Consider the following 72,089-nt stretch of genomic DNA (forward strand, 5'->3'; position numbering starts at 1 on the left):
TTGCGAGGGATCATCTTATTTAAGCTACCGTCATTCTAAGCAAATAAGATGTAAAACATGATAAACATCACATGCAATCAAATAGTGACATGATATGGCCAATATCATTTTGCTCCTTTGATCTCCATCTTCGGGGCGCCATGATCATCTTCGTCACCGGCATGACACCATGATCTCCATCATCGTGTCTTCATGAAGTTGTCACGCCAACGATTACTTCTACTTCTATGGCTAACGTGTTTAGCAATAAAGTAAAGTAATTTACATGGCGTTATTCAATGACATGCAGGTCATACAAAAAAATAAAGACAACTCCTATGGCTCCTGCCGGTTGTCATACTCATCGACATGCAAGTCGTGATTCCTATTACAAGAACATGATCAATCTCATACATCACATATATCTCATTCATCACATCCTTTTGGCCATATCACATCACAAGGCATATGCTGCAAAAACAAGTTAGACGTCATCTAATTGTTGTTGTAAGTTTTTTACGTGGCTTCTATAGGTTTCTAGCAAGAACGTTTCTTACCTACGTAAAACCACAACGTGATATGCCAATTTCTATTTACCCTTCATAAGGACCCTTTTCATCGAATCCGTTCCGACTAAAGTGGGAGAGACAGACACCCGCTAGCCACCTTATACAACTAGTGCATGTCAGTCGGTGGAACCTGTCTCACGTAAGCGTACGTGTAAGGTCGGTCCGGGCCGCTTCATCCCACAATGCCACCGAAACAAGATAAGACTAGTAGTGGCAAGAAAATTGATAACATCTACGCCCACAACAAGTTTGTGTTCTACTCGTGCATAGAAACTACGCATAGGCCTGGCTCTGATACCACTGTTGGGGATCGTAGCAGAAATTTAAAATTTTCTACGCATCACCAAGATCAATCTATGGAGTCATCTAGCAACGAGAGAGATGAGTGCATCTACATACCCTTGTAGATCGCGAGCGGAAGCGTTCAAGTGAACGGGGTTGATGGAGTCATACTCGTCGTGATCCAAATCACCGATGACCGAGCGCCGAACGGACGACACCTCCGCGTTCAACACACGTACGGAGCAGCGATGTCTCCTCCTTCTTGATCCAGCAAGGGGGAAGAAGAGGTTGATGGAGATCCAGCAGCACGACGGCGTGGTGGTGGAAGTAGCGGGGATCTCGGCAGGGCTTCGCCAAGCTCAGCGAGAGGGAGAGGGAGAGGTGTTACGGGAGGGAGAGGGAGGCGCCAGGGGCTGTGGTGCGGCTGCCCTCCCTCCCCCCTCCTATATATAGGCCTCCTGGTGGGGCGCCGGCCCTGGGAGATCTGATCTCCAGGGGGGGCAGCGGCCAAGGGGTGGCTTCCCCCCCCCCCCCCCAAGCCAAGTGGGGGGCGCCCCCACCCCTAGGGTTTCCAACCCTAGGCGCAGGGGGAGGCCCAAGGGGGGGCGCACCAGCCCACCAGGGGCTGGTTCCCCTCCCACTTCAGCCCATGGGGCCCTCCGGGATAGGTGGCCCCACCCGGTGGACCCCCGGGACCGTTCCGGTGGTCCCGGTACAATACCGGTAACCCCCGAAACTTTCCCGGTGGCCGAAACTGGACTTCCTATATATAATTATTCACCTCCGGACCATTCCGGAACTCCTCGTGACGTCCGGGATCTCATCCGGGACTCCGAACAACTTTTGGGTTACCGCATACTAATATCTCTACAACCCTAGTGTCACCGAACCTTAAGTGTGTAGACCCTACGGGTTCGGGAGACACGCAGACATGACCGAGACGACTCTGCGGTCAATAACCAACAGCGGGATCTGGATACCCATGTTGGCTCCCACATGTTCCACGATGATCTCATCGGATGAACCACGATGTCGAGGATTCAATCAATCCCGTATACAATTCCCTTTGTCAATCGGCACGTTACTTGCCCGAGATTCGATCCTCGGTATCCCAATACCTTGTTCAATCTCGTTACCGGCAAGTCACTTTACTCGTACCGTAATGCATGATCTCGTGACCAACCACTTGGTCACTTTGAGCTCATTATGATGATGCATTACCGAGTGGGCCCAGAGATACCTCTCCGTCATACGGAGTGACAAATCCCAGTCTCGATCCGTGTCAACCCAACAGACACTTTCAGAGATACCTGTAGTGTACCTTTATAGTCACCCAGTTACGTTGTGACGTTTGGTACACCCAAAGCACTCCTATGGCATCCGGGAGTTACACGATCTCATGGTCTAAGGAAATGATACTTGACATTGGAAAAGCTCTAGCAAACGAACTACACGATCTTTGTGCTATGCTTAGGATTGGGTCTTGTCCATCACATCATTCTCCTAATGAGGTGATCCCGTTATCAATGACATCCAATGTCCATAGTCAGGAAACCATGACTATCTGTTGATCAACGAGCTAGTCAACTAGAGGCTCACTAGGGACATGTTGTGGTCTATGTATTCACATATGTATTACGATTTCCGGATAACACAATTATAGCATGAACAATAGACAATTATCATGAACAAGGAAATATAATAATAACCATTTTATTATTGCCTCTAGGGCATATTTCCAACACTGCGTGCCTCAACACTCATTGGACTGCACACATCAAAATGTATTACTTCCAACAAGTTGCTTTCTTGTTCCATCTTACTGAAAACGAGGCCTTTCAGTCATCTTGCCCATGTGTTATGATTTGCATGTCTCAAGTGATTCAAAATCAAGTGAGTCCAAATGATCCATCTATATGGAGTTTCTTCATGCATATCTACCAATAGACATGGTTCGCATGTCTCAATCTTTTCAAAAACGAGTGAGTCCAAAGATCCATCAACATGGAGCTTCTTCATGCGTTTTATACCAATATGACTCAAATGGCAGTGCCACAAGTATGTGGTACTATCATTACTATCTTATATCTTTTGGATGAACATGTGTATCACTACGATCGAGATTCAATAAACCATTCATTTTAGGTGCAAGACCATTGAAGGTATTATTCAAATAGACAGAGTAACCATTATTCTCCTTAAATGAATAATTGTATTGCGATAAACATAATCCAATCATGTCTATGCTCAACGCAAACACCAAATAACAATTATTTAGGTTTAACACCAATCTCGATGGTAGAGGGAGCATGCGATGCTTGATCACATCAACCTTGGAAACACTTCCAACACATATCGTCATCTCACCTTTAGCTAGTCTCCGTTTATTCCGTAGCCTTTTATTTCGAGTTACCAACACTTAGCAACCGAACCGGTATCTAATACCCTGGTGCTACCAGGAGTACTAGTAAAGTACACATTAATATAATGTATATCCAATATACTTCTGTTAGCCTTGCCTGCCTTCTCATCTACCAAGTATCTAGGGTAGTTCTGCTTCAGTGACCGTTCCCCTCATTACAGAAGCACTTAGTCTCGGGTTTGGGTTCAACCTTGGGTTTCTTCACTAGAGCAGCAACAGATTTGCCGTTTCATGAAGTATCCCTTCTTTCCCTTGCCCTTCTTGAAACTAGTGGTTTTACTAACCATCAACAATTGATGCTCCTACTTGATTTCTATTCCGCGGTGTCAAACATCGCGAGTTGCTCAAGGATCATCATGTCTATCCCTGATATGTTATAGTTCATCACGAAGCTCTAATAGCTTGGTGGCAGTGACTATGGAGAACCATCACTATCTCATCTGGAAGATTAACTCCCACTCGATTCAAGCGATTGTAGTACTCAGACAATCTGAGCACATGCTCAACGGTTGAGATTTTCTCCCTTAGTTTGCAGGCTTAAGAAACTTGTCAGAGGTGTCATACCTCTTGACGTGGGCACTAGTCTGAAATCCCAATTTTAGTCTTTGGAACATCTCATATGTTCTACGACGTTTCAAAAACGTCTTTGGCGCCTCAATTCTAAACCGTTAGCATTACGCACTGAACTATCACGTAGTCATCAAAACGTGTATGTCAGATGTTCGCAACATCCACAGACGACGCTCGAGGTTCAGCTCACCGAGCTGTGCATTAAGGACATAAGCCTTCTGCGCAGCAATGAGGATAATCCTCAGTTTACGGACCCAGTCCGCATAATTTCTAATATCAACTTTCAACTAAATTTTCTCTAGGAACATATCTTAAACAGTAGAACCAAAGCGTAAGCTATGACATAATTTGCAAAGACCTTTTGACTATGTTCATGATAATTAAGTTCATTTGATTATTTAATGAACTCCCACTTAGATAGACATCCCTCTAGTCATCTAAGTGATACATGATCCGAATCGACTAGACCGTGTCCGATCATCACGTGAGACGGACTAGTCATCAACGGTGAACATCTCCATGTTGATCGTATCTACTATACGACTCATGTTCGACCTTTCGGTCTCTTGTGTTCCGAGGCCATGTCTGTACATGCTAGGCTCGTCAAGTCAACCTAAGTGTTTCGCATGTGTAAATCTGGCTTACACCCGTTGTATGCGAACGTTAGAATCTATCACACCCGATCATCACGTGGTGCTACGAAACAACGAACCTTCGCAACGGTGCACAGTTAGGGGGAACACATCTCTTGAAATTTTAGTGAGGGATCATCTATTTATGCTACCATCGTTCTAAGCAAATAAGATGTAAACATGACAAACATCACATGCAAATCATAAAGTGATATGGTATGGCCAATATCATCTTGCGCCTTTTGATCTCCATCTTTGAGGCGCGGCATGATCACCTTCGTCACCGGCATGACACCATGATCTCCATCATCGTGTCTTCATGAAGTTGTCTCGCCAACTATTACTTCTACTACTATGGCTAACGGTTAGCAATTAAGTAAAGTAATTACATGGCGTTTTTCATTGACACGCAGGTCATACAATAAATTAAGACAACTCCTATGGCTCCTGCCGGTTGTCATACTCATCGACATGCAAGTCGTGATTCCTATTACAAGAACATGATCAATCTCATACATCACATATATAATTCATCACATCCTTTTGGCCATATCACATCACATAGCATACCCTACAAAAACAAGTTAGACGTCCTCTAATTGTTGTTGCATGTTTTACGTGGCTGCTATGGGTTTCTAGCAAGAACGTTTCTTACCTACGCAAAATCCACAACGGTGATATGCCAATTGCTATTTACCCTTCATAAGGACCCTCTTCATCGAATCCGATCCGACTAAAGTGGGAGAGACAGACACCCGCTAGCCACCTTATGCATCAAGTGCATGTCAATCAGTGGAACCTGTCTCACGTAAGAGTACGTGTAAGGTCGGTCCGGGCCGCTTCATCCCACAATCCCGCCGAATCAAGATAAGACTAGTAACAGTAAGCAAATTGAACAAATCATCGCCCACAACTACTTTGTGTTCTACTCGTGCATAGAATCTACGCTTAGACCTAGCTCATGATGCCACTGTTAGGGAACGTAGCAATAATTCAAAATTTTCCTACGTGTCACCAAGACCAATCTAGGAGATGCTAGCAACGAGAGAGAGGGAGTGCATCTTCATATCCTTGAAGATCGCTAAGCGGAAGCGTTACAAGAACGCGGTTGATGGAGTCATACTCGCAGCGATTCAAATTGCGGAAGATCCGATCTAGCGCCGAACGGACGGCGCCTCCGCGTTCAACACATGTACAGCCCGGGGACGTCTCCTCCTTCTTGATCCAGCAAGGGGAGAGGAGAAGTTGAGGGAGAACTCCAGCAGCACGACGGCATGGTGGCAATGGGGCTCGTGGTTCTCCGGCAGGGCTTCGCCAAGCACTACGGAGGAGGAGGAGGAGTTGGAGGAGGAGAGGGCTGCGCCAGGGAAGAGGTGCGGCTGCCCTCCCACCCCTCCACTATATATAGGGGCAAGGGGAGAGGGGGAGGCGCCCTAGGGGGCGGCGGCCAAGCAGATTGGATCTCCCTAGGGAAAATCCTAGGGAGACTTGCCCCCCAAGCCAAGCAGGTGGAGGCTTGCCTCCCAAGCCAGGTGGAGGCGCCCCACCTCCCCAAGTAACGTGGGAAAGGGTGTGGGGGGCGCACCACCCCTTAGTGGACTGGTTTGCCCCTTCCCCTTTGGCCCATGAGGCCCTCCAACACTTGTCGGGGCTCCCGAAACACCTTTCGGTCATGCTGGCCATAGCCTGGTACCCCCGGAACACTTCCGGACTCCAATACCCTTCGTCCAATATATCTATCTTCATCGCCGGACCATTCCGGAACTCCTCATGATGTCCGGGATGTCATCCGGGACTCCGAACAACCTTCGGTAACCACATACTATTTCCCATAACAACTCTAGCGTCACCGAACCTTAAGTGTGTAGACCCTACGGGTTCGGGAACCATGCAGACATGACCGAGACACCTCTTCGGCCAATAACCAATAGCGGGATCTGGATACCCATATTGGCTCCCACATGTTCCACGATGATCTCATCGGATGAACCACGATGTCGGGGATTCAATCAATCCCGTATACAATTCCCTTTGTCTATCGGTATGTTACTTGCCCGAGATTCGATCGTCGGTATCCCAATACCTCGTTCAATCTCGTTACCGGCAAGTCACTTTACTCGTTCTGTAATGCATGATCCCGTGGCTAACTCATTAGTCACATTGAGCTCATTATGATGATGCATTACCGAGTGGGCCCAGAGATACCTCTCCGTCATACGGAGTGACAAATCCCAGTCTCGATTCGTGCCAACCCAACAGACACTTTCGGAGATACCTGTAGTGCACCTTTATAGCCACCCAGTTACGTTGTGACGTTTGATACACCCAAAGCATTCCTACGGTATCTGGGAGTTGCACAATCTCATGGTCTAAGGAAATGATACTTGACATTAGAAAAGCTCTAGCAAACGAACTACACGATCTTGTGCTATGCTTAGGATTGGGTCTTGTCCATCATATCATTCTCCTAATGATGTGATCCCATTATCCATGACATCCAAGGTCCATGGTCAGGAAACCATAACCATCTATTGATCAACGAGCTAGTCAACTAGAGGCTTACTAGGGACATGTTGTGGTCTATGTATTCACACATGTATTATGGTTCCGAGTTAATACAATTATAGCATGAACAATAGACAATTATCATGAACAAGGAAATACAATAATAACCATTTTATTATTGCCTCTAGGGCATATTTCCAACAATCTTTTGCCTCCGTTTCAAAAAAAAATGAACGGAGTAGAGAGTAAAGGCAACAATCAGCTGAACAATTATAGATATAAAACTAACACCACGACAAAGTCGAATTTTTCCAATAAAGCCTTCAAGACGGGTAAATCCTTGTGTCAACGTCACCATGTCATGTTGGAGACCACCATGACAAGGATTTTCAACCTGATTGCTAAGAACAATCAATGAAGTCCAGCCCAACAACAAGTACGTCTTCAACAAGGTAATGACACAAGTACGTCATTGCTGAGCCGAACCAATAAAGATCAGAACAAGAGTTTTCACCCCGACATAAAGGAGTGTTCCATTCGACACCTTGATGACGGATCTCTAACACAAATGGTTAATATACCAATCGAACAACTAATCTAAACCGACATGAATTGCCAATTTTTTTGGCTGTAACCTATATTTTGCTACACAATTAGTTAATATACCAATACAAGAGTCCAAAGCCTAAAACCAAATCATAGCCGCGGGAACACCAACCGCTGCCCATTGAAGTTTCACCATGGTTGTGCCGCCTCACCCCACCTTCGCCACAACGATTCCGGCCGTCGGCACCCCCTCGACCGTCCCGAGCCCCACCGCATGGTAGGCCTGCTGCGACCCGTACGACTGTCGCCAAAGCTTGGGACGCCATCGCCGGGTTTCAACGATCCCGGTCGTTCTTCGCCTCGCCGTAGCACCACCACCGCCTACTGATGTCGATTAGCGGCCGGTCAACCCCGCCGCGACTATACCATGACCACGCCGTGCCTAAACCCATGGTTGTTGGGTAAATTAGCACTTTTTCAATTAATGTAATTCATAAATAAACCATGATGAAGCACTAGCAGTATTAATCTCATACTGATAACTAAACATGTGAACACATACTAAGCATAGAACATGAACATCTATGATAACTACAAGTACACCTAACACATGAACCAATAAGTAATGGATGAGCAGATCATACCCTTCAGTCGGAAAGGTCAAAGCCGTCGCGGCGACAGGGGTTTCACCGGCCTTCTTTGTGTAGTTGGCCATGTCACCCATGGCGATGTCAAGGAGGGCGAGGACGTAGTTGAACTAGAGGACAAAGACAAATAATAGTGAATAGTCGCATTGAGACACTCCCCAAAAACCTTATGTCCCTTCTTGGCGTACAATACGAGGACTCCTTATCTGTGGAGGGCTCCTCTTCACCTACATATCTGACTAGGACTCTTGTAATCCTAGGCCTACGGTAACTTATATAAACTGAGGCTGGACTAGTCGATACAACATCTTACATCAAGACATCTAGACGATCATCGATCTCGTGGTAGATCAACCTGTACTTTGTAGGACACAAGCAGGACGTAGAGTTTTATCTCTTGAGAGGGCCTGAACCTGGGGGAAACCGCATGTCTCTGTTACCATCGTGTCAAGGCTATTAGCTCAGACCCCCTACCCAAGATCTGCGGAATCGACTCCGCCACTTCTCCCAATGCAAGATCACAAAAGAAGGGGTTGCAGAGTCTTGCTCTCCCATACAATTGTGCATGCGGTCGAAGGGATGCGATCACCAGAAGCAACAACAGGGAGAGGAAAGACGGTGGGTTGCACGCGGGGAGGTAGGCAGATGCAATCTGATCAGATAAGGGCTAGGGTTTCCACCTCCAATATATAAGCGGTTTCGTGGGGAGACGTGGGATTAGTCCCACAACCGAGTTGGGCAACTCACGATCCGATGGTTTAGATTCATATCATGTCCGTTAATGACTCGTAAATTATTGACAATTAATTATCACTAGCAAAAAATAATAAAGCGCACACATGACATAGCTCTGAACTTGCCTCGTTCACGAGGTGTGGCAAGGCGAGAGGTGGAGGAAGAGCGTGTGTGTACCACTCCTCTTCTAATGCTCTAATAGAATGTTTATTTTTGAAGAAAGGGTGCATTTTTTAACACAGTACAGACGCAAGTGCTCATATAAACGCGTATACATTCACCCCTATGAACGCACACACGCACACCCTACCCCTATGAGCACCTCCGAGAGACTGAGCCGGCACATCATCTTGAGATTTTACAAAGTCACCATAGGCGCCTCGTAGTCGACGGGAATGTCTCCTCCCACTGAAAGCGTATCGCCGGAAATCCTGAAATAAATCCAGGATAAATGCGAGCACCAGGATTTGAATTGACTTAAAATGAAGCATCAAGTGAAGACAAACAGCATGAGCACACACACCCAACGTCTATCTAGATAGGATGCACACAACCAATATCCCACACACACAAATAAACATGCGGACAAATAGCAAAGTCATATAAAGACCAAAACTATGCATTATCAAGTGGTTTGCCGTGGAAATTCTACATTTTACCTTAGTTCTCACACCTCCTTTTTCCCCCGAGTGGTTTGCCTTGCAAATTGGTGTAAGTTCTACCTTTTACCTTAGTTGGTATTACCTTATTATAAATTATATTCTCTTTCACCATACATTGGTGCTTCACTCGATTGTTTCGACAATTTTCCTAGCCTGACGACTTGATTGCACATGTGAGATTCATGTGATGTCATGGCAAACACCAAAAGAAAGCAATGTCATAAAAAATTTGAAAACTATTTTAATAGTTTCCATACGCATGGAGATAAATCAAAAAACATCTCACTCACTGAACCACATGTTGAACCGCCAAGATATTTTTGCCCATCAGATCAGAGGTGGTAGTTCTATCAATTGCGTTTGGCAGAGCATTGCAAATGTAAAAAAAACGTCCCTTGGGTGTCTAGTGAGGCCCCTTCTCCATGGTGCCGGCCGCCGGCATCTATTGCAGACTATGACCTCCTTTGTTTCATTGGATAGGAATAGAGATGAAAAATCATAAGAAGTGGTATCTCAATTTTCATAAATAAAAAAACCCAAATACTTAAACGCGCAGCTGTGCTATTTGGACGCTGCGAGCGCACGCGCTAGACGACAAAAAAGTAGGTCGCTGTCTGGAACAAACGCATTATCCAATGGGTAGTGTAAAGAATACCCATGTGAATGCATGTGCCGACGTCATCTATTTATTCTGTTTCATTTTTTCAAAAAGCTACAACTTTTGAACCGAGTGTCAGAACGCAGAACCGTTTTCACCGCTGGGTTTCTCGTGACGAGCTCTTCAAAACTAGATCCCATATGGATATGTTTTGATGATTTTTTTTCAAAAGCAACTTTGTTGCTAGATGAAGCAATTTTAGTGTTAAACATGGGCAACTCTGATGCTAGATGAACAAAACAACTCAACTTGCTCATTTGTTTTTTCTGCGTAAAATAGACAATCTAAGCAGTAATGCTAGGGACATCTGCTTGTTTCTGCTAGAACAATTTCTCACTTTTTGCCTTTCTTTGTAATTGAGTTGCTTTGGTCTTCTGCTACAACATACGGGAAGGTGGACGAGAGGGGGGGGGGGGAGTAGATCGAATATTTGGCTATTCAAGTTGCTCATACATTTTTCGTGTGCCTAAAGTAGATGCTAGGGGAGTTGCTTGGTTTTGCTAGGACAATTGCTTCTTTTTGCTAGGGAAGTTGCTTGTTTTTTTATTGCTAGAACAGTTTTGCATTTTGTGTCCTTGTCTGTTGAGTTGTTTGGATTTTTGCTAGAACAGATAAGAAGTTACATGGGGGAGGGGGGTAGGATAGTTGTCCACAAAGGTTATTCAACTTGCTCATATGTTTTTTCTGCGTAAAATAGACAATCTAAGCAGTAATGCTAGGGACCTCTGCTTGTTTCTGCTAGAACAATTTCTCACTTTTTGCGTTTCTTTGTAATTGAGTTGCTTTGGTCTTCTGCTACAACATACAAGAAGGTGGATGAGAGGGAGGAGTAGATCGAATATTTATCCATTAAAGGCTATTCAAGTTGCTCATACATTTTTCCTCTGCCTAAAATAGATGCTAGGGGAGTTGCTTGGTTTTGCTACCACAATTGCTTGGTTTTTGCTACCACAATTGCTTGGTTTTGCTAGGGTAGTTGCTTGTTTTTTTTTCCTCTGCCAAATCTTCCATCGACGATGCTCAGTTGCTTATATATGATGAAAAGTTGTCTACCAAAGTTACTAAATTATCTACTAAGTACTTGCTAGGTAAATTCACTAGTACACATTGTGCAAGACAACTTGCTTCTATTTAACACTCAAGTTGCCTCATCTAGTTTTAAAGTTGCTCTAAAAATATATTCATGGAAACATATCTATATGCGATCTAGTTTTGAAGATCTCGTCGTAAGAAACCTAACCGTGAAAACGGATTGCAATTCCGAGGATCCATTCAAAAGTTATAACTTTTTCAATTTTGTGAAACGACATTTAATGCAAAAATGGATTAGCATGTACCTACGGCCGTTGCCTAGTGTGAACGCATTAATTATTGATTTCCATGTCGTGTGTCAGACGCATGTCCCTGCATGTGAATGCTAATAATTTCCTTTTTCAGCGGCACGTACAAGTACATGCCATATACGACGATGCGCTGGAGGGCGTCAACGAGCGCCCGTGCGCCCACTAGCCAGGTCCATAAAAAAAAGATGTCATTTGATGTGATAGAAATTTTTCATTGAATCTAGACTAATATTTTTTTCTTTAAAATATGATAAATTGGTTCTAATCCTACCTAGAAATAGGGATCCATTCCTATAAATAAAACAAAGGGCACCGAAGGATTTATTTTAAGAAAAAATCCTATCCTATAGAACGCCTATAGAGTTTCTACTACAAACCAACCAAAGGAGGCAATGAGTGAGTGATAGTCGGGTCAAAAGCGATATGCTATTGGCGTGGGTGTGAGAGTCACCGTTTACCGCCGGCGGTGCAATAATATTCCGTCGTTCATCGTAAAGAAAGTTTCAGTTGCAGACTGTTTTATTAATTCGTGCTGGCATCTCCCTCCACTGGAAACACCTGCGATTACAAGCACAGGTGGTGATCTTCGCGGCATTTGCCCCTCAGATTGTGTGGTCCATTAATTGTCACATGTGTTTAGATCCAGTCAACTCTAACGATTTGTTTACCACCTTTCGTTACATGCCTGATTTGTTTTCTTCAAACCGAAGATTGGGGCCAGCTTGTACAGATATGGATTAAAACTAAAGTAAGATACACGATGCACACGCGTATATTTTATGGGCCTCAACACATTACCAACAGATCGCCAATTATTACGAGTTTCTTGCCAACATTTTCTTGATGCTCCTTGTGAGGTACTCCTTCCGTTCCGTATTACTTCTCGCTAATAATCAGGGACAATTTCCTGGTCAAAAAAAATCAGGGACAAATTCATGGGAGGCAAGTGCTTTTCTTTTATTAAGAGTGACTTTTTAAAATCAAAATGTAGCATGAATCGGATAAAATACAAAATGAATGACACCCGGTCACAAAACAAAAATTACGAGGTCAGCTATAAAATAAATAAGTACTCCCTCCGTCCCATAATGTAGGACGTTTTTTGGCATTAGTCTAGTGTCAAAAAACGTCTTAGATTATGGGACAGAGGGAGTAGATATAATGGTATCAGTAAACTTTAGCTATAGCTTCAGCAATGTTCTCATCAGTATGTGCAATTAATTCAAATTCTATGATTTTTTTTTAGTTCACACTTTTCTTCAACATAGGTGACCACACTAATGTAGTCATGCTGACAACTCCAGTTATCAGATGGTAAAAAGACTGAAAAAGTGCGTGTAGTGAAGTCTGCTTTTATTTTCTTGACTATTTTTGCATAACTGTCCCATATCCTTGTTCTAGTTTGTCTAAAAACTGGTTTGCAATTAGGAGTACGAGCAGTTTGAATATATTTGGTAAAAACAACACTCATGAAAATCTAATATTAAATCATTAGCAGCAATTAAACGACAAAGAGCTTCTCTCTGAACATTAACATCATAACTGAAATTACGTACCAAACCGTTAGGGTTGAACTTGAGTGTGCTCTGTTTTACCGCATGTTCTCTATCCTTCTTGGTGTGTGCATCGATATGCCTCTTCAGGTGTCCGGTTCCTCCTTTACCTCCCGCGGACAACACATTCGTGCATCTTTTGCACTTAGCTCTAGTCTGGCGGATACCATCCACCTCAACTATTTCTTCATCGAAGTGCTCCGACACCTCGAAGGTTTTGCAAGGAGCACTTTTTGCACCGGTGGTGGTGGAGGAAGTGTTGGCACTAGTGGAATGGGTGCTAGATTGTGAAGGTGGTGTATTGTCGTCGAGAGGAGAAAATATGGTATTGTCGGGATTGGGATCGACAAAGTCGGGTATGTCAAGATCGAAATCACTTGCTTGGAAGCTATCAAACTGCTTGTTATCAGTCATGCTTAAGTGTGGGAAAGGAGGGGTGGGCATCTTTATTTGTAGCAAAGAAAATTGGCAAATTTTGGACCAATTTACGCTTCCAACAGCTAAAAATTCAAAATTACGCCTAAAAATGTTACAAATGCCCCTAAACAGGCTAAAAAAGGCCCCCCAAAGCTAAAAGTGCATTGGCCCCACTCTCATGTCCTCTCCCCATGGTCGGCACATGCCCCCATCCCCCCCCACTCCCCTTTGGAATTTGAATGCATGTGTCGTGCTTGGGCTGGCCCAGTTACTTAACTTGACGTGTCGTGCTGGCACATGCACCTCGTATCGTGGCCAGGCACAACCCCAGGCGTGCCGCGGGCCTAACACATCTTGTTTAGTCATGTGTCGGGTACATGATGTGTCAGGCATGTTTCCTTCTAGACCGGCCCACGAAGCACGACCCATTCAGCCAAGTTTGCTCAGAGCCCGTATTACCTCACCCAAGTTGAAATGAACCACCAATGTGATGCAATGTAGGTATGAAAATCACTGCAGACTACCAAACACGACCCCACATCGACTTCCTTCTCCGCTCCGCTAGTCTCAACTCACCGCTCACACAAACCAATCCAGTGAACCGAACCACTCGTTTCCTCCTCCTTCCCTTCATTTTCCCCTCCGCTGGACTTCCCTCGACTCGGCTGGAGCTGTTGGAAATATGCCCTAGAGGCAATAATAAATAGGTTATTATTATATTTCCTTGTTCATGATAATCGTTTATTATCCATGCTAGAATTGTATTGATAGGAAACTCAGATGCATGTGTGGATACATAGACAACACCATGTCCCTAGTAAGCCTCTAGTTGACTAGCTCGTTGATCAATAGATGGTTACGGTTTCCTGACCATGGACATTGGATGTCGTTGATAACGGGATCACATCATTAGGAGAATGATGTGATGGACAAGACCCAATCCTAAGCCTAGCACAAGATCGTGTAGTTCGTTTGCTCAGAGCTTTTCTAATGTCAAGTATCATTTCCTTAGACCATGAGATTGTGCAACTCCCGGATACCGTAGGAATGCTTTGGTGTACCAAACGTCACAACGTAACTGGGTGACTATAAAGGTGCACTACAGGTATCTCCGAAAGTGTCTGTTGGGTTGGCACGAATCGAGACTGGGATTTGTCACTCCGTGTAAACGGAGAGGTATCTCTGGGCCCACTCGGTAGGACATCATCATAATGTGCACAATGTGACCAAGGAGTTGATCACGGGATGATGTGAGTTACGGAACGAGTAAAGAGACTTGCCGGTAACGAGATTGAACAAGGTATAGGGATACCGACGATCGAATCTCGGGCAAGTAACATATCGATAGACAAAGGGAATTGCATACGGGATTGATTGAATCCCCGACATCGTGGTTCATCCGATGAGATCATCGTGGAACATGTGGGAGCCAACATGGGTATCCAGATCCCACTGTTGGTTATTGACCGGAGAACGTCTCAGTCATGTCTGCATGGTTCCCGAACCCGTAGGGTCTACACACTTAAGGTTCGATGACGCTAGGGTTATAGGGAAAGTATGTACGTGGTTACCGAATGTTGTTCGGAGTCCCGGATGAGATCCCGGACGTCACGAGGAGTTCCGGAATGGTCCGGAGGTAAAGATTTATATATGGAAAGTTGTTGTTCGGGTTCCGGGAAAAGTTCGGGTTTTTCGGTATTGTACCGGGAAGCTTCCAGAAGGTTCCGGAGGATTCCGGAGGGGTCCGGAGGTCCGGAAATTTGTTCCACCACGTCCAATATAGCAGCATGGGCTGTAAGGGGGCGCCCTAGCCTTAATGGGCCAGGGGCACCAGCCCCCCCAAGGCCCATGCGCATGGGAGAGGGGAAACCCTAAGGGGGAGGGCCTCCACTTGACTTGGGAGGCACTCCTCCCCCCTTTGGCCGCCCCCAAGTCCCATCTAGGGCTGGCCGCACCCCTTGGGGGGGAAACCCTAGATGGGGGGCGCAGCCCTCCCCCTCCCCTATATATAATTGAGGTTTGGGGCTGCCCAAGACAGGAGAACGTCTCTCTTTCGACGCAGCCCTACCCCTCTCCTTCCTCCTCTCCCGCGGTGCTTGGCGAAGCCCTGCGGGATTGCCACGCTCCTCCATCACCACCACGCCGTCGTGCTGCTGCTGGATGGAGTCTTCCCCAACCTCTCCCTCTTTCCTTGCTGGATCAAGGCGTGGGAGACGTCACCGGGCTGCACGTGTGTTGAACACGGAGGCACCGTTCTTCGGTGCTTAGATCAGAATCAACCGCGATCTGAATCGCTACAAGTACGACTCCTTCATCCGCGTTCTTGCAACGCTTCCGCATTGCGATCTACAAGGGTATGTAGATGCACTCCCCTTCCCCTCGTTGCTAGATTACTCCATAGATTGATCTTGGTGATGCGTAGAAAATTTTGAATTTCTGCTACGTTCCCCAACAGTGGCATCATGAGCTAGGTCTATGCGTAGTTTCTATGCACGAGTAGAACACAAAGTAGTTGTGGGCGTCGATGTTGTCAATTCTTCTTGCCGCTACTAGTATTATCTTGTTTCGGCGCCATTGTGGGATGAAGCGGCCCGGACCGACCTTACACGTACACTTACGTGAGACAGGTTCCACCGACTGACATGCACTAGTTGCATAAGGTGGCTAGCGGGTGTCTGTCTCTCCCACTTTAGTCGGAACAGATTCGATGAAAAGGGTCCTTATGAAGGGTAAATAGAAATTGGCATATCACGTTGTGGCTTTTGCGTAGGTAAGAAACGTTCTTGCTAGAATCCCATAGCAGCCACGTAAAACATGCAACAACAATTAGAGGACGTCTAACTTGTTTTTGCAGGGTATGCTATGTGATGTGATATGGCCAAAAGGATGTGATGAATGATATATGTGATGTATGAGATTGATCATGTTCTTGTAATAGGAATCACGACTTGCATGTCGATGAGTATGACAACCGGCAGGAGCCATAGGAGTTGTCTTAATTTATTGTATGACCTGCGTGTCATTGAATAACGCCATGTAAATTACTTTACTTTATTGCTAAGCGCGTTAGACATAGAAGTAGAAGTAATCGTTGGCGTGACAACTTCATGAAGACACAATGATGGAGATCATGGTGTCATGCCGGTGACAAAGATGATCATGGTGCCCCGAAGATGGAGATCAAAGGAGCAAAATGATATTGGCCATATCATGTCACTATTTGATTGCATGTGATGTTTATCATGTTATGCATCTTATTTGCTTAGAACGACGGTAGTAAGTAAGATGATCCCTCACTAAAATTTCAAGAGACGTGTTCCCCCTAACTGTGCACCGTTGCGAAGGTTCGTTGTTTCGAAGCACCACGTGATGATCGGGTGTGATAGATTCTAACGTTCGAATACAACGGGTGTTGACGAGCCTAGCATGTACAGACATGGCCTCGGAACACATGCGAAACACTTAGGTTGACTTGACGAGCCTAGCATGTACAGACATGGCCTCGGAACACAAGAGACCGAAAGGTCGAACATGAGTCGTATAGTAGATGCGATCAACATGGAGATGTTCACCGATGATGACTAGTCCGTCTCACGTGATGATCGGACACGGCCTAGTTTGACTTGGATCATGTATCACTTAGATGACTAGAGGGATGTCTATCTGAGTGGGAGTTCATAATCAGATGAACTTCATTATCATGAACATAGTCAAAAAGGTCTTTGCAAATTATGTCATAGCTTGCGCTTTAGTTCTACTGTTTAAGATATGTTCCTAGAGAAAATTTAGTTGAAAGTTGGTAGTAGCAATTATGCGGACTGGGTCCGTAAACTGAGGGTTGTCCTCATTGCTGCACAGAAGGCTTATGTCCTTAATGCACCGCTCGGTGTGCTGAACCTCAGTGTCGTATTAGGATGTTGCGAAACATCTGACATACACATTTTGATGACTACGTGATAGTTCAGTGTGTGATGCTAACGGTTTAGAATTATGGCACCAAAGACGTTTTGGAACGTCGCAGAACATATGAGATGTTCCGAAGACTGAAATTGGGATTTCGGACTAGTGCCCACGTCAAGAGGTATGAGACCTCTGATAAGTTTCTTAAGCCTGCAAACTAAGGGAGAAAAGCTCAATCGTTGAGCATGTGCTCAGATTGTCTGAGTACTACAATCACTTGAATCGAGTGGGAGTTAATCTTCCAGATAAGATAGTGATGGTTCTCCATAAGTCACTGCCACCAAGCTATTAGAGCTTCGTGATGAACTATAAAATATCAGGGATAGATGATGATCCTTGAGCAACTCGCGATGTTTGACACCGCGAAAGTAGAAATCAAGAAGGAGCATCAATTGTTGATGGTTAGTAAAACCACTAGTTTCTAGAAGGGCAAGGGCAAGAAGGGATACTTCATGAAACGGCAAATCAGTTGCTGCTCTAGTGAGGAAACCCAAGGTTGAACCCAAACCCGAGACTAAGTGCTTCTGTAATGAAGGGAACGGTTACTGAAGCGGAACTACCCTAGATACTTGGTAGATGAGAAGGCAGGCAAGGTCGACAGAAGTATATTGGATATACATTATATGAATGTGTACTTTACTAGTACTCCTAGCAGCACCAGGGTATTAAATGCCGGTTCGGTTGCTAAGTGTTAGTAACTCGAAATAAAAGCTGCGGAATAAACGGAGACTAGCTAAAGGTGAGATGACGATGTGTGTTGAAAGTGTTTCAAGGTTGATGTGATCAAGCATCGCATGCTCCCTCTACCATCGAGATTTGGTGTTTGCGTTGAGCATGATTGGATTATGTTTATCGCAATATGGTTATCATTTAAGGAGAATAATGGTTACTCTGTTTATTTGAATAATACCTTCAATGGTCTTGCACCTAAAATGAATCTCGATCGTAGTGATACACATGTTCGTGCCAAAAGAAATAAAATAGTAATGATAGTTCCACATACTTGTGGCACTGCCATTTGAGTCATATTGGTATAGAACGCATGAAGAAGCTCCATGTAGATGGATCTTTGGACTCAGTTGTTTTTGAAAAGATTGAGACATGCGAACCATGTCTATTGGTATATATGCATGAAGAAACTCCATGCAGATGGATCGTTTGGACTCACTTGATTTTGAATCACTTGAGACATGCAAATCATACCACATGGGCAAGATGACTGAAAGGCCTCGTTTTCAGTAAGATGGAACAAGAGAGCAACTTATTGGAAGTAATACATTTTGATGTATGCAGTCCAATGAGTGCTGAGGCATGCAGTGGATATCGTTATGTTCTTACTTCACAGATGATTTGAGTAGATGCTGAGTGTATTTACTTGATGAAACACAAGTCTGAATTATTGAAAGGTTCAAGTAATTTCAAGAGTGAAGTTGAAGATCGTCGTGACAAGAGGATAAAATGTCTGTGATACGATCATAGAGATGAGTATCTGAGTTATGAGTTTGGCACACAATTAAGACATTGTGGAAAGTGTTCCAAAATTAATACCGCCTGGAACACCACAGTATGATGGTGTGTCCGAACATCATAACTGCACCCTATTGGATATGGTGCATACCATGATGTCTCTTATCGAATTACCACTATTGTTTATGGGTTAGGCATTAGAGATAACCGCATTCACTTTAAAAGGGGAACCACGCAATTCCGTTGAGACGACACCGTTTAGAGAAACCTAAGTTGTCGTTTCTTAAAAGTTTGGGGCTGCGAAGCTTATGTGAAAGAGTTTCAAGCTGATAAGCTCGAACCCAAAGCGGATAAATGTATCTTCATAGAAAACCCAAAACAGTTGGGTATACCTCCTATTTCAGATCTGGAAGCAAAAGTAATTACTTCTAGAAACGAGTCCTTTCTCGAGGAAAAGTTTCTCTCGAAAGAATTGAGTGGGAGGATGGTGGAGACTTGATAGGGTTATTAAACCGTCACTTCAACTAGTGTGTAGCAGGGCACAGGAAGTTGTTCCTGTGGCACCTACACCAATTGAAGTGGAAGCTTATGATAGTGATCATGAAACTTCGGATCAAGTCACTACCAAACCTCGTAGGACGACGAGGATGCGTACTACTTCAGAGTAATGCGTAATCCTGTCTTGGGAGTCATGTTGTTGGACAACGATGAACCTATGAGCTGTGGAGAAGCGATGGTGGGCCCATATTCCGACAAATGGTTAGAAGCCATGAAATCCGAGATAAATGCATCTTTAAGAAGAAGACGGACGTGGACGGTAATGTTATCGTCTATGAAGCTCGACTTGTGGCAAAGAGTATTTCCACAAGTTCAAGGAGTTGACTACGATGAGATTTTCTCATCCGTAGCGATGCTTAAGTCCGTCGGAATCATGTTAGCATTAGCTGCATTTATGAAATCTGGCAGATGGATGTCAAAACAAGTTTCCTTACCAGTTTTCGTAAGGAAAGGTTGTATGTGATACAATCAGAAAGGTTTTGTCGATCCTAAGGATGCTAAAAGGTATGCTAGCTCTAGCGATCCTTCCATGGACTAGAGCAAGCATCTCGGAGTCAGAATATACGCTTTGATGGAGTGATCAAAGTTTTTTTGGGTTTATACAAAGTTTGTTAGAAACTTGTATTTACAATAAAGTGAGTGGGAGCGCTACAACATTTCTGATAAGTATATGTGAATGACATATTGTTGATCCGAAATGATGTAATATTTCTGGAAAGCATAAAGGGTTGTTTGAAAGGAGTTTTTCAAAGGAAGACCTGGATAAAAGCTGCTTACATGTTGGGCATCAAGATCTATAGAGATAGATCAAGACGCCCGATGATACTTTCAAAGAACGCACACCTTGACATGATTTTGAAAGAGTTGAAAATAGATCAGCAAAGAAGGAGTTCTTGGCTGTGTTACAAGGTGTGAGTATTGAGTAAGACTCAAGACCTGACCACAGCAGAAGAGAGAGAAAGGACGAAGGTCGTCCCCTATGCTTTAGACGTAGGCTCTACAGTATGCTATGCTGTGTACCGCACATGAAGTGTGCCTTGCCATGAGTTGGTCAAGGGGTACAATAGTGATCCGGGAATGGATCACATGACAACGGTCGAACTTATCCTTAGTATCTAGTGGACTAAGGATTTTCTCGATTATGGAGGTGAAAAGGAGTTCGTCGTAAAGGGTTACGTCGATGCGAACTTTGACACTAATCCGGATGACTCTGAGTAGTAAACCGGATTCGTATAGTAGAGCAGATACTTGAAATGGCTCCAAGTAGCGCGTGGTAGCATCCACAAGATGACATAAATATTCGTAAAGCACACACGGATCTGAAAGGTTCAGACCCGTTGACTAATAACCTCTCTCACAAGCATAACATGATCAAACCAGAACTCATTGAGTGTTAATCACATAGTGATGTGAACTAGATTGTTGACTCTAGTAAACTCTTTGGATGTTGGTCACATGGTGATGTGACCTATGAGTGTTAATCACATGGTGATGTGGACTAGATTATTGACTCTAGTGCAAGTGGGAGACTGTTGGAAATATGCCCTAGAGGCAATAATAAATAGGTTATTATTATATTTCCTTGTTCATGATAATCGTTTATTATCCATGCTAGAATTGTATTGATAGGAAACTCAGATGCATGTGTGGATACATAGACAACACCATGTCCCTAGTAAGCCTCTAGTTGACTAGCTCGTTGATCAATAGATGGTTACGGTTTCCTGACCATGGACATTGGATGTCGTTGATAACGGGATCACATCATTAGGAGAATGATGTGATGGACAAGACCCAATCCTAAGCCTAGCACAAGATCTTGTAGTTCGTTTGCTCAGAGCTTTTCTAATGTCAAGTATCATTTCCTTAGACCATGAGATTGTGCAACTCCCGGATACCGTAGGAATGCTTTGGGTGTACCAAACGTCACAACGTAACTGGGTGACTATAAAGGTGCACTACAGGTATCTCCGAAAGTGTCTATTGGGTTGGCACGAATCGAGACTGGGATTTGTCACTCCGTGTAAACGGAGAGGTATCTCTGGGCCCACTCGGTAGGACATCATCATAATGTGCACAATGTGACCAAGGAGTTGATCACGGGATGATGTGAGTTACGGAACGAGTAAAGAGACTTGCCGGTAACGAGATTGAACAAGGTATAGGGATACCGACGATCGAATCTCGGGCAAGTAACATATCGATAGACAAAGGGAATTGCATACGGGATTGATTGAATCCCCGACATCGTGGTTCATCCGATGAGATCATCGTGGAACATGTGGGAGCCAACATGGGTATCCAGATCCCGCTGTTGGTTATTGACCGGAGAACGTCTCGGTCATGTCTGCATGGTTCCCGAACCCGTAGGGTCTACACACTTAAGGTTCGATGACGCTAGGGTTATAGGGAAAGTATGTACGTGGTTACCGAATGCTGTTCGGAGTCCCGGATGAGATCCCGGACGTCACGAGGAGTTCCGGAATGGTCCGGAGGTAAAGATTTATATATGGAAAGTTGTTGTTCGGGTTCCGGGAAAAGTTTGGGTTTTTCGGTATTGTACAGGGAAGCTTCCAGAAGGTTCCGGAGGATTCCGGAGGGGTCCGGAGGTCCGGAAAATGTTCCACCACGTCCAATACAGCAGCATGGGCTGTAAGGGGGCGCCCTAGCCTTAATGGGCCAGGGGCACCAGCCCCCCCAAGGCCCATGCGCATGGGAGAGGGGAAACCCTAAGGGGGAGGGCCTCCACTTGACTTGGGAGGCACTCCTCCCCCCTTTGGCCGCCCCCCAAGCCCCATCTAGGGCTGGCCGCACCCCTTGGGGGGAAACCCTAGATGGGGGGCGCAGCCCTCCCCCTCCCCTATATATAGTTGAGGTTTGGGGCTGCCCAAGACAGGAGAACGTCTCTCTTTCGGCGCAGCCCTACCCCTCTCCTTCCTCCTCCTCTCCCGCGGTGCTTGGCGAAGCCCTGCGGGATTGCCACGCTCCTCCATCACCACCACGCCGTCGTGCTGCTGCTGGATGGAGTCTTCCCCAACCTCTCCCTCTCTCCTTGCTGGATCAAGGCGTGGGAGACGTCACCGGGCTGCACGTGTGTTGAACGCGGAGGCACCGTTCTTCGGTGCTTAGATCGGAATCAACCGCGATCTGAATCGCTACAAGTACGACTCCTTCATCCGCGTTCTTGCAACGCTTCCGCATTGCGATCTACAAGGGTATGTAGATGCACTCCCCTTCCCCTCGTTGCTAGATTACTCCATAGATTGATCTTGGTGATGCGTAGAAAATTTTGAATTTCTGCTACGTTCCCCAACAGGAGCAGCGTAGTATGTCTCCTTCATTCCAATGCTAAGGAACCCTCTGCCTGCCTCGAATTCTTGATCTTTTGCTCGCAAATCAAACTTGTTCTCCCTCCAGAAACAAACCAACCCAACTTGATCTTTGGCTCCAACAACCTCAATCTTTAAGCCTAAGGTGAACCGCCATCCAACTCTGCAATTGCAATCATCGATTTGTTGATTCGATTCATTTCAAAATCCCCAACTGAATGTGTAGCCACTATTCGGATTCAGATAGAAATAGTTGTAGATTATACTGAGGAGTGAGGGCCTGCTTGATTTCATTAGAAGAAAAAATAACAAATGAATTAACTTTGATTTGTAGGCAGTAGAGAATTCATTGAATTATATTGAATTGCAAGCTGTGGATGACACTTGGTTAAGCTTGCGCATTTTTATCCTATGAATTTCATGGAGGAACATTTAGTGTGTATTCCTTATCGACGTACACACTTCATTACTAATATGCATATAGATGAGAGGTTTAATGGTAAAAAATATAGTCAATCTTTCCATTATGCTAAGCTTGTTGAGACAAACAAGAGTGTCGCTTATAAGCTTGTTTACAAGCTTCTCAAATTGGTTCTAACACTACCAGTAGCAACAACTAGTGTTGATAGAGTATTCCCTTCAATGATTTATGGGAAAAACAAGCTACAAAAAAAAAGGAGATCAACTCTTAATGATTGCCTGGTTACATTTATTGAGAAGGAATTCTTTTTCAAGTGAAGTGTGATGTTGTCATATCTCGCTTTCAAGCCATGATAGAGTGTATGCCCGTGTTGTAGTTTTCTTATCTATTTTGAAGTTTGCTCACATTTTAAGATATTGTGCTATTATGAACAATCTTTTCACAAAAAATTTTGAACACCCAATGTTGAATTCCTCGATGCGCCACGCGGCCAGGCACGACCCAGGCATGCGGTGGGACGCAAACCCTATTCAGCGCCTTCAGCGCCCGTTATAGGGCTTTTCGCAAACGGGTGCACGCACCCCTCCTCGCTAGGCCGACCATTTACCATTTATTTTATCTGTTTAAACCGCAAAAAACAGCATGCAAGTGTGATTCCATACCGCAACCTCCACGTTTAATTTAAGCTACGGTAGCCAACTAGGCAACTAACATGATGTGATTTGTTACATCATTTTTCCGCTTCTCTTCCTTCTTCTTTTCTTTTTATTTTTTATTCTTTCTTTTTTTATTTTTTTCTAAAAATGTGTGAATTTTTATTTATCAAAATTGATGTTTTTTTCAAATTCATGAACCGTTTTCCGAAATCTGATGAAATTGATGAAGTTTTTTTAATTAGTGTACTATTTTGAAAATCCGAAAACTTTTCTTAAAAAATCGACGAACCTTTTTTTTATCAAAATTGATGAACTTTTTTCAATTCCTTCAATTGCTTTTTAAAATCTGATGAACTTTTTTCAAATTTGTGATGTTTTTCTCAAAATTGATGAAGTTTTCTTGTTTTTGTGAACATTTTTAAAAAAACCAGGAACTATTTTTCAAAATTGATGAACTTTCTAAAAATTCATGAATTCTTTTTGAAGTTTATGTTTTCTTGTTTCAAATAATTTGTACTAGGATTGAAACAAGGGTCAAATAGTGTTGTTTTTGGATATAACGCATCATCGCGGTGCAGTGGTTATTGCGCTAACTCCAATGACTTAGGCATGCGGGTTTGCACCCCACATCTCGTTGAATAATAACGTTGTAGATTATTTTTCTTGCTGGACGTGAACGATGTTGGGCTGGCCCACTACTGCTCGCCTTCGAGTGCCAACTAGCCTAAGTGACGCTGAGGACGCCGAAGAGGAGGGCTCGCGGTAGGGCCAACACATCTTGTTTAATCCTATGTTGAGCACGCCTTCTTTTGGGCTCGCCCATGAAGCACGACCCGTTTGGTCAGGTTTTCTTAGAGCCCTTATTACCTCACCAAGCTGAAATGAACCACTGATGCGATGCAATGGAAATGTGAAAATCATTGCAAGCTCAATTTAGTGCTCACACCAACCAGCCCACTGAACCGAACCACTCGTCTTCTTCTCCTCCCCTTCGTCTTCTCCTCCACTGGACTCCCCTCGACTCAGCTAGAAGCGACGTGGTGTGAGTGTTTCATCCCAACGGTAAGGAAGCCCTTCGCTCGCCTCGGATTCTTGATCTTTCCCTCGCAAATCAACTCGTTCTCCCTCGGCAACAACCTAGTTAGTCACAGATTGTTTGCCTTGGCGCATGGCGATTGAATTCTCAAGTCACGCCGGCTCACGGGATGCATCCCTGCCCGTTACGCATCATACTAGGCTTTTCAGGCGTCGGCGCTCGCTATGCTATTTCGTGGGCCACAGTCCAATTCCCTCTCAGCCGTCAGGCTTGCTCGCGAGCTTTGTTGTTTTTGTTCGCTATTCTTACTGTACTGAATAATTCGTGCAATAAAAGTTTCATGAATTCGAAGAACCAAGTAGTTTTGGAAAAAGTTCGAAGACCGGTTGATCGTTCACGATCTAAAACGGAAAAAACATATTTAAAAAAAATCAGTAATTTAAAAAATGTCATTTTAAAAAAAGTTAACAAAATTTGAAAATAGTTTGCCGTTTTGAAAAAATCACCAAATTTGAAGAAAAAAAATCACGAATTTTGAAAAGTTCATAAATATTGGAAAATTTGTGAAAAATTGTAAAATATTTCCTGGAATTTTTAAAAAAGTTCAGAAATTTGAGAAAGCAAATTATAAAATTCGAACAAAAGAGTTCAAAAAAAATTTGAAAACAAAATTTGCGAAATTTAAAAAATAACTAATTAAAATTTAAAAAGTGTTCACACATTTAGTAAACGGAAAAGAAAACTTAAAAAAATAGAAACGGAACAAAAGACCTGGTCCAGATAAACCAGAAACAAAATAGAAAAAAAAAACGACTGGGAAGTTTCCCCAAAAATCCGGCTATGATCATGTGGGCCGGGCCTTTCAGGGGCGTCACGTCTGGTTTGGCGCACCCCATGATCCGTTTTGTATCCCACACCACGTAGACTTTGAGTAATAAATTTGGTTTAACCCCTCAAAAAAAATGTGGGCCGGGCCTTTTAGTAGGGACGGGGGGATCGGGCGTGGGCGCCAGTTAGCAGAATAGCAACTGCCGCCTGAAGCGCCGAATAGGAAATGGGAAAAACGAACCAGCGCACCGAACTCGTGTTCTCCTCCTCTCCTTGGTCTTCTCCTCCACTGGACTCCCCTCGACTCGGCTGGAGGCGGCGTGGTACGGATCCTTCACCCCAACGGTAGGAAAACCCTTCGCCCGCCGCGGATTCTTAATCTTTACCTCGCAAATCGAACTCGTTCTCCCTCCGGCAGCAACCCAGTTAGTCGCGGATTGTTTGCTCTTGGCGCGTGGCGATCGAATTCTCGGGTGGCGGCGGCGCGCGGGATGGATCCGCCCGCTGCGCATCCTGCTAGGGTTTACTGCCTTTTACCCCCAAATCCTTCCATTTTTGTGTGTGTTTTATATGATGGTTTTGACACGATCTCGTTTCCCCCCAAATTTTGTGGGGTTTAACTAAACCCTCACCCGGTGCTTTAAGTCTGCCCCTAGAGTCTAGAGAGGAGTTTAGTTGATGTATTTCCTGAGAATCGGGGTAAAGATGTGCTACCCGTATTGAGACTAGGGCAAGTAATTCTTTTATAGAGTCTTCAAAAGTCCTCCTTGAAATTCATTGTGAGAAAGTGTCCCTCTTTTTGTGGGGCCTGACTATAGAACCAGGTTGAAATGTTGCATTTCAAGGACATATGATCTGGGTCCTTTTTTCCATTAAAATTTTGCTTTGTTAGTTATCTTATCCCGGAATTGCACATTAATCTGAACAAAGAATTAACTGGTGTTTACAGCACGGTAATGGACTTTGTGCTTGTATGTACTGGTGTTTTTTTTTCATTTAGTAAAATCGATCATGTTAAGAGTGCTGTCATGCCCTCATAACAAAAGCTTGAGCTGACTAATTTGAGCAGGCAAGAAGCTGTGATTTTCCTTTTAACTGGCAGGAAGCTGTGATTTATTAGGTCATGTTCAGTAAGTTTATAGCAATAGTAAACCCATTCCCGCCTTTTGGTCATTACGGTAGGCTACCCCACTTCCAAAATTATCATCAATAATAGTAGAAATCTAGTAGTTGGAATCTTGGGAGTTGGAATGGTAGACCACAGCAAGAGATGTCCTCTCTAGTGTTGACTTAAGCACAGGCAAATGAACTAGCCGGGACGATCTTGTGTATGCAATAACGCTACAGACCACACACGGTCCAAAACACTGGTGCCTGCGTGTGCATGTCAATTGCGTATAGAGGTGTTTGATTGCTGAGCTGTAGCTGCGTTGGTTAAATGGGAATCACCTTATTGTTTTGGATTTCTTATTTTCCTTAACTATAGTTTGTATTGAGGTTGGTGCGAAATTGTCATACAAGAATGCTTCAACACTATTCTTTTGGTAAATTTGTATAATTTGGCAAAGAGCTCCCTCTTTAGAATAATTGTGTATGTTATACAGCAAATAGGTTTAAATTCCTTAGAGTGTATAATTCACAGCAAATAAAACCATGAATGTGAGCTTTCACTGTAGCATGCGTAGTATATTATTTTGTTTTCTATAAAAAGTAGAAGCACCATGGCTCTGTGTTCATCTGTAGGAAATGTCAAGTAGAAACACTTTGTCCTTTACATTTCCCCCTCTTTACTACCACCTCCGATCCTAATAAGTGTTGCAGTTTTGAACTAACTCCAGTTCAAAACTGTGAAACTTATTTTGGATCGTAGGGAGTACTCACTCTTGTAAAGAAATATAAGAGCATTTAGATCACTACTTTTAGGGAGGGAGTAGTATTTTATTTGTTGCTGATAGTTTGATTTGTTGTTTGTTTATGGACAGTAAATTTGCAATGGGTTGCCCTATATAACAGAAGGAAATCTCGTTTTTGTTTTTCTGCCCTGTAATCCTTAAGAACGAAGCATAATATTCATTGAAGGATTGTTGCACCACTTGAAGGCTGATGTTCATGTTTAAATTTGACTTTTGGCAGGTAGTCAACCATGGTTTTCCTTCAGGCAGAGATGTGCTGGAATGTACTGATCTCAGCTGGTCAGCTGAGCCCCAAGGGTCTGCTGCTCCGCAAGTCTATCATTGTGCGTCTTCTGGAGGACGTAACCAACAGGAAGGCCTCCAAGGAGCATGGCTACTACATTGCTGTCAATGGGCTGAAGGAGATATCTGATGGGAAAATTCGTGAGCTGACCGGAGGTGTTCTTTTCCCGGTCACATTCACCTGCATCACTCAGAGGCCTATGAAGGGTGAGATCATGGTCGGCTCCGTGGAGAAGATCCTCAAGCATGGCGTGTTCCTCAAATCTGGGCCAATGGAAAACATCTTCATGTCGGCGAAGTCAATGAGCGACTACAAGTACATGGCCGGCGAGAACCCCATGTTCATGAAGGACTACTCGAAGCTGGAGAAGTACACCATCGTGCGCTTCAAGGTCATGGGGTTCTGCTGGATGGAAGCAGATCGCCAGTTCCGGCTCCTCGCGACGATGGCTGGTGATTTCCTTGGGCCGCTGTGATCAGCTTCGACAGGTTAAACATGCATGGTCCCTGCTTTATATTGTGTTATCCTGGTGGATGATTGGATGGGTCTGAGATGTGTTACGTGTTACTTGCAGTCTGAACTTCGTTGTCGTGATGACTGATGGCACATAGTTGCTTTAACTTGTGGAGTTGATGCGAGCTCTAGCTGTGATGCCAACGACATTTCGCTCTATATTTCAACACATCTGTGCGCAGGCGTGGGTGTGCGTGGTTTGAATTTACTAGGATCTGCAATGTGCATCGGAGTTTCTATCCCAGGCAAAAATGCATAATCCATTTACTTGGACTTTAGAAACTCTAATAAAGGTCTCCCCGCCTAGCCCCGTTCCGGCGGTGCGTCTAGCATCGTTGGTGGACGTGTGGAGTTGTATCTTCGGCAGATCTATCTTTGGTGGATTTGCTCTGATCTCGTCGTTGTTCGTCTACGTTCGTGTGTCTTCGGTTTGGATCCTTCCGATCTACGTTATTTTTCATCGGCGGCGGTTGCTGTTCTGGGTTGCTGGTCCTATGGGGCCTTAGCACGACGACTTTCCGACTGTCTACTACAACAAGTTGTGTCCGGCTCCGGTGATGGAGGGGTGATGACGGCGGCGCGCCTTCAGCTCGCTTCGGTGCTTGTAGTCGTCGCTAGGTGGTCTACGAATCTGGATGTAATTTTTATTTCTGGTATTCGTTGTACTGCCTTGATTAAAGATGAATAGATTGAAAGTTTTTCCGAAGTAGCTCCACCTTTCAACCTAGTCAAGTAAAAGCTGCAACATCCGGACGCACACCTAGCCGCCGCCTCCAAGAACCCTAACCCTAGCTTTCTGCCTCCCACCGGCGCCGGCGCCGGTCCATCCCGTCTCCGGTGGTTCTATGGCCATGGAGGCGGAGTGGATCTCGGCCCTTGCCGGTGGGAGGGCTCCGTTTTTAGATCTTTTTTCGAGCTTTTGTTAGGGTTTGTGTCCTGCTCAGGAAGGCGAGACGGTGACGGCTCCCTGAAAATGGAATAAAGGTCTCCCTGCCTAGCCCCCGTTCCGGTGATGCGTCTTGCATCGTCGGTGGGCGTGTGGAGTTGTGTCTCCGGCGGATCTGTCTTTGGTGAATTTGCTTGGATCTGTTCGTCGTTCATCTTCGCTCGTGTGTTTTCAGGTTGGATCCTTTTGATCCACACTCTTCGTCCGCGGCGGTTGCTGTTCTGGTGCATTGGTTCTACGGGGCTTTAGCACGACGACTTCCCGACTGTCTACTACAACAAGGTGTGCCTGGCTCCGGCGAGGGAGGGGCGATGACAGCGGCGCGCCTTCGGCTCGCTTCAGTGCTTGTAGTCGCCGCTAGGTGGTCTACGGATCTGTCTTTGGTGAATTTGCTTGGATCTGTTCGTCGTTCGTCTTCGCTCGTGTGTTTTCAGGTTGGATCCTTTTGATCTACACTCTTCGTCTGCGGCGGTTGCTGTTCTGGTGCGTTGGTTCTACGGGGCTTTAGCACGACGACTTCCCGACTGTCTACTACAACAAGGTGTGCCTGGCTCCGGCGAGGGAGGGGCGATGACAGCGGCGCGCCTTCGGCTCGCTTCAGTGCTTGTAGTCGTCGCTAGGTGGTCTACGGATCTGTCTTTGGTGAATTTGCTTGGATATGTTCGTCGTTCGTCTTCGCTCGTGTATTTTCAGGTTGGATCCTTTTGATCTACACTCTTCGTCCGCGGCGGTTGCTGTTCTGGTGCGTTGGTTCTACGGGGCTTTAGCACGACGACTTCCCGACTGTCTACTACAACAAGGTGTGCCTGGCTCCGGCGAGGGAGGGGCGATGACAGCGGCGCGCCTTCGGCTCGCTTCAGTGCTTGTAGTCGTCGCTAGGTGGTCTACGGATCTGTCTTTGGTGAATTTGCTTGGATCTGTTCGTCGTTCGTCTTCGGTCGTGTGTTTTCAGGTTTGATCCTTTTGATCTACACTCTTCGTCCGCGGCGGTTGCTGTTCTGGTGCGTTGGTTCTACGGGGCTTTAACACGACGACTTCCCGACTGTCTACTACAACAAGGTGTGCCTGGCTCCGCCGAGGGAGGGGCGATGACAGCGGCGCGCCTTCGGCTCGCTTCAGTGCTTGTAGTCGTCGCTAGGTGGTCTACGAATCTGTCTTTGGTGAATTTGCTTGGATCTGTTCGTCGTTCGTCTTCGCTCGTGTGTTTTCAGGTTTGATCCTTTTGATCTACACTCTTCGTCCGCGGCGGTTGCTGTTCTGGTGCGTTGGTTCTACGGGGCTTTAACACGACGACTTCCCGACTGTCTACTACAACAAGGTGTGCCTGGCTCCGGCGAGGGAGGGGCGATGACAGCGGCGCGCCTTCGGCTCGCTTGTAGTCGTCGCTAAGTGGTCTACGGATCTGGATGTAATTTTTATTATTTCTAGTGTTCGTTGTACTACCATGATTGAAGATGAATAGATTGAAAGTTTTTCCTGAAAAAAAGAAAAAGTTTTTCCGGAAAAAAAAACTCTATAAACAGGCGACTTCGAGCGCCAGGTTCCCAAGTAAATCACAATCGAGATGTCTGGGAGGACCTTAAACCTTGTAAAAGAATACGAAACTACTCTTTTTTTTAGGGAAGAAATATGAAACTACTATACGGACGATGTTTCCTTAGCCGATTTGAGGACGACAGTAAATCTGCGGCTGGGCTATTTTCAGAGTCGTGCAAACATTGGCTGGACGGCTATGCACACGACAAGCCGTCCAGCCAGGTACCACCCGGCTCATCTCATTTTACGCTATCTTTAGAGTTTGTTTTATATTGGTTTTGGGATGGTTCTAGACCCTTCTTTGGCCGGGGTTTTTCCTCCACTTTTTCTGGGGCTTTTCCTTTTCTTTTTCTTTTTTCAATTTTCGAAATTATGAATATTTTAACATTTTTCCAGCTCATATTCTTTACGAAAATGGAAACATTTCCAAAATTTGGGATCATTTTAGGATTCACAAACAATTTTCATGAAATTTTGAACATGTTTTGAATTTGTGAACAATTTCCGAGGACGTGAACATTGTTTGTATTTCTGAACATGTTTCAAAATGATGAAAGAACATTTAATTCACGGGCACAATTTGGAATTTGTGAACATTTTTCAAAATCATCAACACTTTTTGAATTGATGAACGTTTTTTAAATCACAATTTTTTTCAAATTGATGTACAATTTTGGAATTCACGGACAATTTTTAGATTCATGAAAACATTACATAATCACAAATATTTTTTGAGTTCATGAACATTTGTTGAATCCCATAACACCTTTTATATTCATCAACAATTTTCAAATTTGATAATAGTTGTTGAATTCTCAAACATTTTTTGAAATCTCAGACGTTTTTTCAATTCATGATTTTTTATATTGTCACATTTTGTATTTACGAACATATTTTAAATTCATGACTTAAAAATTTATGAACTTTATTTGTGAATATTTTTCAAATCCGCTAATGTTTTTGAATTCATGAATATTTTTTGAACTGGTGCATATTTTTTTCGAACTTATGAATATTTTCTTAATCTTCAAACATTTTTTGAATTCAGAAATATTTTTTGAACTCCTGCACATTTTCGAACTTAAGAATATTTTCTAAATCTTTGAACACTTCTAAATTCATGAATGTTTTCCAAATTCGTGAACATTTTTTGGTTTCATGATTTATTTTGAATTCACGAAGTATTTGTAGATTTCGCAACATTGTCTAATCAAATTCTTATACTTTTATCAACTTTTGGTGAACATTCTATGAATTTTGTAGAAAAGAAAAGCAAAAAATGAAAAAAAAATGAATGTGCCGCGCACCTCACACTGGGCCGGCCCAAAATGACACGGATTGGAGCGCGTTTGCTCGCAGGTCCATAGGAGGTCCCGATGGGAAATGTATCCGGTGCACCCACACTTGTGGTGCTACCAGTGCACCGGATGCCATAGAACATTTTAAGAAATTGAAAAGAAAAATCTCGCACATTGACACAACATCAGTGTATGTTTTTTTTAGAAACACCTGCAATTTTATTCATACTTATAACAATTACAGGTACACTTATTCGGATCTAAAATCCAAGAAAATACAAAGTAACTCCTATGACTACAAATTACAATGATAACTATTGGAAACACCTTCTTCGCTGCATCAATCTCTGTTAAAAGAAATACTCCAAAGACTTCGGTAAAAAGGCTGCAATTGGACTGGAGCACCGATATTGCCACTCTTTCACCCGCACGAACATTACCAATAATGGTTTTTGAAAGCACCTTGAGTCCCCATCCAAAAAGATGGGAAGCCTTGATCGGTGAACGTACTTGGGCCGGGGATGATCCCCTAGAAGTGCAGGACGTCGGATCACAAAATCTTCACCATGATGTCGATGAAACACTTCAACTTCACGAAGAATCAAACCAACAAAAAAAGTTTGACACACCAACCTAAACTCATCAGATTCGAATAATCGGATCTGCGAGGACAGAAAATTCTCTAACCTCATGACATCGCCAAAAGAACGAGAGTAAATTTATTCTCACAAAATACGATGATCACTAGACGATGACGAAAATCGTAGTACTGTGAAGATGCGAGGGGACCAAAAAATTCCTGGCGGCGGCGGCGCTGCTGCAAACCCTCGCTTGTCCGTTTTGATGATCTGGTGGTTCCTAACATCAGTGTAACAACATTTAAAACATTTCTTGAGATCCAGAATTGAGGTCAATGCCATAATGAGCCAAAAACTAAAGTCACACTTATGTTATGTACTACTATTCAGTGATTAATTTGTCTTTTGTTTTTGAAGCTATGTTTCGAATTTTGACTTCAAATTTTATGACAGCCTACATTGATGTTGTGTGAATGAGCTAATTTTTTTAGACATTTTAAAAATGTGCAACGTAAGTTGGGTGCACTGGTTCGGCCATGCAGGGAACTACGAACCCTCAAAAATAGAAAGCAGAGAACTACGAACTTGCTGTGAGGCTATTTGTGCCAATAAACACAACAAATACAACTTCATGTCATGATCTAGCTTGAGTAGCTCCCCCTTGTGAGAGGTCAGATCGAGGAATGCACTCACATTTCAGCGGTAGTGCCACTTTCACCCCTCTACGGAGCATAAAGCGCGCTATAGAATTTATTTCACTTTTCGTAAATTGGTGTTGCTTAACCGTGAAGTATGAGCGCCCTAGTACACATGGATGTGGTTTCTTTTCAGGCTACTAGTGCTTCATTAGCTTTAGCTTTGGATTGGAGTAGGGAGGGAAGATTCGGACGGGGGCAGCCGGGCTCCACCACGATCGCCGATCAAACGCAGGGGCGGGGTGACCGGGCCATCCATCGCCGTGATTCCCGCATCCACTCGTTGAGCGTTGGACCCACCAACTAGAGTCACTGATCCGCCCGTAGAGACTCCACAGGAAGTCGTCGGCACACACAACCAACTATTCGTACGGACTCCTGCCGTCCCTCTCTACATAAACAGACCTTAGCTAGCTGCTGCTCACTCACACGCACACTGCCAGTGACTGAGTGAGCTAGTATTTCTTCTTCTGAAACCATGTGCGAGTCCGCCTCCCTACTAGCTGCAGCCGGAAACCAAGATGGCCACCACCAAGGGGAAATCAAGACAGCCGAGATGGACACGAGTGGCCTGCTGGACCCTTCCTCGGCAGCCCTCGGCCCGAGCCCTCTTCCCACGCCGCCTCCACCGCTCGTGTTCTACGAAGACGATTACCGGTACTACTACGACGACGACAGTTGCCTCCAGGAGAACCAGGAGGGCGACGACGACGCCTATCAACTCCTCGAGGACGAGGAGGAGGACGTCGCCGCCACCGGGTCGCTTGCTGCCAGGCTACGTGAGCTCGTCCGCCAGAAGCTGGCCGAGGTGAACGCCTCCAGCGCGGTCGTCGCGGGGCTCGGCCTCGTCGGGAGCGCCGTCGGCGCCTACTTCCTCTGGCCCGCGGCCGCGGCCACCGCCACCGCCGCCACCATGGCAGCACCCGGGGCCGCCGGTTTCCTCATCTCCCGTGCGGCGTTTGCGGCCAAGCCGAAGCTCTACTTCCAGATCCTCCGCACTGCCGGAGCGGCAGCGGCTGCCGCCGCTTTCGCCCTGTAGCTGCACGGGAGGGCAGGCCACGCACCCACTGCTTAGTTTCGTCTCGCGCGCGCCGTTCGTGTGTTGGCCGTTTGCGTTGCTTATATATCGCCAATAATGGAGCAGTCAGTTTGTCTTGATGATTAAGCGTCCGTGTGTAGTGCGTATATCTTTCAGTAGATCGATACGCACTGGTATGCCTAGTACTCCATCTCTACTTTTTCAGTGTGTGTAAGGTTGGAGCTATACCATCTGCGATAAGCTAAATCTTTGGTTTAAATTGTTCAAGCAATACTAAAGCTTCTTACAAGATGATGTTTGCTCCTTTATTTGTGTTGATCTTTAGATTACTCGTTTCCTTTAAACTGCACTTTAGCTATACTAGCAAAAATGCCCGTGCGTTGCAACGGGAGAAAATTTAACTTTCCTAGCATAGACTAAAGTATAAAACATTATTTAATTTATGATCCACCACAATTATTCCCAAGATGAAAAATAATTATGCTTTCAATCATACAATCTTTGCAAAATGGTCATAGTTCAGTTTGCGGCTTCGTAATGTCATTCTCACCTCCATGCCACAATCAAATGAGAAGAACAAAAAAATTGTTTCGGAATAAGCCCATCTTGGCCGACTTAGGGGAGAAATAGAAACGTATTATTTTTCGTTGCTCCACAATTGAATCGAAGAAAGAAAAAAGAGTGGAGCAGCCTAGCTCAGCCCACGTGTCGGAGAAACATAAAAGGTGTGTGGTACATTGGTATATAGATGACGGCCGAAACTATAATTGGACGGAAGAATCCTTCCTTCCTTTAATATTAATATATAATAATTAGTATACATAAAAATGGGATTAGGGCAACAAAGTGACAGGAACTTTACATCGGAGCAAAATTTCGATGACCTCATCGAGGCGATGACGGAGTTTGCAACATCTGGTTCATGACCATGGAGGGCACGGATCATGTTGCGTGCAGCCAACAACAACAATTAAAGCATCAACAAAATATAGGAGGTTGACGGCATCTCGATTAATATTGTTGTGAGTAATTGGATAATTTTCTTACAGAGCACGATGATTATTGTTTGAATGGATGAACATTTTTTATAACTTGTGAACATTTTTTTAAATAGGTACACATTTTCGGAATTGGTGATTTTTTTTGAAATTAATGAACATTTTTTTTACGAACATTATTTTTTATGCATGAATATTTTGAATCGATGAACTTTTTTTTCTGAAATTCACGATCATTTTTTATTTTTGTGAATTGTTTTAAAAATTCATGAACATGTTTTGAATTTGCAGAACTTTTGTTAAAATTCATAAAAAATTTACTACTTGAGGTTTTTAAAATTCAATTTTTTTAATTTAGAACTTTTCTGAAATCCCAAATTATTTAATGAAGAAAAAAAAGGATAGTCCTCGCTGCTAATGGGCCGGCCCAATAGGGCGCGCGGGAGAATAGCATATAAGATAATATTCCTCCATCCTGTTAACACGTTGTGGGTAGGCGGACTGGTTGCGGCCGAACATAAGAGGGCAGGGCTTTGAGTCCCAGCAAAAGCAATATATATTTTTTTAACGCAAAACGGCGACGGATGGACGGACGAGAAACATAAAACGTACGAAAAAAAATCTGATGGACCAAAAATAGTGGAGAAACAATCCGTCCTTTAATATTAGATATAGAATATAGATATAGATATAGATACTAGCAAAAATGCCCGTGCGTTGCTACGGGAGACACAATTGATGTGTATTTAAATTTAGTTAGAATTAGATGAGCAAAACACAATGATAGTTCATGCGAAATTTAATGCGCACCAAAATTTTAGACCCACACAATAGGAAGTTATATAGGATTCCAAATGAACTTGAATTTTCTATATAGAGCTATGATTCATTGCCATATTCTAAGTTAAAATAGAACTGGTTATCTTCTCCCGACTTGAAATATATTCCATGATGGTTGTAGATGTGGTGTTGGCATGTGCTGCGTTGCTGGTGAGCACCAATTGTCAGCGATTCGTGCCGCTGTCACACAATATTAACAAAATAAAAAAAGTGGAAATACCGGCATTTTACACAAACAATTCTAGAAAACAAAAATAGTAGGTATCAAGCTCTAGAGGTCCTAAAACATGGTTTCAATTGTAATAAGAAGACGTACTGCCTTATCTCTCTAAATAACATTAATATTAATAAAAAAGCATAAATAATGAGATGACACGGTTGATTGATATATTAATACATTTTATGGAAGACTTTAATTGACTCGGTAACATGTGATTTGCTTTTATTATGGGCCTGCAGAGGTCCATAGGAAAAAATGTTGTTAGCGTCGATACAAACGGCCATTGTTGCAACGGGAGAAACAAAAAATTGTACATTTCTAGAGACACATTGTTGTTGCTAATTCTTCTTTTCGTCACCATTGTCAATGGTGGTCAAGTTTGTCCGGATCACACGATCCTCCTCAACCATCTTCAAATATTCAACCCATAATCAAATCATTCCTTTTCGGATCATACAGTCAACCGTCTTCAAATATTCAGCCTACAATCAGATCCTTCCTTTTAATTATTAGCCTCACATAATCCTTTTTACCTTATTAATTTGCTACTTTCCAAATACTATTGGAATCTTAGAATCAACATGCTGTGAAGCAAGAGCAGAATAGGAGACAGAGAGACACGGGACAGAAACAATAACTCAAATAGGGGATCAGCATGATGCTACTTGATCGGTACCAAACCAAGATGCGTAACCATGATAGCTGGTGCTGAACTCATATATACACACTAAATGTTCTGATATGCCAAAATAAATGCATTAGAATCTTTTTAATTATCCCAACTATTTTTCAGAGATTGCTCTGACGTTGCTAATTATGATGTTGCGCTATACTGCTATTTCATATAGAGGGAGGTCAGGGAGGAGAGCAGCAGCCTGTTGCGATTTTGTTCATGCTGCTGCTTGGTTACTACCACACATCTATACAAAGAACACATAGCACATAAGGCTGCTACTTGCTGTTTTCATGGGGATACATACCTCTGTTGTAGCCGCCGCGGGTGACATTGGACGGCTCGACAGATGTTTTTGCTCCTCCGGCAAACTCGGCGGCGACATTGGACGTGACCTCGAGCATCTGCTTCGACCAGGGAGACAGCTGATTTTGCACCGTTGCCATACTCTGGAACAGCCATGGCCCCATGGAAAGATATAGAGGAATTTGCACCACGGCCATGCTCTTGTGGTCAGGCCACAACCATCCCTTCATCTTCAGGCCACCGTCACCCTCTCGTTCCCTGTCCATCAGGCCGCACCCCACAAGCTTATTTTCCATGTCCTTTGTCACCATCCAGCAGAAGCTAACCCACAGCCAAGTGCATCAGCCGGATCAGATGCGTGTACGACGGCTCTGTCCAGCGCATGTGTCGGCTCTGTCCATCGGAGTGGGGGCTTGTTTGCCTGTGACGGTCCAACCTCTGCACCAACACTCCCCCTTGGCCTCTCTCTCGATCTGATCTCTCGCTGCGGGAGCCAAGCGGAAGGGTCCGACGGCGCCATGGTAGAAGGGGCGGGGGGATACGTCACCGCAACGTCGAGTATCGTCGGCGGTGGAAGGCCCCGTGTGTGGGGCACTTGGGGTAGGGATAGGTGCGCTGGCGGGGTAGACGATGGTAGCGCGCGACAACGGCAGGCGGTCCCCGCGGAGCGCGGCGATGGGGGGGCCGGCGGCGTGCGGCGAAGGGGGGCGGGCCGGTGGCGCGTGGCGATGGTGCGGGGCGTGGCAGGAGGTGGCGGCGCGCTGGAGTGGAGGTGGGATTGGGAGGTTGGTTCGTGCGAGCAACTGCTTATTTTCTTTTCTTTCTCGCCCATACCGGTTCGAGTTTGACCTATTAGTAGGACTGCGGGTTGAATACAGAAAACCACATGGACCTTTGTGTAAAAACGCCGCGACGGTGAACCCGACAGACTCAACCCGTGCTTTATTATTAGGGAGATATATATAGATGTAAGTCACCTGAAAAATAATTTTGGGTCAGTCAATTTCTGGACCGTTGATTTTTTTTGCTTCAAGAGTGTGTATCTCTTTTTTCTGTGTTGTTTTGGGCTGTTTTTTTTTTACTGACCCTATATTTAGGACAGTCAATTCTTTAACGGGCCGAAGCCCATTCCACTGCAACACAGCCTTCTTCTTTCTCATTTGTTTTTTTTGTTTTTATGCGTTTTTTCTTCTGTATTTTTCATTTATTTATTATAGTTGGTTTTTTTGTGAGTACTTTTGGGATGTTGGGTGAGTGTAAACATATAAATACAAATAATATATAATATGTGCAAAATTTTAGTATTATATAATTATTCTGTGCATATTACAAAAAGTGCAATTTTGATGCATAGTTGTGTTCAAGTTTCTTATTTTTTTAGAATTTTCTTCTTCTTAAAGGGAAATATCAATATCACTGATTCATTATTTCTCAGCAAACATCATTATTTTGATACTATTTTAGTTTTATTTTATTTTTTCTATTTTAAGAGTAATACCAATGCTACTAATTCAATTGTTCTTAGATTTTCTTTGCAAAAAATCCACTTATATATATTTATTCCTGCAGATTTTAAAATAGTGCAAGTTTCATGTATATTTTGTGCAAATTTTGTCAATGTTTGTTTTAGATTTTTTTTCATTTTCTTTCTTCTCAAATGGTAATACCAATGCCACTAATATAGCATGTAATGAAAATAATGATACAGCAAAGTAAAGGCTTTTTTGCGGGTAGAAAGATAAGGGTTTGACAAGTCAAACTTCATGCGGTTGTATGCATGTAGTGTAGCTAGATAAATTCTCCAAGAGCTTAAGAATCTTGCTAGGCTTGCACTAACTGGCTATCGCAACGACGACGCCTGGTCTCCTCTGCTTGTGTCAAAGTTCTTCTGGTACCTATGTACTATGTGCATGTAGTTAATCAATGAGGATCACTAGATACGTCAGGCTAATTTTTATTTCACAACACACATGTAATCTCCTCAGCTAAAAAATGTGACTGGCCCAAATACTAAAATCAGTCACGTGATCCCCAGCCGCTCCTTTTAAATTGTCTTTAGGTCTCAACACTAGACACAAGCTCCCTCGACTATATGCATGTATGAACATTTCTATCATTGTGTTGCGATATATGGTTGCTTCAGCATTGTTAGCCTGTTCCCTCAACTATTTCTCTTTTGTTGGATTGTGTCTTCTTTGTGCTTTGACGTGTGTTTGCTTCAGGCCATGTCATGTGTTGTCCTCCCGTAGAAAGGACATGGCGCCGTGTATGGCGTGATTCTGCATTCCTCCCGTACAAAGGATATGGCACTCTGTATGGCGTGATTCTGCAAATGCATCTATATCCACACATGAGTTTTTTCCCGGTTTGGATATTGGATTCTGAATCATCCAAGCATGTTGTGGGTACCTCAACTGAGTTTGAATCATATACTTAGCACCCATGCACATAGTGAAACAATATAAACTATTGATGTCACCTCGCGACTTATAAAAGAAGTAGCATTGAACTGTTCAATGTACACCCAGTGAACTTGCTTTCTTTGAGTCCTTTGATTTATCCGCTAGACTACCGAGTAACTCTTGACAAGAAAATATTGATTGATACAGGAGAGGATGAATGGAAGGGAACTTTGGAGAAGAACCATACATAGTGGATGGTGGTATATGGACCGTGAATTGTCCATGTCTGGTACTAGTCATGTTCTGGATGTACTACTTGGAGGAAGTGAGACAATGCCAATGTTCCATCACTGCCATATGGGGTCTATGGCCTTTGATAAGAATATTTAGGTGTTTCTTGATGTAATGCGTGGTGCAAACAAGAGTAGGCTACGCATTACCGGAAACATATTGTTCCATGACAACTTTTGCATGGAATTATCAAGAACTGCCATTGTTTGGCCTAAATCCATGATGGTTCCAAAAAAATCGTCACAGAACAAAAGTGGGTCGACGAGACCCAGTTGGATGATGCTTTTTATGATGAAATATGGAAACAAAGGTAAAAACTGCTCATGATTTGGACACACGGTTAAATCATATGATTAGGCCATGGCGGCCCTAGACGGCGTTGGCGCTTGGCGGAGCTTGGAATCGGGGCGGCGGCCTCAACTTTCTGGTGGTGGCTTGGCTGGAGCGGCTGCTAGGGCAGCGCGGCGGCCGCCATTGGATCTAGGCGGTGCTGGCCACGACGACTTGTGCGGCGCTGGATCATGATTTGAAGACGGAGATGCCATCCATGGCGGCGGCAGTCACTTGCGGTTTGACTGTGATCCGATCTGATTCCAATCTGCAGATTAGGGACATGGACAACCACGGCTGCAACTGGACAACTGAAGGGATCCTTTTCCCAAGTTTGTCATCAGCTGATGGCGAGGATGACATGGGTCTGCCGGAGGTGCCCTTATCGTGGGTTCCGGTGGTTCCTGGCAGTTGCGTCGTCGCCAGTCAACTAGCTCATAGGAGCACATCATTTCCCATCAAAACTGTGTGTGTGAGCAATGGACAATGGATGGAATGCCAAACATTCAGTCTGAGATGTGATGTTCCATGGTCCTTGTGCACGAGAATTATGCATATTCGTTGCCGAGTGGTCTAGAACACGACGCATGTGGGCGTTTGTCTGTGTTCGGCATTGTCAAGGATTGAAGGAATGAAGGGGCTGGTCCAGCGGTTGCAACAACACTTCGTGGTTGCGTTTGGTGGTGCTACTTCAGTACGGGGACTGGAGTTTCAGGGTGAAAACCCATGGTGTGTCCTTCGCCGGTCATACCTGGCAATGGCGGTATTTCGATATCGTTACCTTGTTGAAGGCATTGCATGATGTTGCTCGGTTCTTCTCTCAGGGTGAAAACTCAGGATTTAGTATTTGACTGAATCCGGCAACGGTGACACTTGTGTGTCTTTATCTTCTTGAAGACGTTGCTTTTGGAGAACCTACTCGCAGCCTGTGTGTTGTCACGGTAGTGCTTGGTATCGTTGTTGGTTACGGCGTGCCTTAGATCTTTTTTTTCTTTTGTTATTTTTTCTTTTTTCTTTTTGGCTGTGTGCATCCTTGATGCCTCGAGTTACTCGTGGCATTGAGTTGTTGCAGAGGCCGAGTGTACTTGATATCATCTTGATATTAATATATTACCTTTTGTTGAAAAAAGGCCATGGGCCAATAAGGGAAATGAACTAACCCAATAAAGTACCTTTTTCTCTATTTATTTTTCCAGGAAAATATTTAATAAACTGGCACAGTCTTGTAAAAATAATATCCAATTTATATGAAATTGAAAAAAAATGAATAATATATGGAAATTTTTATATATTATATGTACTTAACCAGGTTTATTTTTTCATTCCAAGGTCTTAGTTTACGTACTTGTAGTTCAAATTTCAATTATATCCCGTAAATAGCTAAAAATTCATTTAATGTGTAAATAATAGCAAATAAATTCAGAAAAATGCATAAATCTGACATGAACACTATAATGTATTATGTTCCATGTAGAAAAAGTTTGGAGCATTTTAGATAAATAATTTTGGAATGCACATATTGTACCTTAAATTGGTTTTCCAAAAAGGGGGAAATACAAATTATATTGGAAATCGTTGCATGGAAAACAAAAAAATCTACGCACACGCAATGATTTATTCATGGAGGTGCATAGCAACGAGGGGGAGAGTGTGTCTACCTACCCTCGTAGACCGTAAGCGGAAGCGTTTCACAACATGGTTGATGTAGCTGAACTTCTTCGCGCTTCAACCGATCAAGTACCGAATGCATGACACCTCCGTGTTCTGCACACGTTCAGCTCGGTGATGTCCCTCGCCTTCTTAATCCAGCAAGACTTCGAGGTAGTAGATGAGTTCCGTCAACACGGCGACGTGGTGACGGTGATGGTGAAGTGATCTCTGCAGGGCTTCGCCTAAGCACTACGAAAATATGACCGGGGGTGTAAACGGTGGAGGGGGCGCCGCACACGGCTAGGCAATTGTCTGGGGTGTGCTAGGCACCCCCTCCTCATATATATAGGTGGGAGGGAGAGGGGAGAGGCCAAGGGGCGCCCCAAGTAGGTCTGAATCCTACTTGGGCTCCTGCCCTTGGACGCGCCCCCTGCCATGTTTGTCGGAGGGGGAAGGAAAGAGGGAGGGGAGGGAAGGAAGTGGGAATCCTAATCCACAATTACCTTTCCCTTCTCCCCTTTCCTTCTCCTCTTTAGGCCGGCCCATATGGGGGGCGCACCAGCCCCTTGTGGCTGGTGCGTTTCCCCTCTTGGTCCATAAGGCCCATATCTTTTGCCGGGGGTGTCCGGAACCCCTTCCGGTGACCTGATAAGTACCCGGTACCCCCCGAAACACTTTCGGTGTCCGAATACCATTGTCCTATATATAAATCTTTACCTCTCGACCATTTCGAGACTCCTCTTCATGTCCGTGATCTCATCCGGGACTCCGAACAACATTCGGTCACCAAATCACATAACTCATATAATATTATATCTTCATTGAACATTAAGCGTGTGGACCCTACGGGTTCGAGAACTATGTAGACATGACCGAGACAACTCTCCCGTCAATAACCAATAGCGGAACCTGGATGCCCATACTGGCTCCTACATATTCTACGAAGATCTTTATCGGTCGAACCGTTATGACAACATACGTAATTCCCTTTGTCCATCGGTATGTTACTTGCCCGAGATTCGATCGTCGGTATCTTCATACCTAGTTCAATCTCGTTACCGGCAAGTCTCTTTACTCGTTCCATAATACATCACCTCGTGACTAACTCCTTAGTCGTTTTGCTTGCAAGCTTATGGTGTGTTTTACCGAGAGGGCCCAGAGATACCTCTCCTATACTGGGAGTGACAAATCCTAATCTCGATCTATGCCAACTCAACAAAAACCTTCGGGGATACATGTAGAGCATCTTTATAATCACCCAGTTACATTGTGACGTTTGATAGCACACAAGGCATTCCTCCGTTATCCGGGAGTTGCATAATCTCATAGTCGAAGGAATATGTATTTGACATGAAGAAAGCAATAGAAATAAGTCTGAACGATCATTATTCTAAGCTAACAGATGTGTCTTGTCCATCACATCATTCTCCCAATGATGTGATCCCGTTATCAAATGACAACTCATGTCAATGGTTAGGAAACCTTAACCATCTTTGATCAACGAGCTAGTCTAGTAGAGGCTCACTAGGGACACGGTGTTTGTTTATGTATTCACACATGTATTAAGGTTTCTGATCAATACAATTCTAGCATGAATAATAAACCTTTATCATGAATAAGGAAATATAAAATAACAACTTTATTATTTCCTCTAGGGCATATATCCTTCAAATTATTCAATAACAAGATAAAACATGGCAGTATATGAGTGTGCAATAATGTCAAATGAATCTTAGGTGTAAATGATAAATAAAATGATCCGCAGAGTCAAAACTTCATATTTTGCCTTTGAATGCTATGAGTCTACATGGGAAATGCATGACTGACAAAAAAGCAATGTACAATCCAAGTTTTGTGAAATTGATTGAACCATTAAACATGATATAATGTGGTTATAACCTGATCATGCCAAGTTTCAAATTTTCTAGACCACATTTGTATTTTATTTTAAAAACAATAACAGGCATGTAACGGGTTGAAGTTTACTAAGAAAACATTTGAAAATTTGTTTATGTTCTCAATAGGAGCTAAAAAGTTATAGATTTACTTAAATATGAGTTTTTTCATTTAGATGATTTTCTTAGATACTTGTAGTTCAAATTTGAATTATCTCCAATAAATAGCTAAAAATCACTTTTTTACATGATCAAGAAATTCATTACGCCTGATTAATTGAAAATGATTTAAAAATGTCTAACTTTGACATGAGCAGTTTGGTGTAGTACTTTTCATGTGGAAAAAGTTCAGAGCATTTCACATAAATATTTGTTAAGGTACTACACATGATACCTTAACTTGGTATTACGAGAAATAGAAACTAGAAACTAGAAACATACTATGATGGCATGGTGGAACATGAAGGTATATTAGTGCATAATAATATCAAAATCAAGTTGTAGCCGAAATATTAACTACAACTGTTGAACAAAATATCCCGTGGAATTCAAACTTTTTAGTCTGCCTTTCGATATTAGGAATTTAGGATACAATGGTTATAACCTAAACAATAACAACTTGCTAAAATTTTGACACCATCTACTTTGGTCGCACCTAAATTTTGGTGGGGCTAGCTCGGGGGGCTCAAACCAACCATACCCAACATTTGGTCCTAACTGGATGATCGTGCAATATGGGATCACAGCTAAGACTTTGGCCGGTAGGTTTAAATCTCATCTTCCTACGGAGATGCATAATGGAGATTGAGCTCCATGGATCCCTTTTTTTTAAAAAAATCAAAAATCAAAATTTTTAAGTTCCAAAATTTCTGAAAAAAATACACATATACATATGGATGTATACAACTTGTCTGTGAAGTTTCATGAGAAATACTTTTTTATGCGAGCTACTCAAAAATGATAAAATCACACATTTCTATCACATATACTATTCAATATAAAATCACATGATCTTTTTTTGTACAAGTAACATAAAAACGTATTTCGTGATGAAATTACACGCACACATAGTATATATCTGTAAGTACTCGTGTATTTATTTGTAGATTTTTTTAACTTAAAAGGTTGATTTTTGAATGTTTTAAAACTACGGGCTCCATTGAGCCCAAGAGCAAATAAAATCCACTCTCATCTTCCACGCTATATTAACTCTGCTCAACAAGCTTTCGCTGAAGGTAGAAGAATCAGCGATAACATCATCATTGCTTAGAAATCTTGGAATCATCACGCCTTTATGTTAAAAATCAATCTCGCTAAAGCTTTTGATTGTTTAGAGTGGAATTTCATTATTTCGGCACTTGCACATAAAGGGTTGCATGGTCTTTTCATCAATCTTATTTATGCATGCACCTCTACACGTGTTTTCTGTGTTATCATTAATGGTCAATCTTTTAGCGTTTTTTCATAAGTAACAAAGGTATTAGGCAAGCTTGCCCACTTTCTCCTTATTTGTTTATTTGTTATAAATGAGCTTTTATTGCCCGCAGTGGTGCCATGGCTATGTAAAATCTTCAATGAATTTATCTTGGACCAAATTGCCCTCTAGTTGATGATATGTTGATCTACAGTACAACTAATGTTCAAGAAGCTCAAGTAATGGCCTGCATCATTAACCAATTTTGTGCATCTTCTGGCAAACCTCCCAGTTGAACGAAATATGCAATTCTTTTTAGTGCAAAGGTAAACAATTAAACCAGAGCATATATTAAAGCTATTTTTCCTATTTGACATGAGCAACACTTTTACTCACTTTGGCCAGCCTCTCATTTTACCTGGTAAGAACATAATTGAAGCTTATAACTTTGTGGTGATAGATTTTGTAGCCAAACTTTCTTGTTATAAAGTCAATAAGCTCTCCCATGTTGCCATACTTGACCTCATTAAATATGTCTTTTCCTTCATCCCATGTATTACATGTCCAATATCTTGTTCTCTATTTATTGCCAAGTTCATAGCTATTTTTTTGGTGGACAGGAATAAGAGAGGGGGATAGCTCAAAGAGTCTTTGTTTAAGAGCCTAGAAGTAAAGAAGGTGAGTTAGGTATCATAAATATTCAAGACATGAACCAAGGTCTAATTCTGGCTGCTGCTCGGAGGATTAATGAATCCAAAATATTTTTAGGACATGACATGAACCAAGCTAAATATGTTTGGGAGTCCTCTATTTGGACAACAAGAACTAACGTCCCAAAATCTAGTTTTTGGACCTCTATTCTTATAATGTTGCCTAAACTAAACTAGTTATTTTTATCAAATAACTTAGGGAAACATTTCTTTCTAGAGGAGCGCACCCCGGTGTCGTGCTTGGACTGCAGTTTATCTACAACCATCTTATCATGCATGACTCCAACTTCATCTATCCGGCGAAGGTAAATGACCTTTGGATCCCTAACCAAAGATAGTGGAATCAGGCTCTTATCTATCGACTCTTTTCTAAACCTACTACTTATGTCATCATTAACACTCATGTCATCTAGGATGACATAAATGACTTTGTGTGCTGGGATCTCACTCCTAATGGGTGCAACTCTAAAAGTACATACAAGCTTTGTTTGCAGGATATCCAGGCTAACCCTGCCAACCAGCCAAGACATGTCTTCACGCAAGTAAAGAATATTAGTAACCAGGTCCTGAAGGAGAAATTCATGGCACCCAGAGTGCAAACATTTGCTTGTTGATTTTCTAGGAAGGCTCTCCGTACTAGCATGAGAGCTGGCGGGTACTTCTTTGATATTAGCAAAAAATGTTGTTGATGTAACCAACCTGAGGATGAAGTTCACCTTTTCTTTGATGCCTGGGCGGCGGCCTCGGTGATGGTAGTCGCGTTGCTTGTGGGCAGGGTGTGCGGCTCAGGTGTGGGCTGGTCGCTATGGCCGTTCGGGTGGCGTGGCGGTCGATGCTTCGGCGAGCAGAGGTGTTTCGAAGGTGGATGGTGCGTGCCAGGAGAGAACCCCTGCTCTACTTCGGTTGGGCCGACGACGGTGGCGTCCGCGGGCGTCGTCTCCTTCCTGAAGGCGTCATCATGGCTACTCTCCTCCTTCGGATGGTCTAGGTGAAAACCATGATCCTTTGGATCCGGCAACGGCGACGCTCCAGTGTCGTTCTCCTTCTTGAAGGCGCCGTCTTGGAGGCCTACTTTCGCTGATGTAAGTGCATCTAGTGCCCCTTAGTGATTTTGGTGTATTGAAGACTTATAGGTTAAGGGAATAATGAGTTTGTGAGTGTACACAGGTCTATAAGTCTATGGGGAGTTTGATATTTACAGAGAAAGTCGACCCCTAAAAATGAATGTCTTCAACTGAAGACTTTGGCTTTTTGAAGACTTTGAAAGTGAAGAATTTGGTGTGATCCTAAAGACTTGTTATTCATGCGAGGATTATGAAGCGTGAAGACTTTTGTTTTCATAGTTTCATTTTCTCTTTCTTGAGTCATAGGAAACACCGTACAGTTAAAGGGGGTCGAGGTAAAACTAAGGAAAAGTTTCCAAGTGATGCTCATCTCAAAATCCTACACCTACCAATCCTTTCGAGTGAAGCCATTGGAAATCTCATACGGTTCAGTCAATTTCTTCAATGACAGAGATGAAGATCTTCTGGTCTCTGAGGAATTTGTTCTAACTGGGGAGTTAGGAATTCGCCAGTGCGGATTGCCTACAAGTGAGGAACATGATAGCCCCGAGGAATTTGATAGTCAAATTTTCGACCGTTGCTGTGCTATGCGCCAGCTGTCCCAAAATATCTACCCACCTAACGGTCATATCATTGAAGGGCATTTATGTCTTATCATGTCGAGCTGCTCCCTAGGCTATAAATAGCCGCCCCCTACAACCACTAGCTGGTTGGCTGCTCCACGAGAAACTGACACTTGTCATTGAGAGCATCCCATCCTCCGAGGACTTTGAGAGAAAATCATCAAGTGAGGAAAACCCAAACCCAAACACCTACAAACCCAAACTGATTGAGCATCACTGAAGAAATTGTTCCTGTGTGGAATCGACGCTTGTTACCTTTGAGGACTGTGCATCCTCCAGACGGTTAGGCGTTATGGTCTAGAGCATCCAAGAGGAAATTGTGGATCGCCGAGTGACCAAGTTTGTGAAGGTTTGGAAGTCACCTGAAGACTTACCACGAGTGTTCGGGCGAGGTCTGTGTGACCTTAGCTCAAGGAGAATATGGTGAGGACTGTGTGTCCGAGACTGTGTGTCCTCAGGTTTAAATACCTAGCCGCTCCAACCAGATGTACGACTGTCACAGCAGTTGGAACTGGTCTACCAAATCACTGTCTTCACCGAGCTACTGGTTCTATTTCCTCAACCCTTTCATTTCCTCATTCTTGTGTTGAAGTACTTGATCGTTACTGTTTGAAGACTTTGGCTGAAGACTTTCACAATTTCCTCAATCCTATTTCTTCAGTCAGTTTGTCTTCAGCATGCTTATCCTGTGTTTACGCTACTTGTACTCTGTGCTTCTTTTCATTTCGTCATGATGACTGTGCTACTGCTCTGTTATGCTTGCATCTGAGTACTTATTCCGCTGCTAGTTGTTTGTGACTTAGGAATTTCCTCACCTCGAAATTCCTTAGTGACGTATTTGTAAGAATCGCCTATTCACTCCCCCTCTAGTCGATATAACACACTTTCAATTGGTATCAGAGGAAGGTACTCCCTTGTTCTGTGTGATTTTGGTTTAACCGCCTGGAGATTTAGTTATGTCGATTGCAGGTATGATCAAGGTCTCTGCTGGGTGTCCTACCTTCGATGGGACGGACTACCCCTACTGGAAGAATAAGATGCGAATGCATCTTGAGGCAATTGACAACGATCTCTGGTACGTTGTGGAAAATGGCGTCCCATCCGTCACTCCTTCCTTGAATGCTGCTGATGTGAAGAGATTCAAGCAACTCGACTCTCAAGCGAAGAATATCATATGTGGCCATCTGAGCAAAGGGCAGTATGGCAGAGTGAGTGCTTTGGAGACAGCTAAGCTTATCTGGGATAGGTTGTCCAAGGTCAACAAAGGAGTCTCAACACAGCGTGACTCTCAAGTTGACGTTCTTCGAAATCTCTTCAACCGCTTCAAGCGACTTGACAATTAAAATGTTCAGCAAACCTTCGATCGCCTCACTAACATCTCAAATGAACTTCAAGCACTTGGTGCCACTGACATCACCGATCATGAGGTGGTGAAGAAATTGCTGAGATAGCTTGATTCCTCATTCGACACTCTTGCACTGATGATTCAAGAGCGTGGAGACTACAAGTCACTTGATCCCGCTGATATTCTCGAGAGGCTAAACACTCATGAGTTCCAACTTGCTGAGAAGAGAGATCTCTATGGACCGGGCTATGGCAGATCACGCGCACTGAAGGCCAAGGCAGTCTCTGAATCTGAAGGTGAGGATTCTGGTAGCAGCCTTGGTGATCCTGAAGAACTGAGCCAGGAGCTAGCAATGCTCGTGAGGAAATTCCAGAAGCTCTCAAGGCGTGGTCACTTTGGTAAATCCTCAAGAAGTAATGACATGAGATCAGATTCCTCATCCCGTGACTACAAGAAGAGAACTTGCCACAAATGCAAGAAACCTGGTCATTACATTCAAGATTGTCCTCTATGGGAAAAGGAATCAAAGAATAAGTACAAGGATTACAGTTTTGATGACTCAAAGAAGAAGAATGTCACAGCCCTAGAAATTGATTGTAATTAGTTGCATCAGCATCCATGCATCATGTTAGATTCAAATGAATTTGAATTGGGGATGCTGAAACCCTAGCACCAAATGAATTCAACTATGTTTCAAATAAAAATAACTTCAATGAACCCAAAATGCCCTTTAGAAAAGTTCATCATTTTTGATAAGGGTGAAAACCTCTGCCAAAAATGATGCACATATTTCTAGGCCATTCTGGATTTTTTGAATTAAATCTTATTGTATTTGACTTTGGGCATTTAAATAGTATAAATAATTTAAGTGCTCAAATAATGTTGGAATTATTTGTGGGCCACTGAAATAGTTCAAAAAGTGCTCATGAATATTTTCAGATTTATAAATTGATTTGGTTTTAAAACTGGATCAAATACAAACTGCAAATTAGAAAACAGAAACCAAAATAGAAAAGGGCTAGAACCCGCCTGGCTTACCTGGCAGCCCAGCTGGCCCAGCCCACCTCCTCCCCCTCCTCGTCTACCTCTGCCTACTGGCAGAGGCATGTCGCCCGCGCGCAGTGGACGCCACCTCCTGCTTCCTCCCCCGTCCTCGACCGAGCGCCTGGAGATGCCCGAGCCCCCCTGGTCCTTTCCCCCCACTCGCAGCCTCTCTCCCCTCTGCTATCTCTCTCCGGGGCAGCCCGAGCACTGCCGGAGTGCGCCGCCCCAAAACACCGCGCCCACCACCGTCCCCTTGCCCCGTGGCTGTGACCCTGAGATCCGCCTAGGCCCCAAGAACCTCTACGCCGACCCACTCAAGCCCGGAAGATCCCAAGACGACGCCGCGGCTTTTCTTCCCCATCCACGGCCGCCGGATGCTATCACCCGATTCGCCATCTTCAACGCGTCCCCGAGCCCGCTTCGACGGCCCCTGCAACCTCCGTGAGCCACTATGCTGAACCCCTCTCTCCTCGTGTTCGATTGCTCTCTCTAGCCGTCACTTCCGTCGAGCCCGAGACCTCACCGCCGCCGGCCATGGTGCCACCGCGGTTGCTGACGCCATAGCTCGCGTTCGAGCATGCCGTTGAACTCCTGGAGTTCCCAGGAGCCTGTAGAGCAATTCAGCTAGCCCCTCTGTGCACCGCAGCCTCGCGCACGACCGAGCCCAAACTCTGGCCGCCGCCTCTGTGCTCGCCGGCGTCATTCATGGCGACCCCGAGGCCTCCCGATCGCTCTGCTAGATGCAGTCGAGCGCGGGCTACCTTCTGGTGGCCTTCGTGCGTCCAGCCGCCGCCTGTAGCGTAGCCCCGGTGAACCTCCGCTGCGCGAAATGGTCGCCGCCGGCCAAACTCCGGCGGGCCGACGTGGCCACTTAGTTAGGGGCTAATCACCCCACTTATCACCCCTAGAGCCACTGAGTAGTGGGCCCCATGCCATAATTAACCCGTCTCTATTTATGTTTAATTACTTTATAACCTAGAGGGACCCACGCGTCAGAGTTGACTGTGCTGATGTGGCCGTTGACCGGACCCACATGTTTGTGGACCCCACCTACACTATGAGACTGGTCAGTGGGCCCCACTGGTCAGGGTTGACCTGGGATGGCGCCTTTGACCTGCTAACGTAATGCTTACACAATGCTGACGCAGTTAACAATTTTCTGGATTAAAAATAATCCAGGAAATTCCAGAAATTAGTTTAAACTTCAAAAATTCATATAAAATCAACCGTAACTCCAAATGAAATAATTTATATATGAAAAATTATCAGAAAAATTCAATCTATCCATCTGTACCAGTTTCATGAATGCAAAGGAACCTAAATCTGCTGTATAGGTGAAAACATGACAATGGCATTTTAAATGCTTAATATGGAGTTTGCATATGAACCCTTGGTTCATATGGACTTCATTTAAATTGTTGCTAGATGCATTAGTGCAAATCATAACATTCTTGCCATGTCATGATCATGCATCATATTGTTGCATTGCATTGATTGTGTTCCCTCTTGTTTGTAGGTGTTTGTTCCCTCTCAGTAGATGTTGTTCCGGCGATGTGATCGTTGACACTGATGAAGAGCTATTACTATCTTCAGGAGGGCCAGGCAAGCAAAACCCCCCTTGTTCATTCTGATACAATCCCACTCTCTCGCTCCTGCTCTTTTTTACTGCACTAGGACAACAACGATTCATCTGTTACATGCTGCGGTAGTTGAACCCCTTTCCTCTGCATGACCTGTCATTGCCACAGTAAATAGATGAAACTCACTAGCATGAGTAGGAGTTGTTTGAGCCCTGATGTGCCTACTCATACATGCTTGTTTGTCATGCCTGCTACTGCTTAGAGTTGAGTCAGGTCTGATTCATCGGGGATGAATTGGAGGTGTGTGAACATGTCCTACTGTTGAGAGCTAAGTGTGTGAACATGATTTGGTAAAGGTACCGATGAGAGGCCATGTAGGAGTACATGGTGGGTTGTTTCATTGGAACCGTCCTTAGGAACTGAGATTTGTATGTGTGATTTAAGATCAGCTACTACCACACATTGGGATCCTTAATTGACTCTCTCGACTTATTAACCGCCCTGTCCTCTGTCCGGGAGTTGCAAGTAGTTTCTGGTATTTGTAGTATGCTGGAGGCCGTGCACAGGGCTGACCCGAGGGTGGGCTGTGATGCGGTAGGCACGTGGCCCGGTGTACCGAGTCGCCCGTTTGGTGACCCGGGAACCCTGCACACATCGTTCGGGGCCGTAGTGGAAACCTCGGCCGGACTCCCTGTGGATGGAACCTGAATAGGCGATAAACCTGGACTAGGGACTTGTGTGGTTAGTCAGGTCGTGGCCGACACCCTCGCCAGGCTTTCGCTTGAAGGTTGTCGAGATACATGACGTGTACATGGCGGTAAGTGGCGAGAGCGTGTGTGAAGAAGTACACCCCTGTAGGGTTATCAAACTATTCGAATAGCCGCGTCCGCGGTAATGGACTACTTGGTTGCTTATGCAGTTCATAGACAAGTGAAAGTGGATACTCTAAAATGTGCAAGATAAGCGTGAGTGCTATGGATGGCGTTCTCGTAGGGAGACGGGAGCGGATCCATAGTGGTGTATTGATTTTGTGAATATGTGGACTCATGTGCGCCACCCCAAAAGAGTTGCTTGCAGACGTAGTTCAGGATAGCCGCTGAGTCAAAGCTGGATTGCTGCAGTTAAACTCCACCACCCCCTTTGTTGATACTGATGCATATGTAGCTAGTTCTGATGTAAGTCTTGCTGGATACATTTGTACTCACGTTTGCTTAATTTATGTTTTTGCAGAGAGACTTGAGTCTCACTAGTAGTTCCGCGTGGACTTCGACGTTTAGCTTGTTACCTCAGCTACGATCTTGTACCCTTTGGAGGGTCTTGTAGATAGATAGGCTTACTAGCCTTTTCTCTTTTCAGATGTCTGTACTCAGACATGTTTATGCTTCCGCCTGTGCTTGTTGCTTCTATGACTTGAATGCTGGGTCATCAGACCCATGTTTGTAATATCTGGCTCCTCGAAGCCTATTGAATAAATACTTTGAGTCATAGAGTTTTGTTGTGATGCCATGTTGTATTTGCACTATCGAGCATATTGTGTGTATGTTATTGAAATGCTTGGTATGTGTGGGATCCGACAACCTAGTTGTTTATTCTTGGTAGTCTCTCTTATGGGGAAATGTCTCATAGTGCTTCCACTGAGCCATGGTAGCTTGCTACTGCTCCGGAACACTTAGGCTAGCCGGCATGTGTCCTTCTTCGTTCCTGTGTCTGTCCCTTCGGGGAAATGTCACGTGTTGTTTCTTTAAGTCCTTGTAGCTTGCTACGACTTGGATTCATACGTTGATGACCGACACGTTCGTTCCTGGGTCATGTATGGATGTCCCTGTAAGTTAGTGCCACCTTGGGTTTACGACTATCCATGTTGGCCCGGGTTCTCTGTCATATGGATGCTAGCGACACTATCGTATACGTGAGCCAAAAGGCGCAAACGGTCCCGGGCCAGGTAAGGTGGCACCCGTGGGAATACCGTGTGTGAGGCCGCAAAGTGATATGATGTGTTACATGCTTGATCGGTGTGACTTAGGATCGGGGTCCTGACAGCGTTGGTATCAGAGCCAGACTGCCTGTAGGATTACCAAGCCAAAGTGGTCGAAGTCGTGTCTAGAAATGCTTTAGTTATGTAAGGGAATTGATTATGGAAGGGAACATAAGGCTCTCTTTACTCCTTATACCTTATGCCCTTCTGATCCGAGTCATCCTATCTTTCCTATGGGGTTAAGGAACTAGGCTTTCTCTTCTTTCTATCAGGATCACGTGTTACCAATCCATAGACTTATAGGATTGATGGATTCAAGTCTCAATTCAGTTTCTACTACTTCCGTATGTTCATGGCTGGCCTCAGAACCTTGATATTGTGATGTTGAGTGGTCATGCCACTATTTTGCAGGCTGTCTCAAATCTTTTTGAGCATTTACAGTCGTTATGTTGTCCGAGTCGTCCCAGGTTTCGAAATAGTCTGATGCATTTGCAACCCCCTTCTTTCCGTTCCCGATGTTTCTTTGGGCCAGTTTAACCACACTAATCGGTGAGTTGAGGTACTATGTTGCCTCGACATATATGTTGGAACTATTATTATGACCCTAGGTGTCTTAGAGGATCACCTAGTATTCTAGACATGTTTTGAGTTCCCAGTGTGATGATTCTGGCCACCATTCTCGAAAGCATCCCGTGATGCCATTTAGTTAGTAGGCATTCTATTCCTGGGTTTTTGAACCCGAGATTCACTCTACTCACTCATGTTGATAGTGTTTGCTAGTTCCTTTAGGATATTAGTAACCTTTGTGATAGTCCTCGAGGTCCATGGTATTTTCTTCTTCCAAATACCATGAACTACTTATGGCAGAAGTTCCTCGTTGAACCGAAAGATCACAACCAGAGTGCTCTTGATGAGTTCTCGATTCTATGTTGTGACTCTGCCAGTTCTACCTTTCTGCATGGGTTATCCGGAAGAAATATGTTGAACTCGTTCGGCATGCTAATCTATGCATCCACAACTCAGAAAATCGTATGTTCCGTTGAGTGGCCCCTCTTTAGTTGTATTCCGGCCTTCATCTATCAGTTGATAGTCAAGAGCATGTGTGCATTCATGTTCATCGATGCCTTTTACTCCTGTGGTCCGTCAAGCCGTTCTAGTTCAGAATGACTAGGAGAAACAAACTCCAGTACCTCATCCATTTCTTGGATTGGGTCAAAGCAGTTGTATTCCGCAGATCAAAATGCTAAACCAGCTTTTATTCTATTCTACCTTGGAGTATTACCCCCTTTATGTCAGGATTTTCATGAGAATTGCACCACCTCTTATGAATTTTTGACGCAGTGATACTTCTTGCCATCATTGTTCATTCCTCGGTTCCCGTGTTATTGTAACCGGAATGCCGACAAGTGAATCATGATGTGTGAAATCAATACTCCTAGCAACTCCGTTGCTTGGTAGTTAATGGGCAATATTCTCATTCTTAGTGTGTTGGTTATTGAATCATCATCCTAAGATTGATCGTGCTACCTAGTCCATATTTCCTGGTGCACTCTTTGATCAAAGAGTTAGGATTGTGTCAATTCCTTTCTTATTTTGATCACATCTTCTTGCCTGGAAAGCAAGATTGCTCCCGAGCTTAATAACATATCGGTGGTTCGTGATTTTCTGAATATCTTCTCGGAAGTATTATCAGGTTGTCCCCTGACCGCTATGTTGAGCTCGTGATCAAGTTGGTTTCTTGTAAACCACCCCTTCTCCAAGAATCTGTGTTGGATATCCCTGAGCTAGTTGGTTAAGCTAAACAACAACTTGGAGAGTTGGAAGATAAATGCTTTATCCGACTTAGTTCATTTCAAAGGGATATCTCTTTGTATACGTGTGTTGAAGAAAGATGGTATCTTCAGCGATTGATCTCCGTGACCAAATGCCGGATCTATTGTCTTGTCCAAACTTTGATTTGAGTGTGGGTCATTGTCAAATCAACTCAGAACCAATGATATTCATAATGTTGTTTTACTCGTGGTTGACCCCTCGAGTATGCACCATCATATCTTTTGGTGAAAGAAGTGACTTCCTCTAAGTTCACGTGCATTTGCTGCAAGTTGCCGCCGTGAATTTTGAGAAAGCTTGTTTTTGCTTCCTCTGGGATCATCCCAAGTCAGTCATGCTTACGTGCGAAGTATTCTGTGGTTTGGAGACTTGCAACCTTCATTCTATATGTATCCCTAGCACACCAAGCCACTGATTGATTTGTTCAAGGAGAAGAAGTTCCTTCTTAAGAATCATGACTTATGTTAGGACTTTGTTATCCTCGATGATGGTTCCCCACCTGAACCCAGTAGTGTTTTATCGTAAGACTTCTACGTGGTCATGCTTGTCTTGGACAGCGTGTTCACATGTGTGTAGAAGAACCAGCTCATGTTTTGGAGCTTACTACCGTAGTTCATTTCTCGAGAATCTCGCAACATCATCTCGTCGGGTTGTGTTGCAAACTTTCTTTTCTAGGCATGAAGTCTGAAATATCCTGTTACCAACCAGATCTGAATCTCAGGCAGATATGATGGTTGGAACTTTTCCAAGATCTATGATGTAGGTCCCGATAAGTTGATGTTTTGGCCGACACACCTAGCCGGAAGATCTATTATTGTAGCATCTTGACTGAGCAATTTGACCATCTTCTCCATGAGGATGTTGTGCGACTTATTTTAGAAGTTGTTCCTTATGGATCCTTTGTTCTCCCGAAGTCAGACCTTTACTTGATGTTCCGGATACCGAATGGTATTGGGTTAAGCTGGTACATCAAGGAGAACATTAGAAGCGGAGTGCTAAATGTCTCTCGGTCGATCATCCAGATTTCGTTACCTTGGTATCGCTAAGGTGAAATTTGGGAAAGTGTTGTCTTCCTTTGCATCTGCATTTTTGATATGTCCATTTTGCATCATGTTTTCCTACTATTATTTACAATGTTTTCATCTATGATAATGCTTTTTGCAGTAATTCTAATGCCTTTTCTCTCATAATTTTCAAGGTACACACCAAGAGGGAGAATTCTGGCAGTTGGAAATCTGGACCTGAAAAAGCTACGTCAGGCTACCTATTCTGCACAACTCCAAATGAGCTGAAACTTCACGGAGATTTTTTATGGAATATTTAAGGAATATTGGAGCCAATAACTACCAGAGGGGGGCCACCATGTGGGCACAACCCACCTGGGCGTGCCAGCCCCCCTAGCGCCCTGGTGTATTGTGCCCTCCTCGGCCCACCTCCGGTGCCCATCTTCTGGTATATAAGTGCTTTTGACCTAGAAATAATTAGAATAATACTTTCGGGGCGGAGCGCCGCCGTCTCGAGGCGGAACTTGGGCAGGAGCACTTTTGCCCTCCAGCGGAGCAATTTTGTCGGGGGAACTTCCCTCCCGGAGGGGGAAATCATCGTCATCATCATCACCAACAACTCTCCCATCTTGGGGAGGGCAATCTCCATCAACATCTTCACCAGCACCATCTCATGTCAAACCCTAGTTCATCTCTTGTATTCAATCTTGTTGCTGGAACTATAGATTGTTGCTAGGGGTGACTAGTAGTGTTGATTACATCTTATAGTTGATTACTATATGGTTTATTTGGTGGAAGATTATATGTTCAGATCCATTATGCATATTAATACCCCTTTGATCATGATCATGTTGATGAGTTGTGAGTAGTAACTTTTGTTCTTGAGGTCACGGGATAAATCATGTTGCAAGTAATCATGTGAACTTGATATGTGTTCGATATTTTGATAGTATGTATGTTGTGATTCCCTTAGTGGTGTCATGTGAACGTCGACTACATGACACTTCACCATCTTTGGGCCTAAGGGAATGCATTGTGGAGTAGTAAATAGATGGTGGGTTGCGAGAGTGACAGAAACTTAAACCCCAGTTTATGCACTATTCCGTAAGGGACCGATTGGATCCTAGAGTTTAATGCTATGGTTAGGATTTATCCTTAATACTTTTCTCGTAGTTGTGGATGTTTGCAGGAGGGTTAATCATAAGTAGGAGGTTTGTTCAAGTAAGAACAGCACCTAAGCACCGGTCCACCCACATATCAAATTATCAAAGTAGCAAACACAAATCAAACCAACATGATGAAAGTGACTAGATGAAATTCCCGTGTACCCTCAAGAATGCTTTGCTTATCATAAGAGACCGTTTTGGCCTGTCCTTTGCCTCAAAAGGATTGGGCTACCTCGCTGCATACTTATTGTTACTATCGTTACTTGCTCGTTACAAATTATCTTGCTATCAAACTACTTGCTACTTACAGTTTCAGCACTTGTAGACATTACCTTACTGAAAACTACTTGTCATTTCCTTCTGCTCCTCGTTGGGTTCGACACTCTTACTTATCGAAAAGAGCTACAATTGATCCCCTATACTTGTGGGTCATCAAGGCTATTTTCTGGCGCCGTTGCTGGGGAGTGAAGCGCCTTTGGTAAGTGGAATTCGGTAAGGAAACATTTATATAGTGTGCTGAAATTTACTGTCACTTGTTACTATGGAAAACAATCCTTTGAGGGGTTTGTTCGGGGTATCTTCACCTCGTCCGGAACCACAATTAATTTCCCCTCAACCAACTGCACCTACTGAAAATATTGAGTATGAAATTCCTTCGGGTATGATAGATCAATTGCTAGCTAATCCTTATGCAGGAGATGGAACCGAACATCCTGATATGCACTTGATACATGTAGAACAAATTTGTGGACTGTTCAAGCTTGCAGGTTTACCCGGAGATGAGGTGATCAAAAAAGTTTTCCCTTTATCTTTGAAGGGAAAATCATTGGCATGGTATAGGCTATGTGATGATATTGGATCATGGAAATGGAATCGTTTAAAATTGGAGTTTCACCAAAAAAAAAATCCTATGCATCTAGTTCATCGTGATCGGAATTATATATATAATTTTTGTCCTCGTGAGGGAGAAAGTATCGCTCTAGCTTGGGGGAGGCTTAAGTCAATGTTATATTCATGTCCCAATCATGAGCTCTCAAGAGAAATTATTATTCAGAATTATTATGCTCGACTTTCTCGTAATGATCAAACCATGTTGGATACTTCTTGTGCTGGTTCTTTTATGAAGAAAACTATTGAATTCCGGTGGGAGCTCTTAGAAAGAATTAAATGCAAATCTGAAGATTGGGAACTCGATGAAGGTAAAGAGTCAGGTATAAAGCTTAAGTATGATTGTGTTAAATCTTTTATGGATACCAATGCTTTTCAAAAGTTTTGCACTAAATATGGACTTGACTCTGAGATAGTAGCCTCCTTCTGTGAAGCATTTGCTACTCATGTTGAACTCCCTAAAGAGAAGTGGCTTAAATATCACCCACCTATTAAAGATGAAATTAAAGAACCAGTACCCATTAAAGAAGAAACAATACTTTATAATGTTGATCCAGTTGTTCCTACTGCTTATATTGAGAAACCCCCTTTTCCTGTTAGGACAAAGGAACATGCTAAAGTTTCAAATGTGGTTAACAAAAGCTATGTTAGAACACCTAAACCAGATGAACAAATTAGAGTTGAACCTAATATTGCTATGGTTAAAGATCTCTTAGAACAAGATGTGGATGGGCATGTTATCTACTTCTGTGAAGAAGCTGCTAGAATTGCCAAACCTGAAAAGGGGGTAAAAATAGACCAGTAGTTGGCCTGCCTATCATCTCAGTCAAAATAGGAGATCACTGTTATCATGGTTTATGTGACATGGGTGCTAGTGTGACTGCTATTCCTCACTCCTTATATCAAGAAATTAGGGAAGACATAGCACCTGTTGAGATAGAAGACATAGATGTTACTATTAAACTTGCAAATAGAGACACTATATCACCAGTTGGGATTGTTAGAGATGTTGAAGTCTTGTGTGGGAAGGTAAAATACCCTACTGATTTTCTTCTCCTTGGTTCCCCACAAGATGACTTCTGTCCCATTATCTTTGGTAGACCTTTCTTGAACACAGTTAATGCTAGGATAGATTGCCAGAAACAAACTGTGGGTGTTAGCTTTGGTGATGAGTCTCATGAGTTAAATTTTTCCAAGTTTAGTAGAAACCATCATGAAAAAGAGTTGCCTAGTAAGGATGAATTGATTGGTCTTGCTTCTATTGTTGTGCCACCTACTGATCCTTTAGAACAATACTTGCTAGCCCATGAAAATGATTTACATATGCATGAAATAATGAAATAGATAATATTTTCTTTGAACAACGTCCTCTACTTAAACACAATTTGCCTATTGAAACTCTAGGAGTCCCTCCTCCACCTAAAGGTGATCCTGTGTTTGAATTGAAACAATTGCCAGACACTTTGAAATATGCTTATCTTGATGAAAATAAAATATATCCTGTTATTATCAGTGCTAACCTTTCAGAGCATGAAGAAGAAAGATTATTGAAAGTTCTAAGGAATCATCGAGCTGCTATTGGATATACTCTTGATGATTTAAAGGGCATTAGTCCCACTCTATGTCAGCACAAAATTAATACGGAACCTGATGCTAAACTAGTTGTTGATCACCAACGTCGGTTAAATCCGAAGATGAAAGAGGTGGTAAGAACGGAAATATTAAAACTTCTGGAAGCAGGTATAATCTATCCTATAGCTGATAGTCGATGGGTAAGTCCTGTTCATTGTGTCCCTAAGAAGGGAGGTATAACTGTTGTTCCTAATGATAAGAATGAGCTTATTTCACAAAGAATTGTTACAGGCTATATAATGGTAATTGATTTCAGAAAATTGAATAAAGCTACTAGAAAAGATCATTACCCTTTGCCTTTTATTGATCAAATGCTTGAAAGATTATCACGCACACTTTTGCTTCCTTGATGGATATTCTGGCTTTTCACAAATACCTGTATCTCAACCTGATCAAGAAAAGACTACTTTTACTTGTCCTTTTGGAACTTATGCTTATAGTCGTATGCCTTTTGGTTTATGTAATGCACCTGCTACCTTTCAAAGATGCATGATGGCTATATTCTCTGACTTCTATGAAAAGATTGTTGAGGTTTTCATGGATGACTTTTATGTTTATGGGAAGTCTTTTGATGATTGTTTAAGAAATCTTGATCAAGTTTTGCAGAGATGTGAACAAACAAATCTTGTCTTGAATTGGGAGAAGTGCCACTTTATGGTTAATGAAGGCATTGTCTTGGGTCATAAAACTTCTGAAAAGGGTATTGAAGTGGACCAAGCTAAGGTTGATGCTATTGAGAAGATGGCATGTCCCAAGGACATCAAAGGTATTTGTAGTTTCCTAGGCCATGCTGGTTTCTATAGGAGGTTTATTAAAGACTTCTCTAAAATTTCTAGGCCTCTCACTAATCTTTTGTAAAAGGATATTCCTTTTTTTATGATGATTGTTTAGAAGCCTTTGAAACACTCAATAAAGCCTTAACTACTGCACCTATTGTCCAACCACCTGATTGGAACTTGCCTTTTGAAATTATGTGTGATGCTAGTGATTATGTTGTGGGTGCTGTTCTAGGACAAAGAGTTGATAAGAAATTGAATGGTATCCATTATGCTAGTAAAACTCTAGATAGTGCTCAAAGAAATTATGCCACTACTGAAAAGGAATTCTTACCAGTAGTGTTTTCTTGTGATAAGTTTAGACCTTATATTGTTGATTCCAAAGTAACTGTTCACATAGACCATGCTGCTATTAAATATCTTATGGAAAAGAAAGATGCTAAACCTAGACTTATTCGTTGGGTTCTCTTGCTACAAGAATTTGATTTGCATATTATTGATAGAAAAGGAGTTGAGAACCCCGTAGCTGATAACTTGTCTAGGCTTGAAAACGTGCTTGATGACCCACTTCCTATTGACGATAGTTTTCCCGATGAGCATTTAGCTGCAATAAATGTTGCTAATAGTCACTACAAAAAAAGACACATCCGTGACATTTTGGGCCGAACGAAATTTTTTTCCTGTCATACTTATGACACTTCTATGACGATAATTGTGACAAAACCCAGTATCATCATAGATGTGGTGGGGTCCTACTTCTATGACAAAAAATCATGACAGAAAATGGGCTTTTCGTCCTGGGCGGGCCGGAGACGCAGCTGCATGACATTCTTTGGGCCGTCCATGACGAAAAAAACCGTGGTAGAAGCAAGGGCGAGGAAAATATCAGGGTGTGATACGTCTCCAACGTATCTATAATTTTTGATTGTTCCATGCTATATTATATTCTATTTTAGATGTTTGTTGGGCTTTGTTATACACTTTTATATTATTTTTGGGACTAACCTATTAACCGGAGGCCCAACCCAAATTGCTGTTTTTTGCCTATTTTAGTGTTTCGAAGGAAAAGGATATCAAACGGAGTCCAAACGGAATAAAACCTTCGGGAACGTGATTTTCGGAACAAACGTGATCCAGAGGACTTGGAGTCTACGTAAAGTAATCAACGAGGAAGGCACGAGGCAGGGGGGCGCGCCTACCCCCCCAGGCGTGCCCTCCATCCTCGTGGTCCCCTCGTTGCTCCACCGACGTACTTCTTCCTCCTATATATACCCATGTACCCTGGAAACATCATATACGGAGCCAAAACCCTATTTCCACCGCTGCAGCCTTCTGTACCCGTGAGATCCCATCTTGGGGCCTTTTCTGGCGCTCCGTCGGAGGGGGCATTGATCACGGAGGGCTTCTACATCAACACCATAGCCTCTCCGATGATGTGTGAGTAGTTTACCTTAGACTTCGGGTCCATAGTTATTAGCTAGATGGCTTCTTCTCTCTCTTTAGATCTCAATACAAAGTTCTCCTCGATCTTCTTCGAGATCTATTTGATGTAATCTTCTTTTGCGGTGTGTTTGTCGAGATCCGATGAATTGTGGGTTTATGATCAAGTTTATCTATGAACAATATTTGAATCTCCTCTGAATTCTTTTATGTATGATTGGTCATCTTTGCAAGTCTCTTCGAATTATCAGTTTGGTTTGGCCTACTAGATTTATCTTTCTTGCAATGGGAGAAGTGCTTAGCTTTGGGTTCAATCTTGCGGTGTCCTTTCCCAGTGACAGCAGGGGCAGCAAGGCACGTATTGTATTGTTGCCATCGAGGATAAAAATATGGGGTTTATATCATATTGCATGAGTTTATCCCTCTACATCATGTCATCTTACTTAAAGCATTACTCTATTCTTATGAACTTAATACTCTAGATGCATGCTAGATAGCGGTCGATGTGTGGAGTAATAGTAGTAGATGCAGAATTGTTTTGATCTACTTGTCGCGGACGTGATGCCTATATACATGATCCTACCTAGATATTCTCATAACTATGCTCAATTCTATCAATTGCTCGACAGTAATTCGTTTACCCACCATAATACTTATGCTCTTGAGAGAAGCCACTAGTGAAACCTATGCCCCCCGGGTCTATTTTCCATCATATTAATCTTCCAACACTTAGTTTTTTCTGGCACCGTTTATTTTTGCAACCTTTACTTTTACTCTTTATCATAAAAATACCAAAAATATTATCTTATCATATCTATCAGATCTCACTCTCGTAAGTGACCATGAAGGGATTGACAACCCCTTTATCATGTTGGTTGCGAGGTTCTTATTTGTTTGTGTAGGTGCCTGGGACTCGCGCGTGGTCTCCTACTGGATTGATACCTTGGTTCTCAAAAACTGAGGGAAATACTTACGCTACTTTACTGCATCACCCTTTCCTCTTCAAGGGAAAACCAACGCAGTGCTCAAGAGGTAGCAAGAAGGATTTCTGGCGCCGTTGCCGGGGAGTCTACGCACAAGTCAAGACATACCAAGTACCCATCACAAACTCTTATCCCTCCCATTACATTATTTGCCATTTGCCTCTCGTTTTCCTCTCCCCCACTTCACCCTTGCCGTTTTATTCGCCCGCTTTTTCCCTTCGTCTCTTTTTGCTAGCCTTTTTTGTGTCCCGTGTGCCGTCATGGCCAGTCCTTTATCTACTCCTTTGTCTCTCGAGAACGAAGTGCTTAATTTTAAGCAAAGGGAGGGAGAAAATCTAAAAGATGCTTGGTACAGAATTTGCAATGCGCAAAATAGATCTACTAGGAAGCAATCTACTTCCGTTCTTCTTCGCAATTTTTATGTAGGCATCGCTCCATGGAATGGATTTATTCTTGATACCATTTCCGGAGGAAATTTCTTGGGTAGCCATACTTTTGATTCTTATAATGCTATGATAGGTTTGTTTGGCCCACCACCTCTTTTGGTTAATGGAACTATTTTAACTTTGGAACATGTGATGCAACAGATTGAAATTATCGAAAATAAAGTTGCCACCGTAGAGTTGATTGAAATTTGGATAGAAAGATCCACAACCAAGTTACCCAATACGGATCTAAGGTAGGAGTTGCTCTTAATTTTTTTTTAAGAAAAGGAACCTATGGTTAATGAAAAGATAGATCAAGATTCCACTAGAATTGATAAAATTGAGGATATTATTACCAACCTAGGGTCTGCCTTTTCTTCCGTGAAAACCACTCCTTCTAATGCTAGGATTGCCAAATTGATGTATGTTCCTAAAAAAGGTGAGACTTCTAGTAAGGGAAATGCGGATCTCAAATCCATAAGTGTTCACCCCATCTTTCTCACTATCCTTAAGGAACCTTTTGGTATAAATGATTTTCTCGATTTTGTGCCTAGGAGTTTGATAATTAATAAAAAGAAAGAAACTCCTAGGGGTTATAGGTGTCTTATTGGATAATTGCCTACCAAAGATGGCAATACCTAGATCTATCCTCGCTTTTATGCCTAGCTAGGGGCGTTAAACGATAGCGCTTGTTGGGAGGCAACCCAATTTTATTTTAGTTTTTTGCCTTTTTGCTTCTGTTTAGGAATAAATATTTGATCTAACCTCTGGTTAGATGTGTTTTTATGTTTTAATTAGTGTTTGTGTCAAGTTAAACCTATAGGATCTTCTTGGATGATAGTTATTTGATCTTGCTGAAAATTCCAAAAACTTTCTGTTCACGAAAACAATTGTTAAAAATCACCAGGACGTGATAAAATACTGATTCCAATTGCAGTAGATCAATAAACAAATTTTTTCTAGGTCGTCCTATTTTGGTAGATTTTTCTGAGTTCCATAAGTTTGCGTTAGTTGCATGTTACTACAGACTGTTCTGTTTTTGACAGATTCTGTTTTTCGTGTGTTGTTTGCTTATTTTGATGAATATATGGCTAGTAAAATAGTTTATAAACCATAGAGAAGTTGGAATACAGTAGGTTTAACACCAATATAAATAAAGAATGAGTTCAATACAGTACCTTGAAGTGGTGTTTTGTTTTCTTTCGCTAACGGAGCTCGTGAGATTTTCTGTTGAGTTTTGTGTTGTGAAGTTTTCAAGTTTTGGGTAAAGATTTGATGGATTATGGAACAAGGAGTGGCAAGAGCCTAAGCTTGGGGATGCCCAAGGCACCCCAAGGTAATATTCAAGGACAACCAAGAGCCTAAGCTTGGGGATGCACTGGATGGCATCCCCTCTTTCGTCTTCGTTCATCGGTAACTTTACTTGGAGCTATATTTTTATTCACCACATGATATAGCTCCAAGTAAAGTTATGTGGTGAATATCATGTGGTGAATAAAAATATAGCTCCAAGTAAAGTTATGTGGTGAATATCATGTGGTGAATAAAAATATAGCTCCAAGTAAAGTTACCGATGAACGAAGACGAAAGAGGGGATGCCATCCAGGGCATCCCCAAGCTTAGGCTCTTGGTTGTCCTTGAATATTACCTTGGGGTGCCTTGGGCATCCCCAAGCTTTGGCTCTTGCCACTCCTTATTCCATATTCCATCGAATCTTTACCCAAAACTTGAAAACTTCACAACACAAAACTTAACAGAAAACTCGTAAGTTCCGTTAGTATAAGAAAATAAATCACCACTTCAAGGTACTGTAATGAACTCATTATTTATTTATATTGGTGTTAAATCTACTGTATTCCAACTTCTCTATGGTTTATAAACTATTTTACTAGCCATAGATTCATCAAAATAAGCAAACGACACACGAAAAAAAGAATCTGTCAAAAACAGAACAGTCTGTAGTAATCTGTATCAAACGTATACTTCTGGAACTCCAAAAATTCTAAAATAAATTGGCGAACCTGAGGAATTTGTCTAGTAATCATCTGCAAAAAGAATAAACTAAATAGCACTCTCCAGTAAAATTTTTTAGCTAATCTCATGAGCGCTAAAGTTTCTGTTTTTTACAGCATGATCATAAAGACTTCACCCAAGTCTTCCCAAAGGTTCTACTTGGCACAAACACTAATTAAAACACAAAACCACATCTAAACAGAAGATATAAGGATTATTTATTCCTAAACAGAACCAAAAAGCAAGAAACTAAAATAAAATTGGGTTACCTCCCAACAAGCGCTAACGTTTAACGCCCCTAGCTAAGCATGATGATTTCAATGATGTTCACATAAAAGATAAGAATTGAAACATAAAGAGAGCATCATGAAGAATATGACTAGCACATTTAAGTCTAACCCACTTCCTATTCATAGGGATTTTGTGAGCAAACAACTTATGGGAACAGGAATCAACTTGCATAGGAAGGTAAAACAAGCATAACTTCAAGATTTTAAGCACATAGAGAGGAAACTTGATATTATTGCAATTCCTACAAGCATATGATCCTCTCTCATAATAATTTTCAGTAGCACCATGAATGAATTCAACCATATAACCAGCACCTAAAGCATTCTTTTCATGATCTACTTGCATAGAAATTTGACTACTCTCCACATAAGCAAATTTCTTCTCATGAATAGTAGTGGGAGCAAACTCAACAAAATAACTATCATGTGATTGAAAATTAAGATCAAGACGACAAGTTTCATGGTTATCATTATTCTTTATAGCATACGTGTCATCACAATAATCATCATAGATAGGAGGCATGCTTTCATCGTAATAAATTTGCTCATCAAAACTTGGGGGACAAAACATATCATCTTCATCAAACATAGCATCCCCAAGCTTGTGGCTTTGCATATCATTAGCATCATGGGTATTCAAAGAATTCATACTAACAACATTGCAATCATGCTCATCATTCACATATTTTATGCCAAGCATTCTGTGTAATTCTTCTTCTAGTACTTGAGCACAATTTTTGGAATCCTTATTCTCATGAAAGATATTAAAAGATGAAGCATATGAGGCACCCTCAATTCCATTTTTTGTAGTTTTCTTATAAAATAAACTAGTGATAAAACAAGAAACTAAAAGATTCGATTGCAAGATCTAAAGATATACCTTCAAGAACTAACCTGCCCGGCAACGGCGCCAGAAAAGAGCTTGATGTCTACTACGCAACCTTCTTCTTGTAGACGTTGTTGGGCCTCCAAGTGCAGAGGTTTGTAGGACAGTAGCAAATTTCCCTCAAGTGGATGACCTAAGGTTTATCAATCCATGGGAGGCGTAGGATGAAGATGGTCTCTCTCAAACAACCCTGCAACCAAATAACAAAGAGTCTCTTGTGTCCCCAACACACCCAATACAATGGTAAATTGTATAGGTGCACTAGTTCGGCGAAGAGATGGTGATACAAGTGCAATATGGATGGTAGATATAGGTTTTTGTAATCTGAAAATATAAAAACAGCAAGGTAACTAATGATAAAAGTGAGCACAAATGATACTGCAATGCTTTGAAACAAGGCCTAGGGTTCATACTTTCACTAGTGCAAGTTCTCTCAACAATAATAACATAATTGGATCATATAACTATCCCTCAACATGCAACAAAGAGTCACTCCAAAGTCACTAATAGAGGATAACAAACGAAGAGATTATGGTAGGGTACGAAACCACCTCAAAGTTATTCTTTCTGATCGATCTATTCAGGAGTCCGTAGTAAAATAACACGAAGCTATTCTTTCCGTTCGATCTATCATAGAGTTCATACTAGAATAACACCTTAAGACGCAAATCAACCAAAACCCTAATGTCACCTAGATACTCCAATGTCACCTCAAGTATCCCTGGGTATGATTATATGATATGCATCACACAATCTCAAATTCATCTATTCAACCAACACAAAGAACTTCAAAGAGTGCCCCAAAGTTTCTACCGGAGAGTCAAGACAAAAACGTGTGCCAACCCCTATGCATAAGTTCACAAGGTCACTGAACCCGCAAGTTGATCACCAAAACATACATCAAGTAGATCACGTGAATATCCCATTATCACCACGGTTATCCCACGCAAGACATACATCAAGTGTTCTCAAATCCTTAAAGACTCAATCCGATAAGATAACTTCAAAGGGAAAACTCAATCCATTACAAGAGAGTAGAGGGGGAGGAACATCATAAGATCCAACTATAATAGCAAAGCTCGCGATACATCAAGATCGTACCACCTCAAGAACACGAGAGAGAGAGAGATCAAACACATAGCTACTGGTACATACCCTCAGCCCCGAGGGTGAAATACTCCCTCCTCGTCATGGAGAGCGCCGGGATGATGAAGGTGGCCACCGGTGAGGGTTCCCCCCCCTCCGGCAGGGTGCCGGAACAGGGTCCCGAGTGGTTTTTGGTGGCTACAGAGGCTTGCGGCGGTGGAACTCCCGATCTATTCTGTTCCTTGATGGTTTTAGGGTATATTGATATATATATAGGCGAAAGAAGTCGGTCAGGGGAGCCACGAGGGGCCCACGAGGGTGGAGGGCGCGCCCAGGGGGGTGGGCGCGCCCCCTGCCTCGTGCCTTCCTTGTTGCTTCCCTTACGTGCACTCCAAGTCCACTGGATTGCTTCCGTTCCAAAAATAACTCCCCCGAAGGTTTCATTCCGTTTGGACTCCGTTTGATATTCCTTTTCTGTAAAACTCAAAAACAAGGAAAAACAGAAACTGGCACTGGGCTCTAGGTTAATAGGTTAGTCCCAAAAATAATATAAAAGTGCATAGTAAAGCCCATTAAACATCCAAGATGGATTATATAATAGCATGAATACTTCATAAATTATAGATACGTTGGAGACGTATCAGAAATAATTATGCTACTTTACTGCATCACCCTTTCCTCTTCAAGGGAAAACCTATGCAGTGCTCAAGAGGTAGCAGGGTGTTCCCGGTTACGGTGGGTGGTCGGGGCCGAGCGATGCGCGTTTCTCTCGTACACGCACACGCGTGGGTGCGAGGCGTTGGGCTCTAACTGAACCCGAGCGATTGCACTGCAGGCTACGCATTACTGAACCCGAGCGATCGATCGATGGCTGTTAACTGAACCCGATCGAGCGATTCCTTCGCTACTGCTGCTAACTGAAGTCGATCGATGCTGCCTCTGGATGAACAGTGAGCGTTGCTGGGGGGTTTGGATGAACAGTTCCCGGTGGGGGTGGATGAACTGGACCCCGTGGTGTTGCCTCTGGATGAACAGGACCCTGATCAATCGAGTCGGTTGGGGCTGGATGAACAGGACCCCGTGGAGGGCTGGATGAACAGGACCACCCCGTGGAGGGCTGGATGAACAGTAGACGGTGGAGGGCTGGATGAACAGTAGCCCATGGAGGGGTGGTTGAACAGGAGCCCGTGGAGAGGGCTGGTTGAACAGTAGCCGGTGGAGTAGCGCGCGGTGGAGGCTGGATGAACAGGAGCCCGTGCATGAATAGTCACAGGTGGAGGCTGGAGGAGGTCGACGGTGGATGAACAGTAGCCCGTGGAGGCTGGAGGGGGTCGACGGTGGAGATGATAAGTATCCCGTAGAGTCCCGTTTTGCGGTACGCCACACCCCTCCCGATGAACAGGACCCCTGTTTCGACCGTAGTTCTCCAACACAAGTCCGTTTCCTCCGTTTTGCGGTATGCCACACCCCTCCCGATCAACAGGACCCCCGTTTTGACCGTAGGAGGTCCGTTTCCTCCGTTTTGCGGTATGCCAGACCCCCCCCCCGATGAACAAGATCCCATTTCGAACGTGGCCGGTCGAACACAAGGCCGTTTCCTTTGTTCTGCGGTACGCCAGGCCTCGTTTCCATCGGCTGTTCCGTCCAAGCTGGTTGGCTCCCACGCGTTCCGTTGCCTCCCGATGAACACGACGCATTTCGTTGCCTCCCCATGAACACGATGACGACGCAGTTTCTCCGTTCTGACCCAGCCATGTACACAAGCCCTGGCCGTACGTACGCGCGAGTAGGCGTTCGAGACCCCGCCCGTATGTACGTACATGGCCGTATTTACTTTCTTGAACCCTGGCCACTGTACGTACGTGTACATGCTACGTGCGCGCCTCTACTACGACACGTGCGCGCCTCTACATCGACCAGTATGTACGTACACGTTCGCGACCAGAATGACAACGCTACGTACGCTTCGACCAGGTGGGTCCCGACCGTCAGGCACTTCCTTGCGTGCGAAGATGTAGCTGGTGGGTCCCAACAGTCAGGGGGCGAATCATTTTTTTTCCCGGACACACTTCCTTGCGTGTGAAGATATAGCTGGTAGGTCCCAGCAGTCAGGGGGAAACGTTTTTTTCGTGAAATACGGTGGCCCGTCCGGTGGATCCCCGCTGTCAGGTGCAGGAATAATTATTTTCCGTGTAATAAGGAGGCACTTCCTTGCGGCTGCCGTGGACCCAGCTGTCAGCCTCTCCACGTACAGTACTCTTCCGATGGAAGTCGGTTGTTGACCACATTGACCACACCGCGCCGAGAGCACTAAGGCGGTGGGCGACGGCGAGGCCTAGGAAGGGGATGACGTGGAGCCAGGGAAGACGCGGCAGTGGATGCCCACGCGGAGAGGAGTATGAGGGTTCACTGGTTCGCCTGTGGTGTGAGGTTGCCGTCGCCGCAGAATAACAGGGGGTGTGGGTGAGTAGAGGGATGGCCTGGCCAGCAGTGGGAGTAGTAGGGGGCGGTGAGGCCTCCGCGGCATCACAGCCGGCCACGGGAGGCAGGAGCATGCGGCACGACCGGCGCTGCTTTGGGCGGCTGGAGCAAGAAGACCAGAGGTTGAAGAAGCACTATGGCCGTTGGATAGACATCGTACGGTCACTGGAGCTAGAATCGTTCATATTGACTAAGTTGACAAAGCACTCCGTCCCCGTCAACTTAGTAGGCCCACAAGTCGGCCTCCCACCAAGGTGGGTCCCAACTAGCAGGGGGAGTATTCATTTTTTGTGCGTAATAAGGAGGCACTTATGGTGGGTCCGAGCTGACAGCGGGGGGAACGTTTTTTTCACGAAATACGGTGGCCCGTCCGGTGGGTCCCAGCAGTCAGGGGGGAAACTTTTTTCGCCAAATACGGTGGCCCGTCCGGTGGGTCCCTGCTGTCAGGTCGAGGAATAATTATTTTCTGCGTAATAAGGAGGCACTTCCTTGCGGCTGCCGTGGACCCAGCTGTCAGCCTCTCCATGACAGTACTCTTCCAATGGAAGTTGTTCCTTGACCACATTGACCACGCCGCGCCAAGAGCACCAGGACGGTGGACGACGGCGAGGCCTAGGAAGGGGACGACACGGAGCCGGGGAAGACGCGGCAGTGGATGCCCACGCGGAGAGGAGTACGAGGGTTCACTGGTTCGGCTGCGGTGTGAGGCTGCCGTCGTCGCAGAATAACAGGGGGTGTGGGTGAGTAGAGGGATGCCCTGGCCAGCGGTGGGAGTAGTAGGGGCGGTGAGGCCTGCACGGGAGGCGGGAGCAGGCGGTCCCGCCGGCGCTGGATTTGGAGGCTGGAGCAAGAAGATCAGAGATTGAAGAAACACGACGGCCGTTGGATTGACATCCAACGGTTACGTCTGCTAGAATCATTTGTTGATGTATATAATAACTGAAAAAATCTTGCATACGTGTCAACTTAATAGGCCCATAAGTCAGACCATTCCCTCTTTTTTTTAATAATTTATATATAGCTCATTGCGACTTCTTATGCAATTTATGGCAGTCCGTTTTTTTGGTTGGCCAGGGCCAATTTCGCATATTTCTGTGGGTTCCAAACTATTTTTAATACCGAAATGTCGAGCCAGATTTAAAGTACTTTGAAGATATATTTAAATTAGGTTAATGCCCAGCGAAATAGGAATCTGAAAATGTGAAAAATTCAGAAATTACAAAGTAATTGCCAATTTGTCATCTGTTTTTATA

General features: G+C 43.6%; 2 protein-coding genes across 2 annotated transcripts; both read left to right on the forward strand.

The window, feature by feature from the left end:
* The first annotated feature begins 26,029 nt into the window (after positions 1–26,029).
* On the forward strand, positions 26,030–28,651 carry LOC109751046 (DNA-directed RNA polymerase V subunit 7-like). The gene is made up of 2 exons (XM_020309960.4): positions 26,030–26,120; positions 27,909–28,651. Exon 2 carries the CDS (start codon positions 27,919–27,921, stop codon positions 28,444–28,446), a length of 528 nt encoding a protein of 175 aa, XP_020165549.1. The 5' UTR covers positions 26,030–26,120; positions 27,909–27,918; the 3' UTR covers positions 28,447–28,651.
* Positions 28,652–32,460: 3,809 nt separating this feature from the next.
* Positions 32,461–34,867, forward strand: LOC109751042 (uncharacterized). The gene has a single exon (XM_020309954.4). It carries the CDS (start codon positions 34,016–34,018, stop codon positions 34,574–34,576), a length of 561 nt encoding a protein of 186 aa, XP_020165543.1. The 5' UTR covers positions 32,461–34,015; the 3' UTR covers positions 34,577–34,867.
* Positions 34,868–72,089: the final 37,222 nt, after the last annotated feature.

Source organism: Aegilops tauschii, chromosome 1 (genome assembly GCF_002575655.3).
Source record: "Aegilops tauschii subsp. strangulata cultivar AL8/78 chromosome 1, Aet v6.0, whole genome shotgun sequence".
Lineage (NCBI taxonomy): Eukaryota > Viridiplantae > Streptophyta > Magnoliopsida > Poales > Poaceae > Aegilops > Aegilops tauschii.

Excerpts from the sequence above, each read along its gene's own strand:
- LOC109751042 (XM_020309954.4), top strand. The coding sequence starts at position 34,016 with ATGTGCGAGTCCGCCTCCCTACTAGCTGCAGCCGGAAACCAAGATGGC.
- LOC109751046 (XM_020309960.4), top strand. The coding sequence starts at position 27,919 with ATGGTTTTCCTTCAGGCAGAGATGTGCTGGAATGTACTGATCTCAGCT.